This window comes from Cornus florida, unplaced genomic scaffold, assembly GCF_030987335.1.
Source record: "Cornus florida cultivar Cherokee Brave unplaced genomic scaffold, ASM3098733v1 CherokeeBrave_3.0.0_Hap2_Chr01, whole genome shotgun sequence".
NCBI classification, from domain to species: Eukaryota; Viridiplantae; Streptophyta; class Magnoliopsida; order Cornales; family Cornaceae; genus Cornus; species Cornus florida.
Window position 1 is genome coordinate 74,342,210 of NW_026775571.1, and position 71,711 is coordinate 74,413,920.

Below are 71,711 nucleotides of genomic sequence, written 5' to 3' on the forward strand. Positions count from 1 at the left end.
ATTGGTTTCACTAGTTGGAACTCTTTAGCATTGTGTGATGCAGTGCCTATCCAGTGTGCCATTGTTGTGAGTTCAAGCCTAAAAGCAGTTGCTTTGAGTCTTCTATCCCCAGGACTTTGCTCTAAAACTGGGTAATGTCTGTGTGTTTGTGGGAACTCGGTGTGATGCTTTGCATATTATACCCATTTTTTTTTTTTTTTTTTTTTTTTTTTTTTTTTTCTTCTTTTTGTAAATTATTTACTCTATACTAGCCTTCAGAATCCATTACCAGACCTGCCTTTATATTTTTAAAAATTCAACAGTACAAGTCCTAACCCTTCCCACTTTCAAATATTCAATGAATAATCAAGCTTTCTTTCAAAATTCTGTGTCCTAAACCTTTTTTAGCCACCTGAATTTTGAAATCCTGGAACCAGTTTTTACCTGTGATGTTGGACAAGTCAGAGAATGCTCTTGTAGTAGCACTGATTCTCCAGTTGATGGAGGGAAGCTGTGTTAGAGCCCTAATAGAGCCTCCTACAACTGATTTTTCAGTGTGCTTAACTTATGGAGAACTTGTAAATTTACGGTTTAAGCAAGGACAAAGCTTGTAGTTTTCAAGAATGATAAACGGCTGAAATTGGCTATGTTTTTTTGTGGAGTATGTTGCAGGAGATCTAAACAATACAAAGTTGGTAATAACTGCTCAATTTTGGATGTTAGGGTCACAGAAATTGCGCAATACAAAATTTTGATATAGCATATAAAATTGAACCAAGAGTAAACTAACTTAAGAAAACATAACACCACCTAAAATTTGACTCTATGATGTACTGGGTCTTCCCTTGAAACTGAGTTGTTTCTAAATGTTTCTATAACATGTTCTTTCTAAACAATGTACTTTAGAAGAACCACATCCTTTAAAATTTCTAATGAGTGTGTTTTTTTTTTTTTTTTTTTTTTCATGTTAACATAGGTTTTGTCTTGATTCATCAATGATGGAGGGAAGCTCAAAATAGCACCTCTCCTGATGCATCAAATAAATTTGCTGAAGTCTGATGAGTTGCATTCTGTTTTGAATCAAGTTTTCCTTGCTTCATCAAACTTTTGTTCTGTGTCCACCTGCAATATAATGATATTGGAAACATTACTAGTGGCTAGGTATATGATTACTTTGCTTTGCTTCAATTAATAATTGATTTTTTTAATTCATTTTTGCATCATGTTATCGAAGCTGAAGAAAAAAACATAAACAAATAAACCTACCTTGCTTTTCCCAAGAGGAGTCTATTGTTATATTTCTCAAAGAGGGGGGGAATAAAAAAAACTTACACAAATAAAAAATTTCCATGACTTAGTGTGGGTTTCAGCTGGATTATATACCACAGGAGATTGTTAGTATTTGAATCCACTACCATCCAATCTATTTAGTTTCCTTGCTGTCAAATTCATAAAACTAAGAGATTATAAAATAATTTATTTTGCAGGTAAAAATGTGTAAATAACATATTCTGAATCATATTCCCAGACGTGCAATACCTATAATGGTCAGGAGGTGGGTGGCTGCAGATCTTCTATCACTTTGTATACATCTGTCATGATATTTTCAATCATTAGGCTATTTGCAAGCTTGCATGAAGCTTCCATAATTGTATAAAGCTTGGGTTTATCGACATGACAATTTCATAACATATACTTATTGCTTGTTTTCCCTTCAAATTTAGACCTAGGAAGAGATGTAAAAAAAAAAAAATTCAATGGATTTGTGCAGGTTGTACCAGGCACATGCTGAACGCCATTAACCTATATTGCCCCGACTATACAGGTTGCTAGGAGGGAAGATTGGAGACAAAATCTAGCGTTTGGCATTATTTTTGCAAGAAGTGGGCTGCTTAAACTAATGTTATCAGGCTCATCAGCTCAAACTAAAGGTATGCTCTAAAGTGTAAAATTCTCTACTTTTATATTTGGTTAGCAACACCCATTTGCAAATTAATTTTTTGCATGGAAAATGACGACCTAAACATCCTATCAACTGAAAGGGAATTTGTGATATACTAGTTCCTCACCCAAATGCTTTGTTTAAATGGCTTGGTTTAATAGAGGATGATCCATGCTATAAATGAGGATTGAAATTCTGGGTTATAGGTTGGATTGGATCTTGTAGGTGATTTGTGACATCAAAATTGATTTTTAAATATCTGTTATGAAAACTTAACACAGGTTGCTTCCTTTCATTTTGTGGGTTTTGTGAGAGGGAAGTAAATGACCCTTTGTGGGTATGTATTTTGTATAAGCTGTGTTTCTTGTATTGGAAGTGCATAAGCTGGCATTTTATGTACTTCACTGAGCCCTATTTATATTTTGATTTTTATGCTTTTTGAACATTTATGCTGTGTTTGTTTGGAGGGAGGGATTGAGGAGGGATGTACGAGAGGGTGGATAGAACAACTTTTTCGTGTTTGGTTGGAGGGAAGAGAAAAGAGGGAGGAAGCAAGGAGGGATGGTCTTTGTATTTTTCTATCCACCCAAAATTGGGAGGAAGAGGAGAGAGAAAGAAGTAGCAATTAACAAAAATATGTATTTTCCATTTCTAACCTTCCTATAAACTTGGAACAAATATAGAATTTTTATAATTTTAAATAATGAGGGTATATTGGCAAAAAGAATATAAAAACCCTCTTTCCCTTCCTTCCAATCAAACAAAAATAATGTGTCACCTCATCCATCCTTTCTACTATCCATTCCATCCAACCAAACAAAATTTGAGGGAGACATCTTCCCTTCCCTAGGATGCCTCATCCATCCCTTCTCCTCTCCCTTCCATCAATTTTTCCATCCCTCCAACCAAACAGAGCATTAGGGATACAAGTCCTTGGGATCAAAGTGCTCTGAACAAGTCTTGGAGTTAATATTTGATTCTGAAAATTGCAAGTAATAGTTTGAGGGGACCATGATAGGATCCCTAAAATTGCAAGAAACAATTTGAATAAATACAAGTTCTGACCATCCCTAATATTATTTGTCTGCAAAGTTGTACTGACCTTCAAATTCTGCACTGTAATTAGAGGAATTGTGTGTGTGTGTGTGTGTGTGTGTGTTTTCTTCTTAAGTCTGTTTATTTTTGCCTAGTAAAGGAGAGGAACCTGATGTATCAAGTCATTGGCAGAATTGTTGGATCAATGAGCATAGAGTTTCTGCAAAATCAAGAAATTGAGTTGCTGGTAACTGGTACTTAAGGAAATGGTCTTCGTGGAGTGCACTGTAGTAGTCATAAGTTAGCATTGGCTATGCTTGGAGGTTTGTAAAAAAAAAAAAATCACAAAACGAAAATCAACAGTGTTAGAGATAACAATTATACAACTTGAAGTATATTACTTTCAATGGAAGTACTTCAATTGAGAAAGAGAATGTACCTGCCCAAAAAGGAGGAACTCCACATAGTAAGATGTAAAGAATAACACCTGCACTCCATATATCACATTCTGGTCCATAATCACGTCTGAGGACTTCAGGGGCCATGTAATACGGGCTTCCTACTATGTGACCTATAACCAAATTAGATAGATCACAGTTCAGCAACATAAATGTACATAGAAAAATCAAAAGGTTAAGTAGAAGCAGCTTATAAAAAGTCAGGTCTTAGTAGTTAATCCAGTCTCAAAGACATACCATGCTCAAAGAATATGGAGAGACCAAAATAATTGCCTTTAGGGGAGAAGATTCTGTAATATTAGGAAACAAAAAGTTTTCGGGTTTTAGGTCCTGGTGTATTACTCCACGATTATGGCATACCTGCAACATGTGTAAATCCCATGTGACAAAAATTAACTTGCTGAGGTAAGGCCATCACCAAAATTGAATGACAGTAAGAACACAAATTTACTTCTGAAATCTCTGAATTTGATAAAAAAATTCCACTGCCATTAGACATGTGGTCTGAAGCATGATCCTGAAAGTACTTAAAGCAGTAAATAAAGATAATATGTTTAAAGCAGTTTCTCTTGATCTAGAGCATCAAGAATGATGCTCAAATTTACTCTTTTTGACACTTGAAATCAAACTTTTCTCAAGTGTTTGATGCCTTGACTAAGTTTATGGGAAGTGACAACACATAAAACTCAAAACTTCTTTCATTTTGTGCAGTAGACATATAATTGTGACCTTTTTGCATTCAAGATACCTATATATTTCACCAAATGCGTTTCTATTTTCATTCATTCACAGACCATTTCCTCTCTGATTTACCAATTCTCACAAGCAAAGAGTTCGCGGCTATTTAAACAATCTGTTTATATTCGTTTTCTCTTCCACTGGTTTATGTCAAATCCATTGTTCATCGCCATTGTCATCCGTTAATATTTAAATCCTTCTGTGTGACCTTCTTTTGGTCCAACACGTGTTCCAATTTTAATTATTAGGGTGACGGCGAGGTTTGAACACTTAACCACCATCAACTTAATCTATTCTCAAATTTAATCTCCAAAATCCAAATTGAGCAGGCTCAATTTTTTTCAACAATTTGATTAATAAAATCTCGCAATCATGCTATATCAATCTCTCTCTCTCTATATATGTAGAATTCAGAGATGGTTTTCAAATAACAATCACATATAGAAATAACAGAGGGAAAATTGAAGGAAGGAGAGAGAAACACAATCAATACCTGAACCACCTCGACAATCGTCCTGGTGACCATTGCAGCGGCTTGTTCGCTGTAATGCCCTCTTGCAATGATCCTATTGAACAATTCTCCGCCCTCACAGAGCTCCATTACAAGATACACAGCCTCTCTGTCCTCATAAACCTCCTTGTAGGTAACAATATTCGGATGAGGCGGTTAATGCCTCATGATCTCCACCTCCCTCCTCACATCCTCCACCACAATATCACTCTTCAGCTTGCTCTTCGATATCTTCTTGCACGCTAGGGTTGTCTCCGTGTCCAAACACTGGTAGGTCACCCCGAATTCCTCCCCCCTCCCCAATTCCTTCCTGAGTTTGTGCCTCTTGAAAATGCCATTCTCGGATGAATCTTTCAAGATTGTGATCAGTCTCGAAAACTGTGGGGTGATCGGACCCGAGAACTTGATTGGACCTGAGAATTTCAGAACCTGAGATTTATTGGTCATTGAATTTAGAGCAGAGTGAACTGTTAGTTAACCAGTTATCATCCCAAGTGGATGTGGCAGTTCCATTGCCCACTTTGATCTTGACAAGAGGCTTAATTAGAGCTTTGTCTTTGAGTGAGCATTTTTTAGGGCATTTTATCTCCCAAATGCATCTTCCTCTAATAAGGTATTCTCTAGCCCTTTGTGCCCATGAACTTTGTGTATTGTTTGAGATTAGTTGCCATAAATTGCTGATATGGGGTTTTTGAGGTATAGGCTTTTTGAAGGTAGTTTGACACATCAAGATATGCTGTGACTGCTGTCTTATATTCAAATGTTCTTCCTATGTCATGTAAGCTCTATAACCATTCTGATGCTTTTCATTTTTATGTTTCCTCCCTATTAGGGTCTGAAATTATTGAAGTTTTTTTTACCAGCAAAGGCAGTCCTCACTTCTATCTTCTTTGGGAGAAGGGGTCAAGGATGCTGAGGTGCTAATTGATGTAAATTGCTGATATGGGGTTCTTGAATTATGGGATTTTTGGAGGTATTTTGATGATACACATGAATCTAGGTTTAAATTTACTTTTTTGGTGTTGAATCTAGGTACACCGCATCCGAACTCAAGCTTAGAGGAAGTGTAGGATGTCGAGCTGAAGGAAAAAACAATCATTCTGCGGATTGTGAGTAAAGACTCCATCTATACATACTTAGAAGCGTATTAGTTGGGATGATTCACACCAGCTAGGAACATAAAGCGTTTTTCAGGGCATTTTATCTCCCAAATGCGTCTTCCTCCAATAAAGTATTCTCTAGCCCATTGTGGCTGTGAACTTTGTGTATTGTTTGAGATAAGATGCCATAAATTATTTAGGACAGCTGTTTTGTTGAGTAGTTCAATATTTGGGATTTTGAGACCCCCATTTGCTATGTAGGTTTGACTTTTGAGCCTCTTGCACAAACAGTTAATATCAGTTAATACTGATTTAGGAAGCACAAACATGGAGTTAATGAGTTGCAGTATTCCCACATAGGTCAGAAATTTGCTTGTCCAGTGATCTATTCTCTTAGTGATCTTGTCAGCCAGCACCTTGCAATCCACTGCTTTGAGTCTTGTTGTAATTAATGGAACCCCAAGTGCCTCATAAGCTGATCACTTTGTTAAACCTTAGCAAGTTAGAACTAGGAACATGGACAGTCATCCTCAGTTGCTTCCACTGAAACAAAGGCCGTGTTCCTCATTACCCAACAATACATCCTTTGATGCAACTACTGCAACGTCCAATATTCAGCCGCTGCCAGCACATGATGATGATGATGAGATTGCAGGATTGTTTGATCTGCCCTACGTCACAATGAACTCTTGTGATACAATAGAATACCTGCAGCAGATAGAGTTATTTTTTGAGAACTTTGATTTCGAAACTGAATTATTTGAGAAGAACATTGATTCAGAATTGGAGGCACGCGTCAACGCTTTATCTCAAAGTCTTCTGTCTGATGAGCCATTACTTTCAGTCAAAAACATATAGCTATTTTAAGATGAGCTTGTATAGTTGCTAGTTCTTCCTTTTGATTTTTAAATTTCACTGTTCATAGTTGTAATCTGGAGACTTAATCCAATGTAGTTATATGTAGCGTGGCAGTCTTGTCCTTATTTGCTATTGTTGTTGCTCTGCATATGCATCTAGTGATCAATATCTTCAGCTTTTGCTTTTGCTCTACCTATACCACTATTTCTGCTATAGTTGTTGCCACCAAATTCTGTGCCTTCCATTGCTGCTTTGAGTTGAAGAAACAGATCCTCTACTTTTTGTGTTTGGTTTCAAGGTTATTGCAACTTTCGGGTTATGTAAGCGTATTTAATCACATCATTCCATAATGTGGTTAGTTTATTGATGTTGTTTTACCAGTTGGAGGAATCCAGAACAATTAAGAGAATATATACACTAATTAATATATAAGACACGAGCTAAAACATGCATGTATCTAGTTAAGATAGTTATCTTAGATTAAAAAAAAAAAATAAAAAAGTAAAAAAAAAAACCATGTTTCTACTTTAATAGTTTTCACTGCTGCATCTTTTCCCTTTTCTTGCTTATCAGTAACAGTAGCTTCAATATGTGGTGAAAAAAAAAAATTCACTTCTTCTGTATGCTTGATCCTGAATGCTACATATATGCACCAAAAAATGAATACAAGGATTTGATTACATTGAAATCTGACATGCATTTAGTACATTTGACAATTCCACGACTAATAAATGGGTTGTGAGGAAGTGGAATCTCCCAAATAGTTTTTTTTTTTTTTTTTTTTTTTTTTTTTTTTTTTTTTTCTGGAAATTCAAACAATTTGTATAAATTTAAGGATATTTACAGCAATGGTTTGTGAATAAGCTCAACAAACTAAACAAAAGATAATCCCATTTAGCATAGGTATCCTATCCTAAAAAAATCTGATTTGGCACATTCTCACATAGTGTTTTGTGTAAAGAATGATGATGTGATCTTAAGTTTTGTTGCTTTCTTCTTCAGGTTCTGATCCGGTGAAGATGAACATTCTGTCTGAGGATCTGTTCAAGTATGTATTTGGTTGTGGTTTGCTTATATTGCAGGCTTGCAGCAGAGGTATTCTCAGTTTGCAGGATGGCTATTGGAAAATGATATGGGGCTTGCTGTGGAATAGAAATTTATACAGAATTATTTTGGCTTTGGTGCTTTGTGTGAGATGGGTATTGTGCAGAAGTATGACATTTTATATCAAGTGCTAAACTAGCTAGTTTTGGATCTTCTAAGAGGTGGTGTGTTAGGGCGTCTTGTCCCATATGGATCAGGATTGGAAGTGAAATTAGTAAAAATGGGTTAGGTGTTACCACCACCTAATAATTTAATTTTTTTAATTGGACTGCGAAGCACCCGATCCGTTACAATTGGTATTAAAGTCCGACCTAGTCATTGATCCGGTGTCATGTCAAGTCTCCACCATGGAGGTGTATGGGTCTCTGTTAGGTAGGCAAGTGACCTAAATGGTGATCAAACATAACGATGAAACTCACATCGAAGATGAGATTCAAATGGTCACGAAAAATAGTGAAATGGGTATAAATGAATTGGGTTTTGGTCTAACTGTGAAGCTGTGATGTTTCCGATTTTTCCCATTTTCCATTTTTTGGGATTTTTCCGATTTGTCGGGGTTATTTTGGATTTGTCTCGTTTTGCGTGCCGGGCACTGTGGGGTGTGCCGGATGGGTCCCGAGAGTTGGTTGGAGCATTTTCTTAAGTTCAGGACTCTTGGAAATGTATTGATTGGCATTTCAGCATTTTTTCGTTTTTCGGGCCGGGAGGTCCCTAGTAGGACCCGATACCAGAGTTGTTGAGCACGGGGATTATTTTATCTGGTACATTGCATTTCATGCGTTATTATTCTGTGCATAATTACTTGGTGGTATATTTGTAATTGTGGTTGTAAAGTGGTTAGTGTGTGTGTGTGTGTATATATATATATATATTTATAATGTTAAAAGATAATGTTATGGCCATGGGACCCACTTACCTATTAAGTCATTACAAATGACTTATTAGTCATTGGCAGACTTCCATTCCATCAGTTCTCTCTCGCAGCTTTCTCTCTTTCTTCATTTTCTTTTTTTCTTTTTCTTTTTCTTCCACCTTCAAGCTTTGATCTAGGATTTATTTTTGGGATTTTGACTTTGCCACTGAAGGCAAAGTTGATGAGCGCGTCGAGGCCTACGTTTTGATCTGAGCGAAGTTCAGTTTGGCCATATTTGGATTTTGGAATTTGTGGACTGTTTTGGGCTTTTTCTTCATCTAGTGAGGTAGGGGTGTTCAAATCCACAACATCTTTGATTTTAGTGAATTTCCTTCCTTTAAATTGTTTTTAAGCATGCTTAGATTAATTATTTTGCTTATGGTATTGAGGGTTTAGTATGTTAATGTGTTTTATGTGATTGATTGGTTGAAAATACATGTTATTTGGAAGGATAAGATAAAACATGCCATACTGAAATTAGTGTTTACCTTGTGTATGCAAAAAAAAAAAAAAAAAAAAAAAAAAAAAAAAAAAAGTTGAAATTTTAGGTCGTCAATACATGAAATGATTCTTTGTGAGCTTCCTTGAAAGCATGATATATATATATATATATATATATATATATATATATATTGTTGTGGTTGATTGCAAATTTTGGAAAATATTATTTATTGTCATAGTTGAGTATGGCATGAAGCATTCATGCATTTAATTGGGAATGAAGGGAAGAAGTTTGTTTTAAAAGCAAATGGAATAGATTTTTGGGAAACTGTTTTGAAAACGGTTTGCGAAAACCCGGACGCCTAGGAGGTGCCTAGTGGTCCGTGGCGTTAGTGTGGTCTAGAGAGGTTAAGGAAAGACCATAGTGAGGTTGAGCTACGTAGGCCCGCGACGCCTTGGAGTTGCCATGTGGTCTGGGATAGCTAGCCAATCCTCGTCTCATGATGCGATGGAGTTGCCATAGGTCGGACTGCACTAACAGTTTGAAAAGGTGAAACGGAATTGTTTCGGAAAATGGAGAGCGACATTGCATAACATGGCATTTCATTGGCATATAGTGCACACTTGGTAGTCGGATGACTTGTAAATGTACTTAATGATGTTATTGTTGTTTTACTTGCTTCGCGGGGCATGATCCAGTTTACTCGTACTCTATTCTTTATGTGGATCCACGGGGTCGTAAAAGGTGTGTCTTGGACACTTCCTACTGAGCGGTTGGCTCACCCCATCATATTATTACATTTTTCAAGTCATGGGAAGGAAGTGGCGGACGACGTTCCTCCACAAGTTTGAATGGGTTAGTGAACTGTTTTGACATCTTTTATATTAGTGATCTCAATTTTTTATTTTTTTTTTGGTATAGCCTTGGGATGGCACGTATATTATGTATTGACCTTGGAATTGACCATAGTGCCCTTAGACGACCTCGGGTTTGGGTAAGGACCTGGTAAACGATTCGGACCCCGGGTTCGGGTTGTTCCAAAAGCATTAGGCATGTTATATGGTGCTTGTATTGAATACTCTCTCCAACTGAATATAAGGGAGGGTTGGTTTTTGGGTCCAACTGTGAAGCTGCACAGCCCCTTGGCTCCATGTGCACCTCCTGTACCCAACTGAAAAAACTCTTCCCCACTTCTCCTCCCTACCCTCTCTCTCTTCTCTCTCCTCCTCATTCTGCTGGTCTATTCCGTAGAACCAGACTTTGAAATTCCATAACTTCCATGAAATCAAATTTTTAGTTACCAACTGGTTTTGCATAATAAATTGTTTTCTAATGCTCTCTGGAACTAGTTCTAGACATGGGCCTCTTGCCCACTGTTCATATCTATTCAGGATCCTCATTGCTTTTCCATTTTCATCAAACCCTAACCCTAGTTTAGCCCATCCCAAATATGCCCTCCAAAACCCGAAACCCAACACTAAAATCACATCAGCTTTCAGGTTTGCCTCCAGAATTTCATCATCAGAAGTCTTTGAAACTTCAAATGCTGTAAGCCCTTCTTATGTCAATTCAGTTTGTTCTACTCTCTAATCATAGCACTGAAACAGTTAGTCTTGACAATTTGCTGAGTAATTTCAAAGATGAGCTTAGTTCAGAACTTGTTATGCAAGTTTTGATGAATTATAGGCAGTTGGGTAGGACTACTAGGAATTTTTTATTTGGGCTGGACTGCAAATGTTTTCAATTTGATGACTCTGTGATTGACTACATGGCTTATTTCTTAGGTAGGAGGAAGCTTTTTGATGATTTGAAGTGTTTCTTGATTACAGTTTGGTAGGAGGAAGCTTTTTGATGATTTGAAGTGTTTCGTGCTGGACATTTTCCATCTGTATTAGGTTTTTAGGTAGGCTGGGGAGAGTTAAAGAAGCCCTTTGCTTGTTCCAAGAAATGGAGTCCAAATTCAACCTGTAAACCTGATAACCTTGTGTACAATAATTTGTTGTATGTGCTTTGTAAGAAGGAATCTTTAGGGCAATTCATCGATGTTTCAAATGATTGGTACACCTGATACATACTCTTATAGTAATATTCTTGTTGGTTTGTGCAAATTTGGTAGATTTGAGACTAGCCTCGAAGTTTTTCATGAAATGGTTTGTGCTGGTTTAGCTCCAACACCGACTGCGATTAACGCTCTTATTGGGGATTTGTGTCTACTAAGTGCAAAATAAGGAGCTATAGGGTGAAAGATGCTCGGAGACCTTATACCATTTTATTACCAATTGTGTGCTCAAATACTGGTGCTCTACTGCCTGCAATTAGAGTATTTTGGGCAACTTATGATTTAGGTTTGTTACCCATCTTATTTGTTATTAAACAGCTTTTTTCAGAGCTATGTCAATTGGGAAAGATGGAAGAAGCTCTCAAGGTTTTGAAGCTTGTAGGGGAGAGGAAGCTGAGATTTGTGGAAAAGAGTTACACTATGGTGCTACAGTGTTTATGTGAACATCGTCAGGTGGAAGAAGTTAGCCATTTGTTTAGGAGGATGCTTTCGAAGGGCTTCAACCCAAAGGTAGGAGTTTACAATGCTATTATTTGTATGCTCTGCAAATTGGGCAAATTGGATCGTGCTGAAATGGTCTTTAAGATTATGAATAAGAAGAGATGCCTTCCAGATAATGTTACATTTACTGCATTAATCCACGCTTTTGGTGAAGTGCGGAATTGGGAAGCTGCTTACAGCTTATTAATGGAAATGTTGGGATTAGGCTGTTTTCCACATTTTCACACGTATAATTTAGTGGATAAACTTTTGAGGGAACATGGGTGGGTGGATTTATCTATCAACTTGGAAGGGAAAATAGAAGCCCAGATGTTGCACAAGCATTTTAAAATGGGTCAACTGGAGGCTGCTTATGAGAAGCTGAGATTGATGCTTGAAAAGGGTGTCCGTCCTTCGATATACATTAGGGAAGCTTTTGAACATGCATTTGAAAAGGCTGGAAAGTTGAAGATAGCTCGTGAATTGCTTAAGAAATTTGATGAAGTAATCTGCAAAACAGAGGACAGAAATTAAAGGTTCTGATCAATTATGTCCAAGAAGTGACTGTGACTCTCTATTACTTGATAATATAAAGAATAGCCTGTGTAGGAGTAACTGCATTCAAATTAGGATAAACCTGATTATCTGCATATGTATATTTGTATGTTTTTGTGTTTGTGAGTGTGTGTGTGAATGTATACATGCATCCAAGTTTGCTTGATTGCTCATTGCTGGCATGAGACATTTCTGAGATGGTTGAGAGACTCCTGTATATTGCAGCATCCATATTAATTTATTTTGAATTTTCTGGTGTCCACATTAGGCCATCATTGAGGAAGAGAGATGAGGACATGCTGTATCAGAGTTCAAATATCTTATGATAGAAGCTCATCAAATTGTCCGGGTATTGCTTCTGTGTTCAGGGATGGTCAACATTCTAGAGCTGCAAACTGGGTATGTGTTGCTTAGTTTTGGTCTTAACTCTTTTCTCTTAGAATTTTGCATTCATACAAGTTGATTATATGGCATTGTCTTCAATTATTATGGTGCTTGAATTCTAGATTACTCCCTTTGTTCTCCTATCCTTCTTACCATAGTCAGATTAATACGTAGTATCAAGAATCAAAAATAAGACATTCGACGAGAATTGAATAGAGTCTTGTGTGTAATTTATTTGTCCATAAGAATTGAAATGAATATAAGTAAAGGAGATGCAAAAGTTGTTGTACTTCATGTTACCTCAAATAAGAGAGCTCAATAATTTTGACCTTTATGAGAGCGTTGTGATGTAGTCCATAAGAAAATTAAAGTTTTATTTACTTCCAATTAAAGTTTGGAGACAAGATACTTTGTAATTTTCAGATTTTCTACACATGGCTTTCACTGTTTGAAACTCTTTAGAATTGTGTGATGAAGTTCCAATCCTGTGAGCGATGTGTGTTGGAACTAGAGGGCCATTGCCTGATTAGCGGTTTAACGCTTGAATATTAGTGCCATTGTTGCGAGTTCAAGCCTCTCGTTAAATACCAAAGGGTAGGTCTTCCTTAAGTCCTCTCTATGCATGTAGAACTGGGTAATGTCCCTTTATGTTTGTTGGAACTAAGTGTGATGCTTTACTTATAATACTTTTCTTCTTATTTTCGTTTAATATTTGCTCTGTACTAGCCATCAATCCATAACCAGACCTGCCTTTATATCGTCAAAAAATCAACATTACTTGCCCTAACCCTTATTCAACCAGACCATACCGAAGAACAGACCAGCCTAGGTTACTATTAATAGTAACTATTCACAACTCCTAACAATCCTTATTTGCTCTGAAAATTCTGTGTCCTAAACCTTTCTTACCTTGGCCTTCACTCTTACACCTAAACATCATAAACTTTTTGAAATCTTGGAACCAGAATTAGTCTGTGGTGCAGTTCAGGGAATGCTTTTGTAATAGTACCGATTCTCCAGTTGATGGAAGCCAGCTCTGTTAGAGCACTTATAGAGCCTCCTACAACTGATTTTGCAGTGGACTTAACTTAAGGAGAACTTTATAATTTAGGGTTTGAGAAAGAATGAATCTTGTAGGTTTCAAGGATGATAAAGGATTGAAATTGGCTAGGTTATTGGTTGTGTGTGTTGCAGGAGATCTAAGGAAGACAAAGTTGGCAACAGCTGTTCAATTATGGATGGTATCGTCACGGAAAATGCCTATAGTGTATGCAATATTAAATAGACAAGGGAATGACTGAAGAACATAGGAGAGATTGGTTTTGGGGGAATCTGTGAGACCATTGAACTGTAACCAGTGAACGTTGTTTAATGGAAGAAGTAGGAATTACTTTTAGGATGGTGTCTAAGAATTGCATCAACAATCTCTGCAAAGCTTTAAGAAGCTTCTGAAATTTTATATATTTATCTCTGTTGAACTGGAAGTAGTACAGGGGTATGGATCAAACTTAGAAGTGTATCAACAATCTTCACAAACCTTTAAAAAGCTTCTGAAATTTTCTGAACTTATATCTGTTGAATTTGAAGGAGTACTTAGATACATGTGGTTACAGGATTTTTCTTATATGTTGGAATCACTTTAAAGAGCTTCTAAGAATTTTTTAAACTTACCTCGGTTTAACTTGAAGGAGTTTGCTTATACATGGTTGCTGGATTTTTTCTTAATGTTAATACTGGAGGTTTCTTACTCCTTCAAGGACTTTGACTTGGAAGCTGGAATTGAGAATTTGATTCACTAAAGCTATCTAACTATGTCCATATAAAAAGACCCAATAACACACTTTCAAAGATATAAAGCTATCTAACTATGTCACTAAAGCTTCTCATTTTTTGCACCAACGTGTTTTAATAAGCAAGTATTTTTGCATCCTCAAAGTGTAAAACAATTTTTCTACCTCTTGGAAACCCTAAACATAAGACTTCTCTAAATAAGTGCACCATGTTTCCAATTATACACTACAATTGTCACAACCCTTCACGCACTGTGTAGATACTACCCATTTTGCACACCCTCCATGCTCACAATTTTCAAAACGCGTTTACACAATTAGGAGATGTCAACGCATATAAGAGCCAACAACCTCTCCCCCCCAGGTGATGTGGGATGTCACAACAATACTCCTTATTTATAAGTGCCGTTCTACTTTTAGTGCAGTATTAGAGCTGTTAGAAAGTACAATTGGCATTACCAATTATGCAGGGCATTACTCCTGGTTTTTGAGTGGTGTTCTGCTTTAGTTGGATATTGGAGCTGCTAGGAGAGTGCACTTTCTTTAGATTGCACTGACATGGCAACTGAGTCTTGTATATCAACAGAATAATATTTATAAAAATAAATATACAGCCTTACATTTAACATACCACCAGCTGTTAGACTGGTATCTCCTGCCACTCCCAAAGGTGTGGGATTCAAGTCCTGAATGAGACATGCATATGCATGTTGTACTTATCAAGCAATACATATATAACTAAATGGAACTGTGTAATGCAATTTTCTTTTTTTAACTATGGGATGATAGTTTCTTCTTATTTCTATATTCCAAACATACATATGGTACAGAAGGATCACTTTTCAACAGTTGCTTATGTAATATGTGCATTCTAAATGCTATGCTTTAGAAAAACCACTTACTTTAAAATCACTCATGAGTTTTTTTTTTTCATTTTCCATGTTGACTTAGGTTTGTTTTGCTTCATCAATGATGGAGGGAAGCTCAAAATAGCACTTCTCATGATGCATCTAATAAGTTTGTTGAAACCTGATGAGCTACATTCTGTTTTCTTGAATCAAGTTTTCCTTCATCTGCATTCTGCATACAGGAATTTGTTTTGTTTTCCATCTCAAATAGTCTTTTTGATAAATCAGGGAAAAACAAGTGAAGGTTAACTTCTTTCGCTGTTTTCAAGTTTCTTGAGTCCAATCAATTGAGTTATTGTAAGAATGTAGTAACAGACAGTATTACGGCTATTACCAACAACAAGAAATATAATAGTTGTGCTAGTAATAATTTCAGTTATAGATTTTTTTTTTTTCTTTTTTATCCGAATACAGGATAGTTTACATTTTTGAGAAATACAAAATCCATAAAAAATGTAGTGGTGTCAAGGCACAATTGTGCTAAGTTTCCTCTTCATAGGGTACACCATTAGTCTAGTGGTGTCAAGGCACTTCTTGAATCAAGTTTTCCTTCATATGCATTCTGCATTCTGTTTTCATCAAACACAGGAAGGAAGATTAGTAAAAAAAATTATTATATTTCCATCCATCTTGAAGGTGGCATATCTTTTTCAAGACTAATGGACAGAATATCCTTAAAGATCTTCTGCCTTTCAAAGAGTTGGCCAAGACATTGGGATCAAAATGAAGGTTGCATCGATTTCTGTCCTCCCAGAGATGCGAAACTACATGAAGAAGCTGCTGAGGGTGGAAAGTGTTGATTGCACTTAGATTGATTTCCTGCGTGGTTTTCCAGTTGTAGAAATTGTAGATTTAGTTCATCTCCAAGTGAGACCTTTCTTGAAATATTTAAAGGTATGCGGAATCTTTATGAGTTTGTATTTTCTCTTCATCTGAAGTTTTAAGATTCTTCTCTTCCATGCATCTCTCTTTCACTGTCCATCTCTCTCTCACTCTCTCTCTTTAAAATTCATTGATAAGAATGATAATTACAAAGAGAACATGCTTGGAAAGGTGGGATACCAAGCTTGATATTGATAATATAAATTAGATATTTAAAAGTCGCGCATTAAGCCTAATGGCCTTTGCATGGGTCACGCATTAAACCAGAGACCCTTTGCTTGGGTAGGCAAGCCAGGGTTAAAAATCCCTTTCCTTGTCTAAAGAAATGGTATCTAAATTCAGGTGTGAACCCACCAATCTTTTCTATGAATTTCCCTATGTTTTTGTGAGAAAGAAAATCTAAAAATTTGGGGATTTGATGGACACTGCAGTGTTATTTTTTGGAGAATTTAATCACCTTATACTTCCTCTATTAGTCTAATATTATATGGACTCTTGAAAATGTGAGAGTGACATATGTCAAACGCACTGGCAGTCTTGGCGGATCCAAAGGGGGGCTTGGGTGTGCTCAAGCCGATTGCCCACCCCCCCCCCCCCAAAAAAAAAAAAATTTACTATACCTAATTTTAGCATAGCCCAAAAAATATATATATTATTACTAGTATTAGCCCACCCAAAGAAATATTAGCCCACCCCATTGACAATTCCTGGATCCGCCCTTGGCCCGATGGCATCACACTTGGGTGAGAGCTTGGGTTTCTTCTGCCCTGTATATTTGGACTTGTACCTAGTAAGCATATTCAATTATTCAAATTTTTTATTTAATTTTATACTGCTCTGTTATAGTCTTATTATTATGCTTCTTTTATTACATAATTTCTTCAAAATAAGTGAAATGTCACTGTTAACATTCTTATTTAAAAACAACATTTTACTTGAACAGTAAAAGGAGAAAAATATCAATATTTACCCGTGGAAATATTTTCTTTTATTGAAGATTTAATGGACGAAAATCTTTTAGTAATTGATGTTATTTCCTATTATTGAAGATTTTATGTTACTAGAGGAATCAATGGAGAAAAATCCTCATTGTTTTCTATTTTCTAATTCTTTCCATTCTCATAATTTCTTCTCCTATATAAAGGAGCCTCCACCATTGTATTGTGTATGAATTGAGAGAGTATTATAAAAGTGGTGTAGCCCTTTGGGCTCTTTGAGCCGTAGATGTAGGTCTTAGTGGTTGAACCATGTAATATCTGTGTGTTCTACTCGTTTAATTTCTCTTCGCTTCCGTTTTATGCTTTACGACATAGTATCATAGCCTAATTTCTCATCTTAGGTTCGGACCCCTGTTTTAGGGTATTCTTTTAGCATCTAATGTTGTTAAGGGTTTTTCGGTGCTATTTGTGACTTGTTTGGGCTACCGATTTCTTCGGTAATAATGTTCTTCGCCTTTGCCGTGTCTCCGGCAGTTTTTAACGACTTGTTTGGGTTGTCAGTGTGTTCGGTAGCATTGTATTCTTCTTTACCGTGTCTCCAGCAGTTTTTGTCAACTTGTTTGGGCTGCCAATGTGTTCGGTAGCATTGTCCTCGGCCTTTTCGTTTCTCCGGAAATTTTTTGTTAACTTATTTGAGCTGTCGGTGTGTTCGGTAGCATTGTTCTTCGTCTTCCCTCTTCTCTCTTCTCTCTTCATCATTCACACTTGTTATACTCGTCATCTCAATGGCAAGTTGGGCATTCATGCTCCAACTTGAGGGGGAGTATTGAAGATTTAATGGAGGAATCAATGGAGGAAAATTTTTCAGTAATTGATGTTGTTTCCAATTATTGAAGATTTGGTGTTACTAGATAAACGAAGAAAAATCCTCCTTGTTTCCTATTTTATAATTCTTTCCATTCTCATAATTTCTTCTCCTATATAAAGGAACCTCCACCAATGTATTGTGTATGAATTGAGAGAGAATTATAAAAGTGATGTTGCCCTTTGGGCTCTTTGTGCCGTGGATGTAGGACCTAGTGGCTGAACCACATAATATCTATGTGTTCTACTCGTTTAATTTCTCTTCACTTCCCATCCAAAGCATAGACACACACCAACACCCGACATGCTTAACTAACACATGTAACATAGCTTACTCTTGACATGGGTCGTTTGGTGAAACTAAGGGAGCTATTTGACAGAGTGAATGCTTTATAGGGTTGGTGCCAAATGTGGGCTAGAGAGTGGTGCTATACAACCTGGAGTGTTTGCACAGTTCATGACTTGGGTTTAGTTCATAGCGGATTTGTTATCAGTTAACTTATTTCAGTGATTTTCTAATTGAGAAGTTAAGGTTATGATGATAGTAAAGGAGAGGATCCTAAGATGGATCAGTCAATTGGAGGAATTGTTGGATCAGTGAGCATAGAGTTTTCGCAAAATCAAGAAATCGAGGTTGCTGCAATGCACTGTATTCGTCATAGCTAGCATTGCAATGCTTGGAATGTGAACCAAAGATGGGTTGGAGGAATGTAAGTCATAAATGGTAGTTGAATTTGATTTAACATTTGGCGTTTTGCTACATCATTAGTATGTCAGTATTCATTGTTGCAGTGGGATGGTGTGGGTTTGCTACAGAATGGAGCTGTATGGCATCCTTATTTCAACTTCACCAATTTGGTGAGGGCTTCAACCTCTTTTTTTTTTTTTTTTTTGGTCAATTGGCATCTGCGAAATGGTAAAATATAATTTTTTTCCATCATGCAATTTATGCAACACAAACCCCCTTGGAGATGATCTTGTCCTCACAATAATGGTTCTTATATATGGAAATGTTATTTAGGGGAAAAAACGTTATTGGATATGGCCTTTCATTTTTAGTATTATTTGTACTGATTGGCTGCTTTCTGACTCTAACCTGTGTTAAGTTTGACAACTTGAGCACCAACTGATGATCTTAAGTGATGAATTATCTAAACGTATGATATATATATATATATGTATTTATATAGATATTTGTTAAAGGGTCGCCTAAGTTCACTAAAAGTGAAAGATGCACGAAACTCTAGGCCTACTACTATCGCACTTAAGAGATGTGTATCCATTGAGGCAAAAAGTCTAGGGGCCAGGCACCAGCCTTTATGGGAGGTGTAAGATGCACCAAAGGCACGTTTGATTGAAGTGAATATTATTGTTAATTATTTTATGAGCATTTGATTTGAATGTTGTGCGTGACTATCTGATGCTTTGCAATTTAAATAATCATATTAGTTGGAACAACTAAGAGGGGCTAGAATCTCTCTCTCTCCCCAACAAGTCAGCATCTCTTTCTTCCTTCCATCTTCCGCCTCTTATTCGTCATCCTTAAATAACCTTACTTATCTATCAATATTTTTTCCCCTTACCACATTATGTGCTCATTTTTCCCTTTTCCTTATATATTTACAGAAAATTATTATTTTTTATTGTTTACATGTTGTACTTCTCTGTTCAATTTTCTGTTGCTCGTAGATACCATCCTTTCTATTTTGGCCTTATGATGCATGATAATTTTATCCTATCTTTAACGTGTTGGTTATTGCATCATGTTATTACCTCAAACTTGCAATTTACTTGCATGTCTACACGTACCTTTCTTCAATCAGGTTCATTTCTTACATTACTTTGAAGACTCTACGAAATCTTGTTGTTTTAGTGCGCCTTGCACTTTCAATAACAATGACGATACATGAAAAACAAAATTTTAGCTAGGGGATGTAAAATAATAATTTTTTAGTTTATCTGAATTAAGATGTAAAGAATATTTATTGAGTTGTTGATGTTTGCCTTAATGAAGTTACTCTAATGCAGGTCTTGTTTTTAGTAATTTGCTGTGTCAGGGTGATCATATTGCGTAAAATCTATATTCCGTGTCCGCAAGCAATATAATGCTATTGCAAACATTACTAGTGGCTAGGTATATGAATACTTTGTTTTGCTTCAATTAATAATTAATTGTTGTGTTATACCTAATTGCTCGCATCGACCGACTCTTTTAGCTAAATAAGTTGTTGCCCAAGAGTATTCTATTGTAATAGTTCTCAAAGAAAAACAAATACTTAAGCAAATAACAAGTTTCCATGCCCAACATCAGTACAATCAACTCTTGTGATACAATACAAGATCTGCAGCTGAGAGAGTCATTTTTCGACAACTTTGATTTCGAAACTGATTTCTTTGATTCAGAGATGGAGGCACGCATCAATGCTTTTTCTGAAAGTCTTCTATCTGATGAACCATTACTTCCAGTCCAAAACATTTAGCTACTTTAAGAAAATGAGCTTGTATAGTTACTAGTTCTTCCTTTTGATTTTTTTAATTTCATTGTTCATAGTTGTGACCTCTATGTTGCAAATGATTGCTTCTGAACTGTAGATGGTAATATGGAGACATAGTTGTTTTGCAACTCCATCTAATTATAAAAGTTGATGCCTCTCTGGATTATAGTTTTCTATCTTAATACAATGTAGTTAATCGCATCATATCATTCCATAATTAATTGTTCATTGAGTGCAATCTAGTTATCTTCTTAGCTAAGACCTGTGTTTCTAGTTTTGGAAAGGTTATTGATAGACGGGTGTAAATTTAGAGGAAGCTATAGACTCAATCCGGAGGTGGAGGTCGAGGTGGTGGACTGAGTAAAGAATCAAGTAGATCCCATGCTCTGCAAGCTTTCTTGATGCTAGGCAGTTCTTCCGTGTTGGAGTCGACCTCTACCTCGAAACACTGTTATGTACGTTCTGCTCATTCCAAATGTGGTAAATGGATGCTGCAATAGCCAATTTCAAATGGAGTTGGCGCGGTTTTTCTTCTTCTACTGGTGGGCTGGGATGGGCTGACCATGAGATTAAATTATCCCAGTTCACAGATCCAATGTGGAATCCACATTGTGTTTGTATAAATGCCCAAATGGGATTCGAGATTGGACATTTGAACAATAAACGGTGTCCACTGACTCAGTAGGTAGGCTGAGTAGGAAGACTAAATTGTCCACTGACTTAGTAGGTAGGTTGAGTAGGAAGACTAAATAGTCCATACTGTGTTTGTATAAATGCCCAAATGGAGTTCGAGATTGGACATCGAATTCCATAACAGAAGACCCAAGGAGCAGGTTATGAGTGTGGAGAAATGAATGGCATGGTGTGCTTCAGAGTGAAGACACCAGATGAGGATGGAAGCCAAGAGTATGAATCAGGGGCAAGTGTTGGTGGGGAACTAAACTAAGTTCAGGGAGAATTAGATAAGCATTGCTTGGGATTTTAGAACCTGAGATTTCTTGGTCATTGAATTTAGAGCAGAGTGGACTCTCTAGCCCATTGTGCCCATGAACTTTGTGTATTGTTTGAGATAAGATGCCACAAATTCTTTAGGACAGCTGCTTTGTTGAGTGGTTCAATGTTTGTGATGCCAAGACCCCCCAACTGTTTGAGCTTGCAAAATGAGTGCCATGCAACTTTGGCCTTTTGCTATATAGGTTTGAGCCTGCCCATAAAAAATTCTTGCACACCTTGTTAATATCAGTTGGTACTGATTTAGGAAGGACAAACATAGAGGCCCCGTATAAATGTGTATTGATCTAAGATGGAGTTAAAATGAGCTATAGTCTTTCCCCATAGGACAGAAATTTGCTTGTCCAGTGATATACTCTCTTAGTGATCTTGTCAACCAGCACCTACCTCGCAATCCACTGCAAGCCTTGCTGTAATTAATGGAACCCCCAAATGCCTCATAGGAAGACTACCTTTGTTAAACCTCAGCTAGTTAGGAAAAAGTTGTTCATTGGGGTGATCCACACCAGCTAGGAAAATAATGTAAGAATTTAATGGTCTTATTATAATAATTAATCTTTATTTTATTTTAATTATTTTATTATCCATATTTAGGAGATGTAACGTTGTTTCATAACAGAGGGATGTGTTGGTTGATGGAACCAACATGTCTCCTCTTGGCAATGCTTAGAAACGGTCCCAACCCTCTATATATATACGTGAAGAAAATGTCTGAATCCATCGTTCAGTTTCACAGATAAAGGTAGAGGGTTGCAGAGTGTTTCTGTGTTGTGAAGTGTTTCTGTGTTGCAGAGTGTTTCTATAATAGTTGTTCTCAAACACAAACGGCTAAAGATGGCAGGTATGTTTCTAAACAATATTTATGCATTAGAACCATATATTTTAAATATCGTTAAATTTGCTTACATGTGGTATCAGAGCCAGACATGGACTCTGATGCATAAGTCTATTATTTATTCTATATGCGTGAAATTTTATGACTGTCTATGTTTTAGATGTGTACTAATATCTCACGTATGCATGTATTTATATACAAAGATCACAAGGACACATATATCTCACATATACAAAGATCACGTATGCATGTATTTATATACGTATGCATCTAGGCTTTGTCACAATATGAACCAGGTGACCTTTTCTATCTACAAGATCTGGGTCCTACAAAATATATGGTGTTAATTCATTTTCGTGTGCCATTCCATAGGATGGCAGGTTGTCTTGCATGTCCCCAAAATTTCTATTTAAAAAAAAAAAAAAAAAAAACAAAAAGATCATTCTTGCCCAGGTGAAATAAATATATATGTGACTAATTACAATAGTAGATGGCAGAAGGATCAGCCAATTACTTCGGCAGAGCGTCTTAGCCAAATCACACACACACACACACACACACACTGTGTACAGACTTTTTATATATATATATATATCACACACACACACTGTGTCACATATATATATATATATATATATATATATATATATAAGATAAGTATTAGGATTGAAACTTCAAATAGTGCCTATGATAGATGATTTAAATGATATCATTATTATATAAATGTATTGAAATTGGCATATTAAATATGATTATGTATATTGTCTCATGTTTAATATTAATGCATATTTATTTCATTTGGGGAAAATTGAATTATTATAAAAATCCTAAGCTCAAATGTTGATGAAATTAGATTGGGTGTTTGTCACCAAAGTGATACACTCATGATAAATTCAATAATATTTGAAGTTAGTGGCAAAATTATGATTTTTTGCTAAAGTTGAAGGATTGAATGGCATTTAGTAGAGACAAACAATAATTAAGCCCAAAGGTGAGTTATTGAGATTTGTTCAACTAAATGGATTGAGGTAATTACTGTAAATTATATAATTGATAATATAATATGCCCAAAGGTATATATGTGTTTAATATTATATTTTCTATGATTAATTAGCCTCAAAAGTGAAATTTGTTTCACTAGTGGGAGACTAACATTTAATAATATTGGCCTAAAGGAAATATTGTTAAATGTGAAATTGATCCCATTCGGAATCAATTATTTTGAGGCACTTACTTATTGATTCTGGAAAGTTTGATTGTTTTTCCCATCAATTAAACTATATAATTGTGGCCTTAATTATTTTGATGTTTTTATTTTATTCCATAACAGTTGGTTCATTACCGTGTGTGAAGGCCTTGATTGGGTCTAATTTCTCGGACTGGAAAGATGAAATAATTTTTAATTTGGGACTTGGGGATTTAGACTTAGCCATTAGGTCAGATGAACCACCTAAGCCTACAGACACTAGTGGTGCAGAGGTGAAAAAGGAATGGGATAAATGGGACAGGTCTAATAGACTTAGTCTAATGTATATTAAGAATAATATTCCTAAATATATTAGGGGTGCCATTCCTGATAAACCATTGACTAAGGATTACCTTAAGGCTCTAGAAGAACATTTTACTATTTCGACTAAGTCACTGGCTAGCACTCTTATGACCCAATTAGTAACTGCAAAATATGATGGTTTTAGTGGTGTGTGTGAGCATATCATGAAATGACTGATATTGCATGTCAATTGAAAAATCTGGATATAGAAGTTAGTGACTCTTTTCTAATCCACTTTATTATGACTTCTCTTCCTGCGCAATTCAATATTTAAAAAACTAGTTATAATGCGCAAAAAGATAAGTGAAAATTAACAGAACTAATTAGTATGTGTGCACAAGAGGAAGAGCGAACCCGACACAATAAGCCCGATATGGCACACATGGTGGATCAAAAAACAGTCAAGAAAAATAATAAGAAAATTGGGAAAAGGGGTATAAAGGTTAGTGATGTTGGACCCAGTCAGGCACATAAAGTGGGGAAAAAGAAAGTTCAATGCTTCTGGTGTCACAAGCGAGGCCATGTCAAAAAGGAATGCTTTAGTTACAAAAACTGGTTAGCAAAGAAAGGCAGCACCCATTGTCTAATGTGTTCAGAATCTAATTTAGCCATTGTTCCGCCAAATACTTGGTGGATTGATTCCGGGGCTACTATTCATATTTCTAATTCCTTGCAGGGATTCATAAGGAGCCGGAAAATCAATCCCAACCAAAGGACACTCACCATGGGTAATGGGGTAGAAGCACAAGTTAAAGCTGTGGGAGTTGTTCGTCTTGTCCTTAGTAGTGGTTTTGTATTAGAGTTAGAAGATGTTTTGTATGTTCCTTCAATGTCTAGAAATTTGATCTCTGTACCTAAACTTGATATGTTGAACTATGAATTTCGTTTTAGTTATCGTAATATCAGTATCTTTTATGATTCCAAATTTATTGGTTCTGGTTCATTAGTTGATAGTCTTTATCTTCTAAATCTTGACCCAATTTTTTCACAATCTCTTTTGTCTTTTAATGTGAGTACCAAACGTGGTCTTACCAATGATTCTTCTTCTATGTTATGGCATAGGCTTTTAGGTCATATCTCTAGAGAGAGATTAGAAAGATTGGTTAGAGAAGGTGTTCTGAACACATTAGATTTTTCAGACTATGTCATATGCATTAATTGTGCTAAAGGTAAGTTAACCAAGTCTAGACATAAGGGTGCTACTAGAAGTAATGGCCTCTTAGAGCTTATACACACAGACATATGTGGTCCTTTCATTCCTGCTACACTAAACGAGAAGAAATACTTTATTACATTTATTGATAATTATTCTCGTTATGGTTATATGTACTTGATTGGTGAGAAATTTGAGGCACTGGATATTTTTAAAATTTATAAGACAGAAGTCGAGCATCAGCTTGATAAGAAAATTAAAGTAGTACGATCTGATCGTGGTGGTGAATACTACGGAAGGCACGATCATACAGGTCGTAATCCAGGGCCATTTGCTAAGTATCTACAAGAGTGTGGTATAGTTGCATAGTACACCATGTTGGGTACCCCTGAGCAAAACGGTGTAGCTGAACGAAGGAATCGCACTTTTATGGATATAGTGCGAACTATGATGAGTAATTCATCTTTACCAGATTTTTTGTGGGGTGAAGCTCTTAGGACTGCTGCATATATCCTAAATCGAGTGCCGTCTAAGGCAGTTTCAAAGACTCCTTTTGAGTTGTGGATAGGAAGAAAACCCAGTTTAAATCACTTGCGTATCTGGGGATGTGCAGCAGAGGCTAAATTATACAACCCACATGAAAGGAAACTTGATCCCAGAACAGTCAGTTGTTATTTTGTAGGATATCCAGAAAGGTCAAAAGGTTATAGGTTTTATTGTCCATCACATAGTACCAAACTTATTGAGACCCTAAATGCTAGGTTCATTGAGGATGGTTATACCAGTGGGAGTATAGAGCCCAGGCATATGGTATTTGAGGAAAATCGAAATATAAATTTAGTTCCTCAGGATGACATAGTTGTCCCACTTGCTACCATGCAAGATGGTGATTTAAGTCATCAAGAGCCTGAAGAGCAAACACCTCGCATAGAAGAAATCTTAAATGAACCAATAGTTGACATGCCATTACGAAGATCAAGGAGAGAAAGGAAAAGTGCTATTCCAGATGACTATGAAGTTTATCTACAAGAGATTGAGTTCAACATCGGTAAAGAAGATGATCCACTATCATTTTCAGAAGCCAAAAGCAGCACTTTTACTCAACAATGGTCAGATGCAATGAAAGATGAGTTAGATTCTATGAAAAATAATCAAGTTTGGGATCTAGTTAACTTACCAGAGGGAGTCAGACCCATTGGCTGTAAATGGGTATTTAAAACTAAACGAGACTCAAAAGGTAAAGTTGAAAGATATAAAGCCCGACTTGTTGCTAAGGGTTTTACTCAACAAAAGGGTATCGACTATAAAGAAACTTTTTCTCCTGTTTCAAAGAAAGACTCTTTTAGAATCATAATGGCACTAGTAGCTCATTTTGATTTGGAGTTACATCAAATGGATGTAAAAACTGCATTCCTAAATGGTGATTTGCTCGAAGAAGTTTATATGGAACAACCCGAAGGTTATGAAATTGAGGGCAAAAAACATATGGTGTGCAAGTTAAAAAAATCTATTTATGGGTTAAAACAAGCATCAAGACAATGGTACATAAAATTTGATGAGATAATTACTTCATATGGGTTTAAAGAAAATATTATTGATGAGTGCATTTATATGAAAGTCAGTGGGAGTAAGTTCATTTTTCGAGTGTTGTATGTTGATGATATCTTACTTGCTAGTAGTGACATTGGCCTGTTACATGAAACCTTAACATTTTTTATCTCAAAGTTTTGAAATAAAAGATCTTGGTGAAGCCTCATTTGTCATTGGCATTGAGATTCATCGAGATAGATCTCGTGGGATTCTTGGATTGTCACAAAGAGCTTATATAGAAAAGGTTCTTAAAAGATTTGATATGCAACACTGTAAAAGTGGAATTGCCCCTATAGTAAAGGGTGATAAATTTAGTAAATTCCAGTGTCCGAGAAATGACCTAGAGCGGGAGCAAATGAAAAACATTCCCTATGCATCTGCAGTTGGGAGTTTGATGTATGCTCAGGTTTGCACACGGCCAGATATAACATTTGCTGTTGGTATGCTAGGCAGATACCAGAGTGATCCTGGCATGGATCATTGGAGAGCGGCAAAGAAAGTAATGAGGTACCTACAAAAGACAAAGAACCATTTGCTTATATATAGAAGGACCGACAGGCTTGAAGTGGTGGGTTATACAGACTCTGACTTTGCTGGTTGTCAGGATAGTATGAAATCCACTTCAGGATTTATCTTTATGATGGCTGGAGGAGCAATTTCATGGAAAAGTATTAAACAAACATTAACAGCTTCATCCACCATGGAGGCAGAGTTTATTGCATGTTATGAGGCCATTTGTCATGCATTATGGTTACCGAACTTCATTTCAAGACTTATGGTTATAGATTCTATTTCTAAACCATTGATGATTTTCTGTGACAATTCCGCTGCAGTTATGTATTCAAGGAACAACAAGAGTTCAGGAAAATCTAGACATATAGATATTAAATACCTTGTTGTAAAAGAGAGGATTCAGAACCAGCTTGTGTCTATCGAGCACATTGGTACACAACAAATGATTGCTGATCCCATGACTAAAGGGTTGTCACCTAAGCTATACGGTGAGCATGTTGCTCATATGGGTATTATTGATAGCTTCGATTTACTTAGTTAGTGGGAGGTTATTTTTGACTTAGTTGTAGACACATTTGTATTTGTGATCACATTTTCTTATATTATATTATCCTCATTTATTTAGTTTTCCATATTGGTGCACATGTGTATGGAAAATTATGAATGTCATTTATGAGACATGGTGTGTCCTTATTGAGACGCGGTAGGACCGAAGCATGGCATAATACTTTATTGTTTAGCACATGCGGTATTTATGTATAATCTTGAAGTTGAGTGTATTAATGTTTGTGACCATTGATGTCCTATATTATTAAATAATATAATGACGTCCTTGATCCAATATTGGTATACTTGTAAGGACTTCATGGAAGTTGTTTGGTACAATGATTCTCTAAATATAGATAATTTATTTAAAGTGTGCACACCAACATTATTTCAAAATATTTTTTCATAAAAAAAAAAAAATTAATTATGATTATAAGACCAAGTGGGAGAATGTAAGAATTTAATGGTCTTATTATAATAATAAATCTTTATTTTATTTTAATTATTTTACTATCCATATTTAGGAGATGTAACGTTGTATCATAACAGAGGGATGTGTTGGTTGATGGAACCAACATGTCTCCTCTTGGCAATGCTTAGAAACGGTCCCAACCCTCTATATATATACATGAATAAAAGGTCTGAATCCATCGTTCAGTTTTACAGATAAACGTAGAGGGTTGAAGAGTGTTTCTGTGTTGCAGAGTGTTTCTATAATAGTTGTTCTCAAACACAAACAGCTAAAGATGGCAGGTATGTCTCTAAACAATATTTATGCATTAGAACCATGTATTTTAAATATCGTTAAATTTGCTTACAAATAACGCTTTTGGATTGATAGATTGGTAGTCCAGAGAGAAGAAAAAAAAAGATCGAATGCATTTTTTAGGACTGTTAGGATTCAAGGTTGCCATAAGAGAGCAATAAAAGATCATTATTAAATGCTAAGTGTGTGATTGACCTTTTCTTACATTTCCTATGGAATTGAGAGATGGGCTATCAGAGATGAGGTTTTGAATATTGCTTGAAAAAATTTGCATGATAATCATGAAGAGGAAAGGTGAGAGTGGATCACCTTGCCTTAAACCTTTGACACCTTGAGAAAAGCAATGCAACTCTCCATGGTAGCTTCATTCTGTGGTGGGAATAAATCACTTCTTCTGCATGTTTGATCCCGACCTAGATATATAATATGCTACCATGGACCAATAGGCCTGTAGCTTAGCGGTATAAGGCTCCTACTTTCCAAAAGGAGGTTAGGGGTTCGAACCTCAGTGGAGGCAGTGTGTGTGAGTCCCAACTAAGAAAAAAAGAAAAAGAAAAAAGTATGCTACCATGGTAATGAGAGCATTCAACATACAAAATTGGTATGCATTCTTTTGTATTTTGTTAAGACTAGGTACAATGGATGACCCAAATGTGGTAAATGGTACAAGGGCGGACCCAGCTGTGCTCTGCAAGATCGTTTCGACATTAGGCAGTTCTTGTGTGTTAGCGATCTTTCTTTGTGCATGAATTATGCTTAATTTGGGGTCGACCTCTACCTTGAAACACTCTCTGTTATGCTCATTCCAAATATGGTAAATAGATGCTAAAATAGCCAATTTTCGAATGGAGTCGCTACAGTTTTTCTCTTTCCCATGGCGGGCTGCCCATGAGATTAAATTATCCCAGTTCACAGAACCAATGTAGAATCCACATTGTATTTGTTTAAATGCCCAAATGGGATTCAAGAATGGGTATTTGAAGAATAAATGGTCCACTGACTCAGAGAGCTAAAAGGTGTTGAGAATAGAGAGCCAAAAGGTGAACTTGTGCTTTGGAATATGGACATCGAATTCCATAACAGGTGAACCCAAGGAGCAGGTTCTGAATGTGGAGAAATGAATGGCCTGGTGTGCTTCAAAGTGAAAACACCAGATGGGGATGGAAGGAGGTCAGATAAGCATTGTTTGGGATTTCAAAACCTGAGATTTCTTGGTCATTGAATCTAGAGTAGAGTGGATTATTAGTTAACCATTTATCATCCCAAAAGGATTTGGTGGTTCCTAATCTTGAGAAGAGGCTTAGTTAGAGCTCTGAGTTACAGCAACTTTCTCCAATTCCAAGAGCAATATTTATGAGCGCATTTTATCTCCCAAACGCATCCACGAACTTTTGTGTATTGTTTGAGATAAGATGCCATAAATTGCTGATATGGGGTTTTTGAGGTATGGGCTTTAGGAGGTAGTTTGACACATCAAGATATGCTCTCTTATACTAGATGTTGTTCCTATGTCGTGCAAGCTCTATAGCCATTCTGTTATTTTTTGTTTTTATGTTTCCTCCCTATTATGGTCTGAAATTATTGAAGGTTCTTTACCATCAAAGGCAGTCCTCACTTATATCCTCTTTGGGAGAAGGGGTCAAGGATGCTTGGGGGTGCTAATTGATGTAAATTGCTGATATGGGGGTTTTGAATTATGGGATTTTTGGAGGTAGTTGACGATACACATGAATTACTTTCTCACATGCTTTCTACTTTTTTAAAGGTGTCCCGTGGTGGATTACCCAATTCAAAAAATCATAATTCCAACTACTTGGTATCAATTACATGGATTGGTTGCCTCCAGTCAGCTCTTTGTGGAATCACATCCTCAGTTAAATCCTGACAATCATCAGGACTTGAAGTTAGAAAATACGCAGTTCAATGGCAGCCCTAATCCTCGCTTGAAGATATGTGATTTTGGGTACTCAAAGGTATTTCCTGTTTTTCTCTTCCTTTTTCTCTTTGAGTATATGTTGGAGTTCGATATAAGTATTATTTTCCATCCGGTCCCACTTGTAACATTTCCCCCACCCAAACTCGCAACGCCCTCCGGACTCTTCCGGGTCGGACGCTTGGCGTGACACCGGATCAAAGATTTAGCCTGCCTCTGATACTAACTGTAATGGGTCAAATGTTTTACGATCCAACCCAAAAGCTAGAAATGTTGGGTGGGACTAATACTCAACCCATTTATACCTATTACATTTCCCATCAGAATCCAACGTGGGACAAGTTCCCACTTATAACTCTTAGCCACATCAATCATCATAAGGAAATGAAGACACGGAAATTACAATATGGACACAATTTTGTATTAAGGTACACAAGCAACTGCTCATAAATACATTGTCGTAAGAAAACAGAAGCAGCTGCTCACAATACATTGGTTGTACAAGTACATTACTTAAAACTCGTGACTACTTCCTAATCCCCCAAGAACAAATTTCTGTTCCTCAACCATCCGTTTTCCATACTCACCACCACCGCGAAGAGTTTCAGGATGTTGTTGACATATACTTCCATTTACTGCATGACTTACCAGACCACGATCAATACCTTCCCGATTGAAGTTCTCACGATTCAACAGAGGTTTCTCCAGATCTTCAGCCATGTTTCGGGCTTCAAAAGCTGGAATCAAGATAAAATTGAACGTTTCTCAGAAGTAGTAAGAAAGCATGTTTATAAATAATAGATGTCAACCGTGTCATATATGTAAAAAAAAAATAAAAATAAAAATAAAAATAAAAACTGAAAATCAGTGTCACAAATTTTAAGAAAAGAGAGAGATTACCTAAGAAGAAGATTTAAATTTTCAATGGTCCTGATTTGTACAATGGTCCTGATTTGTTCAATGGGCCTGATGTGTCCTTGAACAATCTGAGGCTAAGTGCATTTAGCCTTGCTCTAGAGTATTTGCGAGAAGCCATCCTCCAATCCATGCCGGTTGTCATCATGGCCTCAAACTCTTCATAACTGATCTGGCCATCCTGTAAATAAATACAACTCAAGAAAAGTATAATATATACATAGATACATATATATAGAGAGAGCTAGGAAAACAAAATGTCATCAAGACGGTATTAGTGTTGCTAAAATATTCTGTAAGGATTGCCTTATTTAAGTCAACAGCAAACATGATCTCCTCGACGACTTGATCACTGTCGATAACAAGGTTGTCATTCAACAAAGCTTCTCTAAGCTCTTCAAACTCAATGTACCCGCTCTCATTCTTGTCGAAGAATTGGAAAGCTTGACGGAGTTGCCCATCGTCGTCGCTCATCCTTCTCAGGTGCACAGCCATCGTAACAAACTCTTCACAACTTATGGTGCCATTTCCATCAACATCCGCCTTTGGACAAAAGAAAATATGTTCTCAGTACTGATGGTGGTGACAAAATCCAAAACTTAACAATCTTTGGAGTTTATGTAGTACTGAAAGGTAAAATAGTACAATTGGGCTGCTATTGATAGGAGCAGTCTGACAATTTCAAATTTCCAGATAAAAATTTTCCCGACTGAAATCATATGGGATTAAGGCAAGCATGATGATTGATAAAAGTGCAACCTTAAAGCTTATGATCATTTATCCAAGTCACGCAAGGTAATATCAACAGTGTCCTATTAGTCAACAACATAGATTGTTTCTACCAGAATGATGAAATATATGTGTGTGTCTGTGTGTATATAATGATTTTCTGATAACATGGTTGGTGATGAATATGATGATCAATGAGATAGAAAAACAGTTTTTTTTCCAGATAAAAAAACAGAAACCGAAAACTGCAGTGAGATGTTAAATTTAGCAAAAAGCTGCAAGGTAGCAACAATGCAGTCATGCATTGTTAGAACAATAGAGAATGGTCCTGAGTGAAAACATAATTTCAAGGTATTCTTTCTATTATCTGTTTAGGAATTGTTTTTATTTTTGAGTATTCGGAACACCATCATCAATCTATCCTGCATTATACGTGCATGTACACATGCAGAAGACAAACATAAAAACAATTCAAAAGAAGACCACGCGATTAGTAAGGTTCTGAATAAGATAAACTCACAGCATCCATTAACAACTTCACATCAGGATCAGAAACAGTTTGCCCAATCATCCTAAGGCCGTGTTTGAGCTCCACGAAATTCAAATTTCCATTTTTGTCAGTGTCCATCATATGGAATACATTTTCAATCTGATTTACTTGCTCATCTGGCAAGTTATATGCGACCACCTAAAATGAAGACAGGTAGAACAGATTACTATGGTTGAAATAACTTACACTCCAACAGAGACATTCTCGTACAGAACATCAATAGAAGGAATTCACAAACTCACTCTGAGGGCTGTCTTCTTGAACTTATTCATCAAGGAGAATTGCATAATTTTACATCTAACACCTTCTCCCAAAGGACACGAGGGGACTTTATCCGGGTTCTGTATCCATCGGTGTGCTTCAAACGACAAACAAGAGAATAGTTAGTTCATTTTTTTCTTGATACTTTCATATGCATAATAGAGTACCTACCAAGGACCTCTTCAACCGTCATTCGATTGTATGGATTTGGATCGAGCATACCCTTCACGAGATCCTTTGCATCTTCAGAAATTTTTGGCCAAGGATCCTTCTCAAAATTTATTTTGGATCGAATAATCGCATGTGCAATTCCTTCTTCAGATTCTGTGCTAGTTGGCGCCAAGGCCCAACGGTTAAAAAGAAAAAGAAAATTCACGAAAGGAAAAGCAACAGTGTTAGAGATAACAATTACATTCAATGGAAGTACTTGAATTGAGAAAGAGAATGTACCTGCCCAAAAAGGAGGAACTCCACACAGCAAGATGTAAAGAATAACACCTGCACTCCATATATCACATTCTGGTCCATAATCACGTCTGAGGACTTCGGGGGCCATGTAATAGGGGCTTCCAACTATGTCACCGAAACGCTGACCTAAAACCAGATTAGATAGATCACAGTTCAGCAACATAAATGTACTTTGCAAAAATCTGAAGGTCAAGTAGAAGCAGCTTATAAAAAGTCAGGTCTTAGTAGCCAATCCAGTCTCGAAGACATACCAGGCTCAAAGAATATGGAGAGGCCAAAATCGATTGCCTTTAGGGGAGCAGATTCTGTAACATTAGCAAATAAAAAGTTTTCGGGTTTTAGGTCCCGGTGTACTACTCCACGATTATGGCATACCTGCAACGTGTGTAAAATCATTTGACAAAAATTAACATGCTGAGGTAAGGCCATCACCAAAATTGAACGACAGTATGAACAAAAAATTACTTGTGAAATCTCTAAATTTGATAAAAAAATTCGACTGCCATTAGACATATGGTCTGAAGCAAGACCCTGAAAGTACTTAAAGCAGTAATTAAAGATAATATGTTTAAAGCAATTTCTCTTGATCTAGAGCTTCAAGAATGATGCTCAAATTTAATCTTTTTGACACTTGAAATCAAACTTTTTCTCAAGTTTTTGATGCCTTGACTAAGTGTTTCTGGGAAGTGACTACACATTAAACTCAACTTCTTTCATTCTGTGCAGTAGACATATAATTGTGACCTTTTTGCATTAAAGCTACTTAATATTTCACCAAATGAGCTGCTCTTTTCATCCTTTTTGAATGCTACAATAGATTTCACCAAAATGAGTTGCATTATTAATATGATTTTATTCATTCACAGACCATTTCCCCCCTGATTTACCAATTCTCACGAGCAAAGAATTCTCGGCTACTCAAAACGATCTGCTTATATTCGCTTTCTCTTCCATTGGTTTATGTCAAATCCATTGTTCATTGCCGTTGTCATCCTTTAATATTTAAATCCTTCAACAGGCCCCGTGTGGCATTCTTTTGGTCCAACACGTGTTCCAATTTTAATTATTAAAGTGATGGTGAGATTTGAACACAGAATCTTGCCTGCTTTAATTCCATGTTAACCACCATCAACTTAATCTATTCTCAAATTTAATCTCCAAATCCAAATTGAGGAAGAAGGCTCGACTTTTTTCAACAATTTGATTAATAAAATCTCAAAATCATGCTATATCAATTCAGAGATGGTTTTCAAATAACAATCACATATAGAAATAACAGAGGAATTAATGAAAAAAATACCCCAAAAAAAAGGGGGTGTTTTATGGGAGGAAGGAGAGAGAAACACAATCAATACCTGAACAACCTCGACAATCGTCCTGGCGACCATTGCAGCGGCTTGTTCGCTGTAATGCCCTCTTGCAATGATCCTATCGAACAATTCACCGCCCTCACAGAGCTCCATTACAAGATACACAGCCTCTCTGTCCTCATAAACCTCCTTGTACCTAACAATATTCGGGTGAGGCGGCAATTGCCTCATGATCTCCACCTCCCTCCTCACATCCTCCACCACAATATCACTCTTCAGCTTGCTCTTCGATATCTTCTTGCACGCTAGGGTTTCGCCGGTCTCCGTGTCCAAACACTGGTAGGTCACCCCGAATTCCCCCCTCCCCAATTCCTTCCCGAATTTGTACCTCTTGAAAATGTCATTCCCTGATGGATCTTTCAAGATTGTGATCGGTCTCGAGAACCGTGGAGTGATCGGACCCGAGAACTTGATGGGACCTGAGAATTTTGGGGTGATCAGACCCGAGTACCGTGGGGAGATCGGACCGGAGGACCGTGGGGTTCGGGATTTGGGACGCCGGTATGAGTCGGTGTCGGTGTCCGGTAAGGATTTGAAAACTTTGGATTTCTTCAGAGAAGTTACTCTGGCGTGCATAGAAACGCAACCACCCATGGGATCGATGAATTATATCTATTTCATGAACATCCCATGGGAAGAGAGAAGAATCCAAATCGAAAAATATATATATATATATATATGTTTGTATATATATGTGTGTGTGTGTGTGTGTGAAGAAAGAGAGAAAGAGAGAGAGGAGAGAGAGAGATGGGAATGCTAAGTTAGAGGAAGGGCTGTGGGAGGTTGTCTGGTAATAACGGAAGATCCTGAATTTGAAAAGTAGTTATATGGTGTTGATAACATGCGCGCCTTTTTTTGAGGAATGTTTGGACGCAGTGCTTATCTTTTCCACAGATTAGAACCTTCCACTTTTCTTTTCTTTTCCTTTTTGGATGAATGTTGTGTTATGATTTTTGGATTTGGAGTTAGATAAAATTAGTTCAAATTTTCTATTAAATTTATTTCAAAATCTAATTCAAAATTTTCTTAAAATAGGAAATTAAATATATAAAAAATCGCAGTGCACAAGTTGTACATACCCATTCCATCTTTCTAGACAATTCTTGAAAGTTAGACTCAATTATTGAAAATGTTACAATATCCGCTCCTCCAATGGATTTTGCAATATTTTCAATAATGTAGGATAACTTATAGAAAAATTGTATAGTGCTGTAAAGTTTAATCTTAATTTTGGGTACAATATTACTCATGTATATATCTTTTTATACATCAGTTACACACGAATACATTATTCTGTGTACAAAAAAAACGTACACTGTATAATATTAATTATGATCCGTACATAATTTTTTACATCACTTATAAGGCATATATGCTACAAGCATTTTTTATTCTCTCCCTTCTTCTTTTTTTTCCCCCAAAGTTTAACAAAACACATAAATGTAATAGTCTCTAATATGGTTCAAATCTAAGTCACATAAAGTGAGAATGGGAGTGTGAGAGCGGGAGAATTAAGTCATAAATTGTGAGAATTTGAACCAGAGTGCGCACGGAGCGTGAGAACGACACCTGTTAAGAAGAATTGTTTGACTTAGGATCAGACACATTATTTTTTTTTTGACACGTTTACCAAAAAAAAAAAAGTTATCTACATGTGCAAAATTTGTGTATATCATTTCTTTTTCATGAAAAGAAGAAGAAGAAGAAGCAAAGTTATTTGTTTGTGCTAACTTTTGTGAAGATAATCATATGCAATTACATACAGTGATAGGACATTTTGGACATTTCACATCAAAACACAAAAGAAAATCACACGTAAGTATATATGGGAAGTTGTTTTTGCACCTCGTGTAAAAGCTTTAGAATAATTACACTTACCTCTCTTATAAAGTTTTTAAATAACAAGAAATTTTTTTTTTTAATTATTATTATTTTTTATTTAATTTCAAATATAACACTGACCTTCTCTGTTAGGGTTAAATTTGACCCCATAGTGTTAAATCACTATTTTACTCATCGTATATTTTTTTAATGTAAAATATATGTTCCACAAGAGTTTTTAACTAAAAGCATTCTCAGGTATAAAGTATATATTAAGTATGACTTCAACAAAAACAAGAGTATAAGATTTTATGGCAAGGAAGGTTAGTGTTATTCAGAACTAAATTAGATGGGTGGTTAGTGATGTATTTGAAACTAAAGAGAATGTTCTTGTTATTCAGGCAATTTATAAGAGAGTTAAGTGTAATTTTCTTAAAGATTTTTTAAATTTTGTTGGGCAAGTCTTCAAAAATTTATTTTAAAGAAAAAACATCTTTTAATTTTATGTCCATGGAAAGATGACTCTAAAAGTCTGTGTATCAGAAGTTTGTGAAAAATACTATAGGAGGGGGTTGATCCAATTTTGTAATGGCACTGTGTTGCATGGCAATGAAAGGCCTCGGTAACAAGGGTGGATCTATGGGTATGTTTAGGTGGGCTCAAGTTCACTTCAAAATTTATTATTATTATTATAGGTAATTTTAATTTTTAGCCCAATTTAATTTTTAAATTTGTTTTTTATTACTAGTATTAGCCTACCCCATTAACAATATCTGAATTTGCTTTTTTTATTATTAGTATTAGTCTACCACATTAACAATTTTTGAATCTGCTCTTACATGTGAGTGAGTGATCGTAATTTTTCACTACACTACATCCTAACTCTCTTATAAAATCAATAAAAATAATAATATTATTATTATTATTATATTGTATCTTTATTAGGAGGAAAAATTTAAAATCATTCATTTCATATTAATCACAAGTTTCATATCAACCAAATCTATTGTAACGTTTTGTTCTTGATTTTTTATATCTAAATGGCATGTGGTAGGTTGTAGCCTTGTAAGGGTTTTTCATATGATCATATCAAATTTAGATATTAAGTGAAATTTTTTAGGCTACCTCAAAGAAATTGAAGTGATACAAAAATACGCTTTGAACAAGAAGTCTAACTTGATTTGTTTCCAATCAACTTCTTTATTTTTATTTTTTTGTAGTCCTTTTTACAGTATTATACCATTCTCTTACAATTTAGACATAAGCTCATTAATTTAGAGAGATAAAAATATAAAATACATTATTGTAAGTTCAAGTAGGGTACACATAACTATGATAACTTTTTTGAGAAAGTGAAAATTTTGATTTTATTTATCTATTTTTTGTCATGAAAAACTTATCAAAAAAAAGAAAAAGAAAAAATGCACAAAAGTGTAGATTTCGCTAATAGAAATTAGGACTGCAATTCGGGCTTGCATGGCACTCATCTCGGGCTAGGTCATCTCGAGCTAAACCTATATAGAAAGTCCGAGCCCGTACTGAACCCACCTCTGAAGAATTTGTGTAAAAAAATAAGTCAATTAATGCAACACCTATGGCATAAATCTGAAACCTTTTATTAAGTATAAATCCCAAACATACTACTAACTTGACTACCACCCTATTGTGACTCAAGTCTAATTATAAATTTATATAAAATTTTTGGGCTTCGGGTTTCATCTATATCAATCCAAACTCCCAATTGGGGCTCAAAATATATAGTTCAGGTCCAAACCGAAATTAGAAAAATATTACTTAAGCCCACAAAATTTTAAACTGAGTTCGGATAATTTCGAGTTGAACCTTGTCCGAATTGCAGTCCTAAGATAAATGCACACTAATAGGTCAATGCGTGTAGATTAAGTTTGAAAATATACATTAGCTTTTTTTTTTTCTTTCGGCACTTTGATGACTGGACTTTGAAAAAAGCTTTGGAGAGGGAATTAAACAGACTAATAGATAAAAACACAGTAGTTGGATTCAGAATTCTTGAATATCCGAGGTATATTCCATTGATAACTTTGGGAGGTACATACTACACAACCATACACGTTCGTTGCTAAATGAAGGCAATTAATTTGCTGCTTATAGAAACCGAAACCAAAACAATTAATTACACGCATGATAATATCCATTAAATAATATCGGTTAGATGCATCCGTTACATGAGGTGCAATTTTTATTTTTATTTTTATTTTTTAATGTTGAATACTCTCTTTATTTATATTTAATTTCTTTTCCATTTCAATTTGGTTGGGGACAAATAATCCCAACCAGATCGACTTATCACCCACGTGGTCGCAAGTTTGACGCAAACTCCATTCTACACCGAGCGACGCAAATGACGGTGGCAGACCAACCCGCCGTTTCCTTCCCTCTTTCCCTTGACTTTCCACCACGCTTACACAAGGAGTACCAGAACAGAAAGAGAAAATATCAACAAATTAATGCCCTTCTTTTTAATAAATTTACCAAAACAAACTCAAAACTCAATAAATATAAAATTTTGTTGAACCAAAATAATAAATAATAAGATTTAAATATTAATTCATAATAAATCAGAATTAATATATTTTAAATTTTTCTCAACACTTTTTGAAAATGAAAGTGTTGCATGACTTTATAAATGCTATTAAATATTTTTCTCAAACAATCTATTGATGTTAACAAAATCTTATTTTTCTTTTTTTAGATTAAAAATCATATTTTCTTCCATGCGATTATATGTGTTTTTACTCTTTATTAATTTTTGTAAAATCATATAAGGAGATATAATGGTAAAAAAATACTCCATTTTCAAGGTATGGAATACTGCATTCCCTTTTTAAAATAATAATAATAATAATAATAAATTGTATCACACATTTTCAAGGTAATGTTTAGAAAATTTGCATATTTAGTAAAGGAAGTATATAAATTTATTAGGGTTAAAAGAATTCTACACTATCAATGGTTAAAAGTAACTTTAATAATTTGATACATTCAACGGTACAATTAATTAAAATCTTCTTGCAAGCTTTCATTAATTTTTACAAAAGCATTTATAATTCGAAGAGATAATTATTATTATTATTATTATTTTTATTTTTTTGTGAAGTCAAGCCTAAAAAAAAAGCGGGGGCAATATTGGAACTTCGAAGCAGTTCAACTGTGGAAGTCTGAAACGAAGCTTCTCTCTCTTCCGTGGTTTCTTTGACTTCAAAAAAATGGCCGGTCATGGCAAGATCTTTTCTCTGAAATTGCATACTTTGATCTTTGACTTTCGTCTCATATAAAAAAGGGCAATACTTTCGTCTTGTTTAGTATTCAGATTCCGTGCTCTCTATGCTCAATTGCTCCTATTGTTCCTTTGGTATGTTCTAGATTCTTTGCTCATATCAAATTCATTCTTAACTTGTCCGATGCTATTATTGCTTCTATTTATTCCTGGGTTTTCTTCATTGATGTAATTGAAGATGTGGGTTTGGTTATTTTTTCCCTAATTTCCAAATTTAAAATTTTCTTTATTTGCTTAGTGCTAGAAAGTATTGATATTGTTGAAACTCCCAAGGTCTTATTATTATTTCATTTGATTTTATTGCCATTTATTTTGGTTGTTTGGTATATACTTGGGATTGTGTTGTTGTTGTTGATGATGTTCTTTTTTTTTTTTTTTTCTTCCTTTTTTGTAGTTAATTTTTTCTTATGTTTATTGCTCTTCTGCCCAGGATATAATTGTTGTTATGGGTTTGTTTTAGTTTTACTTATAATATTGAATTTCTTAGGAAAAAAATAATTTCAGTGTTTCATTGTTGTTTTTAGGGTCTTTGTTAGTGCCATGGGGTTAAAATTTTCTTTTCCATTTTCCTTTCAATGATGGATTCACTTATTTGGTCTTCTGTTAGAGTTGTGTTGTTGTATGATAATCAGAACTACAGTTGTTGGGTTTTACTTGGTGTTTGGGGATTTCTGGTCTACACTAAGTGAATTTCTACGCGGAGACAGCTTATAAGTTGTAGAAGCAATTCGGTTTTGAAGCCTAGTAGAAATTAGACGAGTTCACAATAAAATTTTGTTTCTGGTAGTCTCTTCACCCTTCTTTACAACAACCACATGTTGCAATTCCAATAAATGACCTCAATTCTATTATATATTGGTGCTTGTAGTAATGTCGCATTTTATACCATGAACTTGTATTCCTTAGACAAAATGATCTGATCAATTTCCATGAAACCCCTATTGGCTTCTCTCTCCTGCTATAAAAATGTTAATTGCAGATCACGGAACACTTGGTTCTCAAGGGTACTTGATTGTATCTCGTTATGTGTAACTCTGCTGTGTTCATTGTGATTTGTCATATGAGGCATTTGTTGATCTTTTTGCATAGTCGGCCATCTGCTTATACAATTATTTATGTTTTTCCCTTTTTTGGTTTTTGCAGTGGTGCATATTTTGAATTTCCATGGACCCTTTAGGATTAAGGGGTTTAATTTGTTTCTTTTCCCTCGCATCATTACAGTGTTCAGTGACTTAGTTTATTGGGACCTAGTCTCTGTGTTTATGTGTTGGGATCATATATTCCTGCTGGAATTTAATCTGTGTTTTTGTATTTGAAGCATTGTTAATGTTTCATTTTGGCAATTAATATTCTAAAGTATTTGTATTGATAGGTTGTTCATTTCCAATAACTTCATATCCCCACTGATCAGGCTACAATGCGTGCACCATCACTGCTTGCACAATGCTTGCCTGGGTTGGTACCCCATGAGCGGGGAAGTCAGAGCATTTCCACCATTTCTGAAAGAGAGATGCATCTCGTTTCACCAGCTGTTGAGATTATCCCATCGAAGGTAGAAATTCTGATTGCATGTTAAGCTGCTTTCACGTTTAAATACTCATGGACATATTTTAGTTGGAGCTTCTTTTTTTTGATGGGTTCAACATTGTCATAGAAATTCACTTGTGATCATCATTTCCTTTTTGCAGACAGCTAACCCTTATAAGTATGCTGGAGAGAATGTAGATATGCAAGGACTCAATGTGTTCAAGGTATATTAAGTCATAATTTATTGGTTTCTGCTGGTTCGTACATATATCTTGGTTGTTAGTCTAAAATTTTCGTGGAGACCCTGCTGCAACATTAAATTTAGGAAATAAAATGCACATGGCAACTTTGTTCGTTGATCCGTTGTTTCTATTTGTACAAGTAAAGGTTACATGTCTCATGGAATAGTGTCCAAGTATATTGACATGCTGTTACTATTTGGCACTGTAAGAAGGTGTATGATACAGCAAAACAAAGTGTTAAAATAAAAATTGCCATGTTAATATATTTGGAATTCTTAGTTGAACACTGCAAAAACTATCTTCTGTTTTTTTTTTTTTTTTCTTTTTTTTTTCTTTCCTGATGGGCTCGGGGAAGGGTATTGTTCCATTCAAGTAGAGTGTGTCCTTTATGAGGGATAGATAACGTGGTAGAATTTAACCTAGCTACTATATATATATATAGTCATCTGATGTAAGTGTATTTATATGCTTCCAAATTATTTTGCTCCCTACATTCCTACTTTCTAGACATTATAGAGAATTGAGAGTTCTAATTTGTTTCAAAATGAGTGAGGAGGAGAATCAGTAAAAGTAGCCTGTTCATGTGGTAGATTGATGAATTAGTGATGGGATATGTTTTTGGTTTTTTTGTTTGTTTGTTTGTTTGTTTTTATTTTTTTATTTTTATTTTTTAGTATAAGATCAATAATATACTTGATGAATTACAGCTTCCCTTTCAGATCAGTATCTGCTTTTCATATCATAGCTGAGGTAGTAAACTGTCAATTCATGTTTTTTCCTTGTGCAGGGAAGAGTTAGTGTTTCTGATATAATTGGGTTTACTGGTTCAGAAATGATTTCTTCAAAAGCTGATGGTACGTAACCATCTTGCAATACTCTTCAAAAGAGTTATTCATTTGATTCGGCAGTGGTCAAATAAATGAATGTTATTGATTTCTTGAAGCAATTCTACTCAATCTGTATATTGGAATTGTTAGCTACTTGTTTCATTATATTTTAGTGTTAGAAGCTAATTTGGTTCTGGTGCAGGATCTCTTAAATCTTGGGACAGCTCAATTGATCTTGTTAATATCCTTAAGCATGAAATTCGTGATGACCAGTTGAGCTTTAGAGGCAGAAGGGTACTCGAGGTAATTCAGTATATATGTATGCATATGTATACATTAATTCATTGAGACCCTATTTGTGGTTGACTGTCTTCAACTTGTTGCATTTATGTTTCAAGCATAAAGGAATGGCTTAGTGATATTTGATGGATTACATCTGGATAATATTTATTCTTTTAATGGATAAGGGTTAGCTTCAGGAATCTGTATTTTCTTGTACGCATTTCCTTTATATATACAGACATTGTCGTAAGCATACAGATTCATCCTTTATTTAAAATAAATCTTTATGGGTGTAAATGAAGCAAATAATTTTCTAGTTTGCGCTTAGTTTATCTTACTGTTTGCTATATTTACATTTTAAGTGACAAAATTCTTCCATGAATCACTCTTCTATGTTATTATTAGGGATGAGTTGGCATGATTCTTCTGAAAGTATAATTACTGCTCCAGCTCCACTGCCTTTGACATTCTTCTTCCAATCCATGAGGGGAGGCAATTCTCAGGGAAAAGAAATGTAAAAGATAGTCAAATAGTCATAGTTTTGCTTAGTTGATCTTCATGTTAACTATATTCTATTCTATGTGGTATAATTATTCCACAAATCACTCCTAGCTCTGTGTCCTTTTCCATATGCACCTTTGAAATAAATTACTTTATTCTGTATTTTCAGTTTTCTCTATTGTCAGTGATTATTCGTGGTGTGCTGGTGACTTGGCGTTGATTCATCAGATATCTACTGCCTTGCTGCTATTAACATTCACCAGCCAGCAAAGGAGGCGATTCTCAGGGTAGAAAAAAATTGAAGATAATTTAAGTTTGGCCCAAACTATGGTAGTTTGAAACCAATTGCCTCTAATATAATAAGGTGGATTCCACATTGTGGTTTGGAACAATTCTTTGGTTATCAATTGGACTCAAATTATTATTCCAAAATTCTAGTTATGCAATATAGACAAAATCCTTGTGAAGGGCAGTTTTGTTTGGTAACGAATTGATTCAAAGATGCCTAAATATGCCACTAGACCATTTCTCCTAACCTTATCGCTTAAACTTCATTATAGTTTTTGGTTGTTGGAAGTTTTGTCATCCTCTTCTTTATGGTAGGAGTAGGAAAATTTAATGCGTTTGATTGTTCTCCATGTTTGAAGTTGAGAGTTAATCTTGTTGTTTTGTGATTTTTTTTTTTTCAGCTCAGTTGCAGGTATGGACTTGCTGGGATTTTTGCTTGCCTTAAGGTAAATTAGCATTAACCTTTCTTTGCTGCATCTATCGTGGTTTTAGTTCTCACGCTAACTAATTTGAGTCCAAAATATGAACATCATAACTTATTTAGGTAGTTCTTTTTTCCCTACCGTGATAGGTAGAAGGTTCATTCTCTCCCTGATTCTTTAACAAGCTGAAAAGGGCTTTTTCAATATACTCCTATATATTTTGCTGAATATTAAGAATTACCGTTTGTGTGTCTACCTGGGGTGTCCAATGCATAAACTCATAGCTGTCAAATGATTTGGGATCATCTAAATCATAACTTAACTCTGAACAGTTCTCTTATGAGAATATCTCCACCTTCAAGAGTGATAACTTCACCGTTTTAACTTAACCATCTGGTTATTTAAATTGAACATATCGTGAGGTGTGTTTAGAGGATTAGAGTCCTTAAATTGAACAAATCGTCATTTTTACGCACTCCACTTGAACAGTAGGTCAGAACCTGGTTGATAAGAAACTTTTCTGCATCATAATCCTGTTTACGTAAATGTTAATTAACTGAATGTGGAAAAGGCCTAAAGCATATGCACTTGTCTACATTTTGCCTAAGAAACATATATGCAAATTTATTTGAATCGTCAGGAGAAAAAGTATAATCTCAATTGAGTTCTTATGTGTGATGAGTTCATGACAATATAATGTTTCAAGCGTACAACTGTCAAACTAGTTTAGTGTAAGGGGAAATATATGAAATACGTAAAGGGGTTTGTTCAGAATTTGAACTTTACAGCTTTGAAGAGATATCCATAAAGATAGAAAGCAGCAGTACCAACTAGAATTTGATTTAAATACAGTAAATTTTGACTTGATCTGATTATTCTGACAAACCTTTTACAGGGAGCTTCTACAGTTCATTTTCAAGAACTCAATGCAGAAACCATAAGATGCACAACTATCCCTAATGTCCTAGCTAATCTTGAGCAAGCTCGGGACAGGCAAAGCCGACAGCCAGAGAGTCCCCTGACTCCATCCAGGCAAATTCTGGCCCCAGCAGTGCATTTTTATGCTGGGGATTGGGAAGAGCTCCCCACTGTCTTATCTGTTGTGAGAAATGATGGATTTGAAGTGCCAATAGGGCCGAGCTTCTTTGAGGATGATTTTATGGATGGGTGTTGTAGTCAAGATGGCAGCATTGCAGGCCATGAGTCTTTCTCGAGGAGATCAAGGAAGCTTTCAGGAAGCCGGGCATGGGATAGGGTGGGTGAAACAGACCAAGGAGAAGGTGGGTATGATGTTATTCTGATGACGGAGATCCCATACTCAATGACCTCTTTGAAGAAACTATATGCACTCATAAAAAAGGTTAGTGAGTTTCATTCTTCGGCTTCATTCACGGGTTAATATACAATATAATCATCATCACGTCATCCTTGCCTTATTCCCATATGAATAGGGTCGGCCATATGAATACAGTATAATGCATCAAAGCTATTATCAGCACTCTTCCTTTCTGATAAACTCAAATTCAAAGCAATTCAAAATTTGAGGGAACGTGGAAAATTTGAGACCGAGTTGGGTAAAGTTGAGTTTTAGTGGGGAATAATTAGGAAATTATATAATCTGTTGCAGATATTTGCCTGATTCAATTGGGTAATTTTTGCTTGATTAATGAGCCTGTTGGAAGTTGGAATTCTGAAAATTTGATGAATTGTCACAGTGCTTACGATTCTGGCCAAACTGTAACGTATAACGGTATATGCAAAGAACAAGCAAATGCACTAGATCCCACTACTCTAACCAAAGTTTATTAGATTTAGTTAAATATAACCCAACAAAATTTTAAGTTATGGCTATTGCCGGTAGTTTGTCAACAGTGGGTCCGGAACCCTACAATGCCATCAGTCTTGTTCCATTTTTTTGCCTTTTATATTTCAATTTAATTGTTTATGGATTGCAAATGGTTATTTTTCAATTTTTTTTTTTTTTTTTGTTCTATTGTTGTTGCACCACATCTTTATTGAACAGTGTTTAATAAATTTCCTCTGTTTGGGATCACCAGTGCCTGAGGCCTCCATATGGAGTACTATTCTTGGCCACAAAAAAGAACTATGTTGGCTTCAACAGCGCAGCTCGCCACCTAAGAAGTCTGGTAGATGAAGATGGCATTTTTGGAGCCCATTTACTCAAAGAAATGACCGATAGAGAGATATGGAAGTTCTTTTTCCGATGAACATACAGAAAACAACTGTAAGATATACTATAATTTAGGTCTCATTTATTCAACATTAACCCTTTTGTACAATGTCACATGTCACATGTCTTTATTACTTTTTTCCAGTTAGTATGAAGAGTCAATTGAAAAGAATAGTTGGCGGGCTTCTATTTGTCCTGCCAATCCTTGTGTATTCTTTTTTCCTTTTTCAAGATTGTTCTATGTTAAGTTGCAAAAATCGAAAGATTTAGCGACTCCTAAATTTATATTATGATTAAAACTTTTATACGTATTCATCAATCTTATGCCGGGTTCCTGATTTTCTGTGTAACATTCTTGGGTTTTGGCTGGATTTATGCTCAATGTATCTGCTGTTTCATAGATTTTAATTTGGATAGTGTTCTTTCTTGTTGAATGAAAGTGGATGCTCTCATATCAAGGGATGTTTGTGAAAGTGAGAAATTTTGAAACTGGTATACTTGGCAGGTTTTCCCTTCTCTTGTTTCTGGTTTATGAAAATGAAACTGTGTTAATGCATGCGTTCAAATGGTTCTCTGCACTACACAGGCTTAGAACTGATACCAAGGATTAACCTTCGAAAAATTATTATATGGTCTACAACCATGTGGTGCCGGACAATCACAATGTGAAAGTTTTATTCACTTTTGTTTTCGGTTTATGATTAGTCGGGACCATGTGGTGCCGGACAATCACAATGTGAAAGTTTTATTCACTTTTGTTTTCAGACCATGTAATAATTGCTCATGAACGTTCATGTCTCTCTCATTGGAAATGCTGGTTTTGGCAATGTATCAAAAGAATGAGTTTGCATCATTGACTAAAAACACTCATGAGATAGGTCTAAAATATGGTTTCTATTTGATATATATATTTCAGAACTTATAAAAATCTCATCATATTTAAAGAGATTTTTTGAAGAACTTTTGAGGACAGTGAGGTTTTTGAGTCCCGGATCATTTAATAATTGCTCATGAACAAATACAACGAGTCTCAATTATAACATACTTTATGATTTATTTCGAAATATTTCTTAAGCTTGTATTTTCATGTACAAATACAATGACTTCTTAATTAAAAAGAAAACTTTACTTTGATTTGAAATTTAGAATAATTTAAAATAAGATAAATGGATGATGAACGGATCTTTTTTTTTTTAAATAAATAAATAAATAAGGTCTTCTAATTGGAGGACCTCCACTCAGACACGCCCCCTGGCCTGACCTGACTTGCTTACTATAATATATATATATATATATATATATATATATATATATATAGTCCTGATCTCTTATTCCCCATGGAGCAAGAAAAATAATCCACCCTTTCTATATAGACCGTTAGATTAATCTAACGATCATTTTACAAACCCACCAATGGCTTTTCCTTTTAACACAAAACCACTCTCATCCTATTTTTAGTTTCTATAATTAATTTTACCATTACCACCCACTGTAACAATAAAAGGTAATTATCAAAATAAAAATAGAAACCTTTGAAAAAAAATTAATTCCCTTATATTTTACTAATAAATTTGTTTTTATTTAAATGTTTCTTTGAAAGGAAAAACAATATCCGTATATTGCTAGGAGGCTTAATAGTGTCTGGGGTGCCTGGTTTTTCTTCAGTTTTTATTTTAGACCAACTTTGAATGAGAAATCAAAGAGTAAGATCACTTGGGAGAGTAATTGGGCTGGTGGGTATGATAAATTAGACTTGAAGCTTGATGTTTTCATGGTTCAGCATGGTATGGAGAATATGTATATGTGGGTTTTCAAGGAGAGGTTTGAAAATGCATTGGGAAAGATGCAGCTGAGATGTTAAGCAGTGTGTACGATTCCGGGATTTAGAGGTGTTTCATGTTGTTTTAGAACCAAAGCTCTCATGGAAAGAAGTATTATTGTTATAGTTATTTGTGCGTGCACGTGTGTATAATTATAATATTATACAACTGAATAATGGAATCATATGACATTGACTTTATTCAAAATTGTTAAAGCTTAAACTAAATAAAATGAAAACAAAAAATTTAATCTTTTTGTAAAGGGATGTAACTTAACAAAATTTAAAACATTTAATTCTCAAAGCCTTAAAGTAAACTCTTCCTCGACAAATAAAAGTAAAGCTACGGGAATTAATTTTTTTTTCAAAGGTTTCTATTTTTACCTTTTATAATTATCTTTTATTGTTATAGTAGATGGTAATGGTAAAATTAATTATAGAAACTAAAAGTAGGGTGAAAGTGGTTTTGTGTTAAAATGAAAGATCATGGGTGGGTTTGTAAAATGACCGTTAGATTTAATTTAACGGTCTATATAGAAAGTGTTGATTATTTTTCTTGCTCCATGGGGAGCAAGAGATCAGGGCTCTATATATATATATATACACTAAATTTATATATTTTTACATGTATATATGAAAAAATTCATATAATGCCCTCCCTAAAAATTTTATTTTATAAAATTATCTTTTAAATTTTGTGTTTCTTCTCTTTTTAACTCTTTAAATTCATTTAATTTTCTTTAAAAAAAAATCAAATTTTCCTTTTTGAATCAAACTCCAATTATTTTCCTTTTCAAAATTCTCTCATTTTTCTTTCCTTTTTAAAATTTATCTTTCTTAAATTATTATTGATTAACATATTATTTTTAGTAATTTTTCTTCTTTATTTCTTTATTTATAAAATCTATATTTATTGTCGTAATTATTGATTTTTTTTTTTTTTTTTTTTTACTTACCCCCGTGAATTTAATTTCTAGCTCTACCCTGCATGGGCACTAGATACAATTCATCCGGTGTTGAAGGTCCATTTTACCATCCAACTGCCCTTCGCCTGCATGAACTGAGCAAAAAATATTTTAAAACTTTACATTCACATTTAGAATTACACGTTTAATTTAAATTTTATTAATCTTATAAAGTCATTATTACTCAATAATGCTAATTCACGCGAAATATTAAAGTGAATCTGTCATCTTACCACTATGTAATAGTCACTTTTGTTAGAATTGTTTGGTTCGCTAAATTTTTCACTATGAAAATAGTTTGTCATTTTTTTTAATTCAATTCAAAATAAAATTTAAAAATTCTGTATTCAATTTTTTATTTTTCTAGAAAAATCTCCATTTTGGTAATTTTTAGGCCCGCAATTTGGAATATTGGGCTTGATCAAGCCCATTTTCAGCCATTATTGTTTATACACGTTAGGGATCGAATAAAGTTAGCACGTGAGTCACGTGACCTTCAAAGTAATAGTCTTCGCTTAAAAAAGCAAACACATAAAGGAAACTATAAAAATCTATAAAATATAATGTCAGTTCAGAGACTCTTCAAAGACAATCCTCGGAATCTCAGATAGATAGATCTGTACGGAGTCAAGACTCGGGCACGATTCGACTCGGAATGGACTCGGACGATGAGCAGAGAATTCCCCTGAGCCGGCGACCGGAGTGGTCCGACGTCACTCCGGTCCGGCAGGACGACGGTCCGGAGCCGGTTGTCCCGATCGCCTACAAAGAAGAGTTCGCCGAGACCATGGACTACTTTCGAGCCCTCTACTTGGCCGACGAGCGCTCCACTCGGGCGCTTCAACTCACCACCGAGGCCATCCACATGAATCCTGGAAATTACACTGTAATTCTCTCTCTCTATATATAGACACATATATTTATCTCATAAATTTTCTTAAGAAACAAAAAGGTAGAATTCAGCTATGAAATAATATGATTTTTGTTGTAAATTTAAGGACATAATTTCAGTAGAAATTTATTTTTTCTTCCAGCTTAATGATAGAATTTAGCGATTTTAAGCTAAGAGCCCAAGTCACGAGATCACTAATTCAAATTCAAATTTGTGTATCTATGTGTACATATATAATGTGTTTATTTGAAACCTTAATATGTATTGCATTTGAATTAATGTGTTTTTGATGATCTGGATAATTTTCCAACAGTATTTAGGAGCCTTTTCAAGAAATTTTGCTAGATTGTTGTTGCATGTGTATAAATTCTTTGGGGGTCGATTTGAAAGGATTCAAAACACTCATGCATTGTTTTAGGAAGTGTGCGAAGCTAGAAATCCCCCAGAGCTGAGGCAGCATGAATAAATTTGGGAAATTTTCCAAATAAATTGGATTGCAATGGAGTTTACATGGGAGATAAATCTTAGGTATTAATCCAATTTTGTATAAAATCATTGCATCATTCTTCTCTAAACTCTAGAGAAGTGAAGTTATCGAAATCCTTCAGAATAGCATTTTCAATCTTATGGCTTTGATTTTTTTTTTTTTGATAAGCAATCTTATGGCTTTGATGGCTACTCTGTCTAAGGTTACTGGACCAAATCGTACTTTTCAGCTTTTGGTTTCAGCTTTGAGAAGGAGGATGAAAGGCATTTGCATCACACGCAGATAATGGACCAAATTTTGCTTGAGTTTTACTAACGTTCAAATTCTTTGGATGCATTTAATGTTATTAATTCTTACCCAAATGTTTGAAATTTTGAGTGAGATGCAGAAAGGAAATAAGTGTTGAATCTTGTGGAAGGGTTTAGACTCTAGAGAAGGTTGTGGGTGTTTTAGGTGACTTGCCTATAATTCAGCTATGATGTCATTTTTATCACCTTTGGAGATGAAGAGAAGACTATGGAATCTGATTAAAAAACACAGAGTCTCACTTATCAATTTATTTCTCACCTAATGGCGAGTGCAAGTACAAGTTGCCTGCGGATACCTCTTTGTTCCCTCCTTACTTAAGTTCCTTTTCCACCATTGGAACCAAATGGCGTATTTCTGTGCGTATTCATCTTGCTATGTTTTCTAGTACGAAAAATGAGAGGAAAAAAAAAAAATGCAAATGACCAACGGCCAGTAGCCTAGCGGTATTAGGCCCCTTACTTCCCAAAGGGAGGGCAGGGGTTCAAGCCTCAGTGGAGGCATGCGTGTGTGAGTACCAACTAAGAAAAAAATAATAATAATAAAACATGCATATGAAAATACTCATGCTCAAAGGAAACTGAGTTGGAATCCTAGTTCATATTTTTCATCCTGCAACTCTGGCGGGCCTTTCTAGGTATTTGGGTGTGGATGGCACTGGTCTGGACATAGGGTCCTCTTGATAGATGTTTGTACTCCACAATTTTTGGCTATAATGCACTAACTCCTATGTATCCATTTGTATTATGATAGTTATTCTGGTTAATTTCTATATGGCCTTATTTGTTTAAAATATGCTATTCTGACGTGATGATGATGATGATGCTATTCTGAGGTGAGAAATATCTGAGGGACTGTTGCATAGTTCTTTTGCAGCAAATTCTTGAGTTTAAGAAAAATTTAATTTTGCAAAAACAAATATGATTTTATTAATATAACACATCAAGAATTCTAGATGCTACTTGTTTTGTCATCAATGAAAGTGAATTTTGAATACCTTGCTTTAATTGTTAACATTTTAAGCAGGATTTCTATGAATTTAAGATTTAAATATATATTGAGCTCTTAGGATGCTACCATCGTGGACCCATCTGAAAAAAGAAAAAAAAAAATAGTTATAAGTTGTGAATGGATATTGTAACCGGATGTGTGCTTCTGACTGGTCATAAATATGCAATGACTAAGATGTTTTATCAGTCTTCGCAACTATATAAATTTTAGATTATTAAAAAACCACATTGAAACTCTTGAAATATTTTGTTAAAACTGAGCTACATATTTTTTATTTGTTTATTAACTTTATTCTGAAGGAGGGTGGGGGCATGAGGCTTATTGTCTGTATCTGCATCACATCCTCAGAATATTTCAAAAATATTTATTCTGCCACCATTAAGTGTTCGTTCTTAAAATTAAAAATTTCTAGTTGCTGCTTTGAAAGAACATTTATCAAGAAGTAGTAAAGTACTAAAGTTTAAAAATTTATAACCACAAACCTTGGCACCCATGACAAAATGATGCTCATAGAGGATGCCCGGTCACTTAGATAGAAAGACTGTCTGTTACCTTTCAGTTAACAAGAAACCACCTCTAAGCCTTATTAAGTGGATTTTATGGTACTTATAATTTTAAATTGAACTTCTATTCTTCTTTGCAGGTATGGCATTTTAGGCGTCTAATACTTGAGGCACTTAATGCTGACTTGCATGATGAATTAGATTTTGTTGAACGTGTTGCCAGTAATAACTCCAAAAACTATCAGATTTGGTGAGCTACAGTATCTTTATATTCATTTCCACTTTTTCTTGTCCGTCCCTTTTCGCCTCAGTTCTTGTTTACTAATGCTTAACTATGGATAAAATGGGATACTTGCATGTGTGATGACTAAAAAAAATCTTATACAGATGTACTTGATAATTTCATTAAAAAATACTAGATTTTATGAGAAATTTTCAACACAATATTAGCATTGCTAGGGATCTTGTGATTTGGAAAAAGCATATCCTGGAAGAGGAATTCTATTTTGGCCTTGAAAGTTGGGGATATCGATAGACAGTTTGAGACAGGGTCAGCCCCGTTTGAGAGAGGAAGGTGATAGCTTACTTTAGGGTATATAATCTAAGTTATGAATGTAACAGCTTGTATGATGTAGCAGAATAGCACGTTGCCAAGATATGTGGATACATGGTGATGTGGCTGGAAAAATATACATGAGTGCTCAAGGGTTTCTATAGGCATAGGTGAGAAATCAGTCATGGCCTAGGTCATGACGTCCAGACGCAGGTTCTTCAGAGGTTCTCATGTTTGACCTATAAACAAATTAGTGGAGTTTACATGGAAGAGAACTGGAAGATTCACACTGCTGTTACAGCCTGTGGGCGGTACAATGGTCATATCAATTCATACATGAAAAGAGCAGCACTTCTAAAAGTAGAAGTTAGTTGAAGTTTTAGATGCAAGACATGTTTTTTAGTTTCTAGGAGTAAACTGCACCTAAAAAGTGGTGTTTGATAAAATAAGTGGAAGAGGGTCAGTATTTGTAAAACATGCATCTTAAGCTGCAAGTTTAATGGGTTTTCAACGTGTTGTAAACAGTATCCTTCATTAATAACTTGTTGCAAACATTAAACAAAAAGAGAAATAAGAACGCAAAAGTTAACACTACTTTACAGGACCCTCAATGTCAAAAAGGAGTTGCACACTTATTATAGCAACTAATCTCTTTTTAAATTGAGGTCCTTTTATGGATGTTAAGAAACCCTAAAGGCATGCATAAACCTTCTGAAAATTGATCCACTCAATACTGTAAAGAATTTGTACTCCTAAGGCCAGAAGAGAAAGTTCCCAAGCTACTAATGATAGTCTAGGTGCCAAGGAAAGACTCCCTTGAAACAATTATAATATGAAAATTTAAAAGAAAATAGCTACTCTACAAACATAAAACTGCGAAAAATAAATAATTCCGAAGAAATGGAATATTTAAGAATCCTGAAATGTCTAAATTAGTTAAATCCAGAAGTAAGAAAATAGTCATAGTATACAAAATTAACCAAGCAAAATAGTCATAGTATACAAAATTACTAGAAGCTAATGATGCATGTAATTGCTGTGGATTCACTTTCCCCTCTCTGCTCCTTGTACTAAATTATATGCTGATTGAATGTGTACCTCTCAAATGCATTTACTTTTAATTCATCACCATGCATGTGTACCTGAATTAAGTAGTAGTGTGGTACATGGAATGGGAAGATCTAATCTCAGAATTGCTGCACATATATTTAACAAAATTTGAAGTTTAGCGTCAAATAAAATGTGACTGCCCAAAGCTTTGATATGGGAAACCTGCCTGCCTCAACAAGGGCATTTTGGATACTAGATATGCTTTTGAAGGTTTTAATAAAGCACGTTCTAAATCTATCATCTATCATGATTAAAATCTTTTGTTTTTTTATATATATATATTTTTAATATTTTGTTTTGTTGGGAAAAAAAAAAAAAAAAAATCTTGCCTTCTCTTTCAAGTATGTGCTTTGTCAAGGTACATTACACTACCTGTGTTTTTTTTTCATAAGCAGGTATTGAATTAAGGATCCCCGAAAGATGTGACAATCAGACCTGTATTTCACATGTGCTTCCAAATCTGTTAAATTTTGTTTTCTTATCTAGAAATGACAATATCAATTGAATACAATTCAGCCAATCAGTGATATTGTTAGTGGACCCCATTCATATAAACAGAGGAAATGAGTGAAGAGAGCTAAATCCCATACCGATATTGTTCCCTTCCAGATATAATATCACTTATAAAGAGAAAATTACAAACTTTGTTCATAAATTAATTCTCAACACTAATAATCCGATCTGTGTTGTGAATGTGTGGTTTTCTGCTAAAGAAGAGGCAAAGTGTTGTTCTCTAGTATGTGCATTTTGTGCGAATCTGACAAGTTCATCCTTGAAAATAAAGTATGGTGCCTTGAAAAGTCTCTTTTTGTTTAATGAAGTCAAAGTTTCTATAAAATTATTAATTAAGGTTTGAAACTAGCACTTAGGAAAGTGGAAAAATGTTGTTTGGGGATTCTAAAAGTCATTCTAGGAGAAACATGTAATCAATAGCAGTTATACTATATAAGCAACAGTCCTTTCTCTTCTGTAGCAAGTCTTAATTAATGTAATTTTGAGATATTTTCTGATTAAATTACCTCTCCTAAGGTTTTTCTTTGATTTCCTTTAAAAATCTAAGCTCCGACGTTGATTGGAGTAATTCTAGTCTCTGTTTGCTTCTAGTGATATCAGTGTCTTTCCTCTAAGATCTGTCATCATTGCGGATTTATGGCTAGGCAAGGTAGGAAGATAGCCACAAAAGAAGACTTCAAGAATTTGCGACATCAACCAATTTCTCAACTGAGCACTATATTAGAACAATATCGAATCAATTCTCCTCTTAATCTGGACATTGGGAGACAAAGGAATAGATGCATATCAACATGAAAATTGGACAAAACAGTGTAGCAGAGAAAAAATTCAGCATCATTGCTCCTCTTAATCTGCATCGCTTTACTTTCTGGTGTGCTTTATTATTATTGTTGTTGTTTTCTGGGTGAGTTTTTAAATTGTTACCAACACGTAAAACTTGAGCGAAAATTATAGTCAACCTCTCTCATGGTTCTGATGAAAATATAGGTTACCTCAAGCTGTTGAGGCTCCATTTAGTTTGTTGAAGAAGTCCTCTTTGAATGTCGAAATTGCTCCTTCTAAATGAAATGGCATAACTGTCCCTACTCATCCTTCTAAAACGACGAGCTTAACCCTCCTTTTAGGCCAAGAATAACCTACATTAAATGAGGAACTACATTGACATTTCAATGAAATTGAAATTTCAGTTATGAATACTAAACACCCCAACCCACCCCCACCACCATCACCACCCCAAAAAAAAGAAGAAAAAAACTACGAATTTCATTTTGTTATACCTCTCCCTCTAAAATTTCTCCAACATCTACCTCTAAAATTTCTCTCTTTTCCATCTCTCTCCGACATCTACCTCTAAAATTTCCCTCTTTCAATCTCTCTGTTCTTTATCCTCTCAACTTATCCACATCATTCATGCAAGCTGTTCAACCTCTAAAGTTTCTCTCTTTTCCATCTCTCTGTTTTTTCGCCTCTCAACTTATGCACTTCATTCATGCAAGCCATTCAACTGACATGGATGCATGCGGTCGCAGAAATTTTGGTCCATAACCAGCCAATCACTTTCTTTACATTGATATATAGATAATATTCAATGGTAGATATTGTTAGCCACAGATTATGTCAGGGAAGACAGAGCATTTGCTCATGTCCTCTGCTATTATATCTTTGAGGTCTATTTACTTGGTAATTGGATCATTGGCTGTATATGAGCTTGCAAGTCTCAACAGCACTTTGGCCTTTGTGGTAGTTAAAGGATGGATATATATATAATATTTTATTTTATTATTATTATTATTTTTTTTGATAGTTAGGGTTTTAATAGTATTATTACAACAAAAAGTTAAGATGCCATTAGAGAACCGTAAATCCGGTGGACAACCTTTTTGAAGGTTGCTTTCTAATTGTGTCAATTTGTGTAGGAGGTGAGGGAAGACTATGCCATAGGGAGGATAGTTGGCTTTGAATGCGGTGTTTATGTCATTGTTATTCCCCGTATCAACTGTGGAATCACCAAAGATGAGTATAGCAGGGAATTTTTGTGAGGACATACCTTTGAATGGGTTGATAATGAGGATGCAAAGTTGCACTAGGATGAAGTGTTGGTGCAATTGTCATGATAGCTTATTTCAATTAGATTACTGTTTTACATATGTTGTTTTGAGTTGGGCATGGTGTGATTCGTGTGAATGCTTTCCTAGTTGTAATTTTTTTTAGGTAAGTTGTTGTGAAAGTATTTTGATTTAACAAGTTAAGGAAAACCTAGTGTGCTCAATATTCAATTTAATGAATAATGTTTTTTTTTTTTTTTTTCATTCAAGTGAATTTAAGTTTTTGATTTTATGTAATCCTTATTTACCCAAAGAAAAGAAGTTTTTGAGTTGTACTAATATATTTCTATTAGGTTGATTTTACAAATTCATCTTGTCCTGAGTTGGGAACATTAAATGCCTAGCTGTGTAATTGTTTTTTAGGTAGGTTGTGAAGTTGTCTTAACTAATTAGGAAAACAGAGTGTCCTTGATCTTGTTGCTTCATCCAATTTGATGCTTAATTAATTTTTATTCAAGTGAATTTATCCTTTTAAGTTTCACTAATTTTGCCTTTTAGATTGGTTTTCATTTTACTTTATTTTGGGAAGTTTTAAATGTGGGTTTATGTTATTTTTCTTTTTAAGAGTAATGATTTGGAATTCGAAAATCTGAAGCTGAATGCGAAAGAGGGGCCAGTGGGCTTCTCTCATGTTTGGTTTTCGGACTCCTCCAAACTATTTTCCTTCTTTTAGAAGATGCATCGTCAAGATGGAGAACATGTGTTGAATATGCTTTCCAGAAACAAAATCCTGGTTCCATTTCTGCTCACTCGAATGTATGAAGGACCTTTATCCTTTCAGCCCTTCGTTATGGTAGGTAGGCTAAACCCTACAAAACTAAACAAATAAAATCACTGTAAGGGTTAATACACAGATATTTAATAAAAATAAGAATTTTACAAAACTCCCATGGCGCATTATGCCTTGATTTATCAATAAACACCCTGAACTTACAGAAAAAAAAAAAAAAAATTCTCAAGACCGACCAAAACGTTATGAAGACATTGAAACTGAACGACCTAAAATGAGTGGCATCCCTTATGTATTGCAAAAGAAGAAGAAAGAAAATACTTTAATTTCTCAAAACTGATCTATTTATGGAAGAGAAGATAGAGTTTAGAGGGGGAATTTTGGGGAGAAGGAAGTGAGACCTTTAGAGAGAGCAATATGGAAGAGAAGATACGAAGAGTAGAGAGGGCATAATGGTATTTTTGTTTCTCTACACTTGTGCTAATATTAAAAACTAGGGTAAATTACACTAACACCCCCCAGGAGGGCCAGGAGTATGGAAAAGTTGACGGGGTGTTTCTGCAAGATTTTCAAGAAGTTTCATCTAGGTGTCATAAAGTCAAACTTCAGGGTGTCAGTGTAATTTACCCTAAAAACTATTAAAATCTTGAGCGTAAAAATGTCAGTCAAATGGATAATTTCAAATTGTACCATGTCATGTCAAGTGTAATATTATTTTGGAGTTATGCAATCATGTGGTAAATGTCAATCTACCCTTTTTATAATATTATTCTGGAGTAATACTAACTTTATTCAAATATTGTATACTATGTCCGGTGGTTTGAAGTTGCTGAGTTTACCCGTTCACCAAATTGTCAAGTAGAATAAAAAGGTTTTTGTTTTTTATTTTTTGCAAGATGTGACTGAATTTACCCAGGTATCTTTCAATTATTCTTGGTGTAAATTTTTCTAGGCATCATAGACGGTGGGTTGCTGAGAAACTAGGAACTGACGCTGTGAATAAGGAACTTGAGTTCACCAGGAAGATCTTCTCCATTGATGCTAAAAATTATCACGCCTGGTCGCATAGGCAGGTACACTCCGTCTCTTATTTCCTCCATTATGCTAAGAGTACATCAATTGTTTTTCTAGATTTCGAATGTTGATGTCACTTTTTGTTCCCTGATGGAGTGACCAAGGTTTTTTGTTTGTCTTCTTCTTCTTTTTTTTTACTTTCAGCACCTTTGGTTTTAACTTCTATAATTCTTTGAGCGAAGTTGAAAAACAAAATTTTGTTTTTCTATGCAGTGGGTTCTTCAGGCTCTAGGAGGGTGGGAGGATGAACTTGACTATTGTCATCAGCTACTTGAAGATGACATTTTTAACAATTCCGCTTGGAATCAGGTAAGGGTGGCAATTTGTGCACCTGCCAGATCTTATTGACAATATTGCAGTGTGATAAAGTGGTATAGCCATGGCACGAATGATTTAATCTGGCTTTAATTTATTGTTTCAAAAATCTAATAGATGATTGGATCATCTTCCCATTTAAACTATTTCATTTACCTTAATCTTCATAGACAAAAACTTGAGTAAAAAAGAAACCATGGAGGCACAGATATAATATTTACATTGATCTGATAAAGATTAGTGAAACGGGTGGGGCGCTTGCCATCCAACCCAAAAGCTTAGGTTTTTAGGTGGTGTTTACTACCCACCCTTATAAGCCCAAGGCCCTTCCCATCCGCATCCGTCGTGGGACAAGAACGTTCTAGTAGTTACTTGGCTCCATTTGACAAAACTTTCCAAATGTTGCAAAAATTTTCAGTTACACAACATTTACATTCAGCATATGTAAAATTATAGGTCATGTCTAATTTGATTGTAACTATATTTATTACAAATATTGAGATCACTTGCTGGCTTGGATCCTTGTGGACTTTGATGGTTAGCTCCATTTGGCAAAATTTTCTAATTTTTGCAAAATGCTTTCAGTTACAAGCACAAATCTTATATTCTGCATTCCTGACATGATATTCCATGTATAATTTGATTTTAATTACAAAAAACTATGAACAATTTAGGAAGTTACCTATTTTTTTTTTCTTTTTTATAATTGCAAGGTGCACAGTTTGTCATTGACTCAATCTGTCTCGTTTTTTTTTTTTTCTACTTACATTATTTATTTTATAAATCTTGCTAAAGCTGGCATTATGACCTGCTTCCAAACATTTTCCCACTATTTTTAATGATTAATTCCTGAATATCAGATTTATCTCGGCATCACTCTTGTTTTCCATCTCTTGCAGTTTTTTTAATTATTCTTATTTTTTGCTTTATATTCTTTCGTTGATTTGGCATGCCAAAAGTATCCTCTTTATAAGCACGAATAAATTGTTGGTTACAGAGATATTTTGTTGTAACAAAATCTCCCCTCCTGGGAGGCTTAAAGGCCATGAGGGAATCTGAAGTAAATTACGCAGTTGAAGCCATTTTAACCAATCCTGAGAACGAGAGCCCATGGAGATATCTTCGAGGCCTTTACAAGGATGTCACCCAATCTTGGATAAATGATCCTCAAGTCTCTTGGGTATGCTTGAAGATTTTGAGTGCCAAAAAAAATCACATTTTTGCTCTGGGTACGCTTTTGGATCTTCTATGCCATGGTTTCCATCCAAGCCAAGACATCAAAGATGCTTTAGATGCTCTGAATACAGAATCTGATTCAACAGAATCAGAATTGGCAAAATCAGTTTGTTCTGTCTTGGAACGCAGGGATCCAATGAGAGCAAGTTACTGGGGATGGCGCAAGCACATGCTTCGTGATCGGGCAGTTTAATGTCGTATTGGCTGCTTTGAGACTGTCGATTGATACGGGGCCTGCCTCCATTTCTGCTATTAGTCTATTTCTCATAATTTTAGCATTTGGGTTGTGTTGTGAGTTAGCTATAAGTCCATTCTGTTCAAGAACTGCTTTTATTCACTTCGAAGGCAGCTTTCGGCACCTGTTGATTAAACACAGGCAACTTCCTAGCTGAACTTGTTTGTGAAAGAGCATGTCTCCAATTTACTGGTAGTAGTTACATTTCCAGCTTTGCAGCTTTTCGTGGAAATGTAAACATCCCATGTATTTTAGAATATTATTTATACCGTATAGTTTTCTGTTTTCTTCCATCCATCCTCCTTTAGTTTCTCATTTGTCACCAACGAGGTAGCAACTGACCTGTCTAATGATTTGGTTCTTTAGTGTACTTCTTTTGAGATACGAAGAAGACGACAGTCTTGTCTTGGCCTATCTCCATGCCAAAAAAGTAATGCATTAATCCCATGTCACTCTTCTCAAATGTACTCACCGTGTCTCCTTAAACTCTTGAATCAAAGTTTCTCATTAGACTCATGCTATGTTCGGTAAGAAGGAAAATAGGAAGGGAAAAATAAATTTCGGTTCACAAATTTTCATCGGTCCAAATATGAACGGAAAATAGGAGAGAAACAAGTGAGTCTATTATAGAAGGCTTACACTACTACATCATTTTTCATAAATGTCTAATAAATTTCATAAATAAAGTAAGGAATAAGGGATATGTTTAATGATAAAAATAACTTAAAATTTTATTTTTCCTTTTATCTTACTAATTAAATTAAATTGTTAGTTTTTTTCATTCTCTCTAATCTAACAGAACAAAAAGAGGGAAAGTCTGCAAAAAATTGTTCTTCGAATTTTTAGTCTACTTGGGACCTATTTTATGAAAACAGTTTTTACAAAACTGAGTTGGCTGAGTATCAGTTTTATGAGAACAACTTAAAGTTGTTCTGTGAGTTTTGAGAATACATTCTCGCTTTGTTAGAAAACACGAAGAACACCTCCTCACTTAAAAAGAACGAACCCTTCGCTAGTTTAAAACCCTCTCTAGACTTTCTCTCTCTAGCTTATCTTCAACCACAGATTCTGAACCTGCCTCTCTATCTTACACTTCTCTACCTTATCTTCTCACTTTGATCAAGAATCTTGTTTGGTGGTCGCCGATCGATCGACAGTCTCAAAGCAGGAGATCCAAGGAGGACCATTTCTTGCTTTTCCAATAATGTAAATTTGAGATGTCCACACTTTTCCAATAAAGTGAATTTGGAACGGATTCTTTGAACTTCAATTCAAGCAGGATTTTTAGACAATAAAACAGTTTTTTTAGTTTTTGATTTATGAAAACTGTTTTGGAGTTTTTCTGACCAAGTAGAATTTCAAACTCAGAAATCTGAAAACTGTTTTCAATTTTCATTCTCTAAAAACTGTTTTTCAAAACTATTCTTTGAACTTCAATCCAAGCATGGCCTCAATGTCTCGGTCATCATTTTTTCACTCCCTTCCATTTAATTTTTTTTCCTTCATACGGAACGGAGCATATGAAATGAAAAGCAAGTTTAAAAGAGAGAGTAAATCGGCCAGCAAAAGTTTGAGAAATATGGGATCAAAATTGGGAACGGTGCCGTATTTCATTTCATGATACAAATCTTAAATTTTAATTTACAATGTGTATCACTGCTTCTAAAAAATTATATCAATCAAGTCTTTAAATAAAAAGAGTTCATTCCTCTTGTTGTGATTCATAAAAGGGCTTTCGTGATAATATTACTAAAAAAAAAATATTCAGTAAGACACGCGTTGGACATTTAAATTTAATTGAATTTTAAGGTAATCCAAAATCAAACCTATCTCAAAGATTTGAGAAATATTAGATTCGAACCAAATCATAAGAACTAGTGAAACCAAATGATGACCGATTTAGTTCGACTCAATTCCACGTGTTTAGACTTTCTTATATAATCATATTAATAGAATGAAAAACCAATAATTTATATATATATATATATATAATTTAGTTTGGTCCATGCCTATTAATGTAGTGCTTTTTTTTTTTTTTTTTTTCAAACGACATTGATATTGGATCTCTTAGCACATTTCATAATTCAATCAATACCGTGCATATGTAGTCTTAATGGGATTTTCTAAATTGTGATGTGAGAGTTTTGCGCCTTTTGCCATTAAGTTATTTCCTTGAGTTGCATCGGATCTTTTAATTTTAAGTTTTCATTGGGTAACGGTGATAATGATTAATAGGAAATAATTTTTTTTTTCAAAATTAATGTTTAATTTCATATTAAAAACTATGAAATGTGTTTAATTAGAATCTTAAAAAAAAAATGTAAAGTTAATAACTTAATTAATTTATATTCAAATTTAGGAGATCCAAGGAGAAGAAAATTATTTTTAATCTAATTATCAATTAACAGTTATTATAGGAGTAATTTCAATTTTCTAAGGTAAGCCCTAACAACAAGTAAACCTATATATATTTCCGTTCCTTCATTTCCAATTAAGCAACAACATCGTCGCCTCCTTTACCAGATAAATATTTTGTTATGTATAATATTTATAAAATTAGATAAATATTTATATTTGACGATGTCCATAATGTCCATTTAGATGTATATTAATTAACAATTTAAATGTAAATGAGAAATCCAGCCCCATAATAGATTGACCAGAAAAAGCGACAAACAAGGTACAAGACCAAGAACCCAAGACCAACAACAGCCTCTCTCCTCCTCTCACCCTCTCTCCTCCTCAAACTCTGTCTGTTCTGTAAACCAGACTTTGAAATTCCGGAACTTCCAAAAAAATCAAATTTTCAGATACCATTTGGTTTCACAAAATCAAATTTTGGACAGTCCCGATCTTCAAAATCTCTCCACTTCAGCTAAAATGATTCAAATTACTCGCAGTATAAAATCCCAAACCCAATTCGTTTTTTCATCATTTCACTCAGACAAATATTCCAGTTTTCTTCTACTAAAGATTGAATTTTGATGTGATGTTGTTTTTACCATGCTATTCTTTAATTTGTGAGGGATTTGAATAGCGCCACTATTTATTCATATATATAATACACAACACAGTTATACTGATATAGGAAAGAAATAAAGAGTTTGTTTTCTAATGCTCTCTAGAACTAGTTCTAAACATGGGGCTCTTGCCCTCTGTTCAAATTTATTCAGGTTCCTTATTGTTGCTCCATTTTCATCAAACCCTAACCCTAGGTTAATTCGTCCCAAATATGCCCTCCAAAACCCAAAACCCACCACTAAAATCTCTTCAGATTTCAGGTTTGCCTCCAGAATATCATCATCAGAAGTCTCTGAAACTTCAAATGCTGTAAGCCCCTCTTATGTCAATTCTGTTTGTTCTATACTCTGTAATCATAGCACTGAAACAGCTAGTCTTGACAATTTGCTGAGTAACTTCAAAGATGAGCTTAGTTCAGAACTTGTTCTGCAAGTTCTGATGAATTATAGGCAGTTGGGTAGGACTAAGACCTTGAAATTCTTTATTTGGGCTGGACTGCAAATGAGTTTTCAATTCGATGACTCTGTGATTGAGTACATGGCTGATTTCTTAGGTAGGAGGAAGCTTATTGATGATTTGAAGTGTTTCTTGATTACTGTTTGGTCGAACAATTGCAGGATTTCCTGCCGGACATTTTCCATCTGTATTAGATTTTTGGGTAGGCAGGGGAGAGTTAAAGAAGCCCTTTGCTTGTTCAAAGAAATGGAGTCCAAATTCGACTGTAAACCTGATAACCTTGTGTACAATAATTTGTTGTATGTGCTTTGTAAGAAGGAATCTTCAGGGCAATTCATTGATGCTGCTATTTTAATATTTCGAATGATTGGATCTCCCGATACATATTCTTATAGTAATATTCTTGTTGGTTTATGTAAATTTGGTAGATTTGAGACTGCCCTAGAAGTTTTTCGTGATATGGGTTGTGCCAGTTTGGCTCCAACACGGACCGCGATTAACGTTCTTATTGGGGATTTGTGCCTACTAAGTGCAAAAGAAGGAGCTATTGGGAAAATTAGGGTGAAAGATGCTCGGAGACCTTATACTATTTTAGTACCAAATGTATGCTCAAATACTGGTGCTATACTGCCTGCAACTGAAGTATTTTGGGCAACTTATGATTTAGGTTTACTACCCAGCACATTTGTTATTAAGCAGCTTCTTTCAGAGCTTTGTCGATTGGGAAAAATGGAAGAAGCTCTGAAGCTTTTGAAGGTTATAGAGGAGAGGAAGCTGAGATTTGTGGAAGAGAGTTACACTATTGTGATACAGTGTTTATGCGAACGTCATCAGGTGGAAGAAGTTAGCCATTTGTTTGGGAGGATACTTTCGCAGGGCTTCAACCCAAAGTTAGTAGTTTACAATGCCATTATTTGTATGCTCTGCAAAATGGGCAGCATGGATCGTGCAGAAAGGGTGTTTAAGATTATGAATAAGAAGAGATGCCTTCCAGATAATGTAACATATACTGCGTTAATCCACGCTTTTGGAGTAGCACGGAATTGGGAAGCAGCTTACAGCTTATTAGTGGAAATGTTGGGATTAGGCTGGTTTCCACATTTTCACACGTATAATTTAGTGGATAATCTTCTGAGGGAACATGGGCGGGTGGATTTATCTATAAAATTGGAAGGGAAAATAGAAGCCCAGATGTTGCACAAGCATTGCAAATTGGGTCAACTGGAGGCTGCTTATGAGAAGCTGAGATCGATGCTTGAAAAGGGTATCTGCCCTCCAATCTACATTAGGGAAGCTTTTGAACATGCATTTGGAAAGACTGGCAAGTTGAAGATAGCTCGTGAATTGCTTAACAAAATTGACGAAATAATCTACAAAACAGAGGAGACAGGACTTAAAGGTTCTGATCAATTGTGTCCATGAAGTGATTGTGAGTCTCTATTACTTTAAGTATAAAGAATAACCTGTGTAGGAGTAACTGTATTCATAATAAGAGTCCCACCATAAATATCTATTAATTCATGTGTACATATAGGATAAACCTGATTATCTGCACACATATATATGTATATATGCATCTAACCTTGCTTGATTATTCATTACTCGCAGGAGACATTTCTGAGATGGTTGACAGACTCATGTATATTGCTGCATCCATATTAAGTTATTGAATTGTCCAGTGTCCACATCAGGCCATCATTAAGGAAGGGAGAAGAGGGCGTGCTGTATCATAGTTCTGATCTTACGATAGGAGCTCATCGAATTGTCCGGGTCTTGCTTCTATGTTGAGGGATGGTTGACATTCCAAAGTTGCATGGGTTTGGACTAGGTATGTGTTACTTAGTTTCATTCTCAATCTTTTCTCTCAAAATTTTGCATTCATGCAAATTGATTACTATGGTGCTTGAATTCAAGATTACTCCCTTTGTTCTCCTGTCCTTGTTACCATAGCCATATTAATATCAAGTATAAGAAATAAGACATTCGACAAGAATTGAGTAGAGTCTTGTGTGTAATTTATTTGTCCTTAAGAATTGAAACGAATATTTGTGAAGGAGATGCAAAAGTGGTTGTAGTTCATTTTACCTCAGATAAGAGAGAGTTCAATAACCTAAGGTCAATTTGACCTATATGAGAGCATTGTGATGTAGTCCACAAGAAGTTCTTCAAAGATGGTTCGGTTTTATTTACATCCAATTAAAGTTTTGGAGACAAGATAGTTTAGTAATGGTTAAAACTCTTTAGCATTGTGTGATGTAGTTCCATTCCCGTGTGCGATGTTTGTTGGAACTAGAGGACCGTTGCCTAGTTTAGCAGTTTAACGCTTGAACATTAGCACCATTGTTGCGAGTGCAAGCCTCAGTGCAGCCGCTTTGTAAAATACCATGGAATGTAGTAGACTACTATACCCATGTCCAGGCACTCTGATAATTACCAAATTGAAAAAAAAATTTGAAATAGAATATAAAATTAAACAAAGAGTTAGAAAACATAAAATAAGACCAACACAACCTAAAATTTGACTCTATGATGTACTGGGTCCTACCTTCAAATTGAGTTTTTAAAAGATTCTTGTCTTTAAGTATGTTTTTCTTGAGCTTCTCATTATTGCACCAACATGAATTTTGAAAGCAAGTCTTTTCGCATCCATAAAGCGCAAAACAATTCTTCTACATCTTGAAACCTTAAACATAAAACTCTCTTTAAATAAGTCCTGCATATTACCAATTATGCATGGCAATACTCCTCATTTTTAGGTGGTGTTCTAATTTTGGTATATTATTAGAGCTTTTAGGAGAGTACTTCAATTGGCATTACCAATTATGCATGGCATTACCACTGGTTTTTTAGTGGTGTTCTGCTTTAGTTGGATATTGGGGCTAGTAAGAGAGTGCGCTTGTCTTAGATTGCACTGACTTGTCTACCGAGCCTTGTATATCAAAATAATAATATTTGTAAATATAAATAGACAGCCTTACATAACATACCACCAGCTGTTAGACTGGTTTCTTTTGCCACACCAAAGGTGTGGGGTTCAAGTCCTGAATGAGACATGCATATGCATGTCGTACTTATCAAATAATAAATATATAACTAAATGGAGCTCTAGAATGCAATACTTTTTTTTTTTTTTTTTCTTTCTAAATGTTAATTTCTTCTTATTTCTATATGTCAAGCATACGTATGTTAAAGAAGGATCTCTAATCCAACAGCTGCTAATAGAACATGTGCTTCCTAAATGCTGTACTTTAGAAGAACCACTTTCTTTAAAATTTGTCATGAGCATTTTTTTTTTTCCTCATGTTAACTTAGGTTTTGTCTCGCTCTATCAATGATGGAGGGAAGCTCAAAAAAATAGCACTTCATGGTGCATCAATCAGTTTGTTGAAATCTGATGAGCTGCTTTCTTTTTTCTTGAATTAAGTTTTCCTTACTTCATCAAATGCAGGAGTGAAGATCAGTGAAACATTTAATTCTATTTCCATCCATCTTGAAGGTGGCGTATCTTTTTGAAACAGTTGGCCAATAAATTGGGATCCAATAGAGGGTTGCATTGATTTCTGTCCTCCCAGAGATGTGAAACTACATGAAGAAGCTGCTCAAGGTGGAATGTGTTGATTGCACTTAGATTGGATTCCTGCCTGGTTCTTCAGTTGTTGATCTTGGAGATTCAGTTCAACTCCCAGTGATGCCATTCTTGAAATATTTAAAGGTATGCTGAATCCGTATGAGGTATTTTCTATTCATCTGAAGTTTTAAATTCTCGTCTTCTATGCATCTCTCTCTTTCTCTCTCTCTCAAATTCATTGAGAAGAACGTTAATTACGAAGAGGACATGCTTAGAAAGGTGGGATCCCAAGCTTGATTAGAATTGGTAATCTAAATTAGAATTTTCAAAGTCACGCATTTAACCAAAGGGCCTTTGCTTGGATAGCCAAGGGAGGGTTAAGAAGCCCTTTGCTTGTCTAAAAAAATTGTATCTAAATTCAGTTGTGAACCTACCAATCTTTTCTACACATTTTTCTTTATAAAAAAAATTGTATCTAAATTCAGTTGTGAACCTACCAATCTTTTCTACACATTTTTCTTTATATTTTTGTGAGAAAGAAAAATCTAAAAATCTGGGGATTTGATCAACACTGCAGTATTATTTCTTGGAGCATTTGATCACCCTGTACTTACTCTATGATAGTCTGTGTCATATGGACTCTTGAAAATGTGCGAGTGACACGTCAGACGCATGGCACTTGGGTATTTGACATGTACCTAGTAAATATATTTGATAATTCAAATTTGTTATTTAATTGTATACAGCTCTCTTATAGTCTTACTATTATGTTTTTTTTATAACTTAATTTCTTCAAAGGAACTGTAAGTGTCAGTGGTAACATTCTTATGTAAAAACGTCATTTTACTTGAAAAATAAAAGAAGAAAATCAATATTTAGCCGTGGAAATGTTTCCTTTTGTTTGGAGAATTAATAAATCCAAAGCATAGACACATACCAACACCCAACATGCTTACCCAACCAATTTAACATAGCTTATAGCTACATTCCTTGGACATGGGCTCGTTTGGTGAAACAAAGGGAGCTATTTGACAGAGTGAATGATTTATGGGGGCAATTACATTCTAGTGCCAAATGTGGGCTAGGGAGTGGTGCTATACAACCTGGAGTGTTCACACAGTTCGGGACTTGCGTATTTGTTATTAGTTTGCTTATTTCAGAGATTTGCTGATTGGGAAGTTAAAGAAGGTATAATGATAGTAAAGGAGAGGAACCTAAGATGTATTAGGACACTAGCTGAATTGTTGGATCAGTGAGCATAGAGTTTCTGCAAAATCAAGAAATTGAGTTGCGGTTTTACTGGTACTTAAGGAAATGGCCTTTGTGGAGTGCACTGTACCAGTCGACTCGAGTTGAGTTGTACTTTTAGGAAATAGATTGTACCTCGCTGCTCAGAATTATATATTGCACTAAAAAGTGTTTGTGTGTGTGTGTTTAATAGGATTGAACATATACACAGACACACAATTTATAATATATCACAATTGAGATATATTATTTTTGGTGTCTCCATCCAGCGTATAGTGAACATATCACTTGATCTCGTTGTTCTTGGAGTGCCTTTGGTTGATTCTTTCTCATGGATGTTTTTTGGAGCAACCTTTTTATGTTAAGTAGTGAATGGTCTAACAGTTTTGGGGTATGGGGTCCTTTCTCCTTCTCTCGTCATACACTAGAGGAACTTGTGTTATCTTGAAGGATGAATAAAAACTAAAAGTGGAAACTAAGTCTTCATGTTACATTCTGCAGGTTCTATACTCTCATGGTCTTGTCTACTGCATTATTTGGGAAACCAGCATTTAGGAATCTCATTTGCAATGGGCCTATCCTTGCTGAGGATGGTAAAAAGATGAGTAAAAGATTGAAGAACTATCCTCGATGTATGGAAGTCATTAATGAATACGGGACTGTAAGTCTTATTGTTCGTGTCATTTAATTATTGTTATTGTTCTGTGTTCTATTCAGTGATATATTATTGCTGCTGCTCTTGTTGGTGTTTGAGTATTCTTGTTCAAATGTCTCTTCTTTTTGGTTATTTTCTTGCATTTCATGATCTTGCTTGTCTTTTTCGTTTGTTTGTATTTTAAACTACTGACAAAATTTACTTGTCTGTTATACTGTTATACAGGATGCGTTACGACTGTACCTTATTAATTCAACAATTGTTGCCTTTTCGTTTGAAAAAGGATGGAGTTTATGGTGTTGTGAGTGATTTTCCAAAGTTTTATTTTCTTATTTCATATTGAGATTTGTTTGATTTGATCTTTTCATCTGGTTTGCTGATTTTTAGTATTCCTCCTCCTTTTTTATATTTTACTTTTTATCTTGGTTGATCTCCAATTGCTTGTATAATACCAGATAATGATGTCGATGCAGGTCAAGGATGTTTTTTCTGTCGTGGTACAATGCATACAGGTTCCTTGTTCAGAATGCAAAAATACTTGAGATCGAGGGATTTTCACCATTTGTTCCTATTGAACAGTACACTCTTCAAAAGCCATCTAATGTGCTTGATCAGTGGATCAACTCGGCCACTCAGAGTCTAGTTCGTTTTGTCTGCAAACAAATGGATGCATATCGAATGTATACGGTTAGATTTTTGCTAAACATTATTGCGTATTTATTACATTTTAAAGAAATACGTTGTAGTTAGAAGATGTGAAGCCTTTAGATGATTGAAATACTCTAGTATTATATAGCAAGAAAAACAGGCTTGAAATCTCCTTGCCTATCAAACAAGTAATAAAGCTCTTATAGGATTCTCATTAAGTATATAGCTCATGTGGTGAAGAGATGGATGGTATATGTATGAGCCTCATGTCCTTTGTTGTTGCAGCATAATTTATTGATGATGTAATTTACGGGTGTCGGATTGGCTGGCCTAAAGAGTCACCCGGTAGCTCATTTAGGTATGAGCTATCAGGTGCGGTCTATAAGTTTACTGTAAATTTGCGCAGGAAAGGAGAGAAGAAAAAATTTCATATATTGCATTACAGAATAATAAAGTTACAAAAGGTGGGATTTAATATAAAGCCTAACTGGAAGATGAAAAGACAGTTATCTCTAATAAATACAGATAAGTATATAAAAATACAACTCCCTAACACTGCATAAGTTTCTTGATGTGTTGTAGTAGCACTACTGTTGCATTATTTATTTGCTTTTTGTGATAACATTCGTCATTGCATTGAACTAAAAAGCACAGTGGTGACTTGGAAGCATTACATGAACATAGAGACATGGATATGCGAATGTGACAGGATCTAAAACTGTAATCAAGTAGACAGCATGGACAAAGTGGTATAAGGATGTTTTCATAGATAGACATATATATTGTATATGAATGTGATAAATCTTTTATTTATTTTTTATGTTTGTATGTCAATAGTTGCATAATTCAGAAATACAGTACTTGGCAATTATTTTAGACATAATTATATTATTGTACACTCTGCCTTGCAATTTTTAAAATTGCAATTGTGGCAGCCATGCGTCTTCATTTTAATTTTTCCTTTTTTATTTCGGTTTTTTATTTTATTATTATTATTATTATTATTATTATTATTATTTTTTGTATTTTGGTTCAAAGAAATATTTGTAAATAATGGATGTGTCCATGGCATTTCAAAGGGGGACGAGACTTTTGTGAAGGAGTGTTTTTGCTACATTGATAGCTTGTTGAGAATTGTCAAATTATTGAGCGGCTTAGAACCATCTATCTAGAATTTAAGATGTTTTTTTGGGTTGATTTATTTATTTATTTTTTGATAAGTAGGATTGCAATAGAAAGCGCTCAAAAGTGGGGAACACATCCCTCAAAACTCAAAAGCTACAGAAGACCAAATAGGGCCTCTAGATCCTCAAATAGTCCAAAAATTCAACTATCACCCCATGGATTTATAATTTCTCGTTAGACCCCACAAAAAAGAGTATTAAGAATGGAGAACTCCAGCGCCCCAATAGGTGTCTCCTTTCCTTCAAAGGATCTTCTGCTGTTTTTTCCAAGCCAGAGACACCACCAGACACACAAAGGTGCTACCCTCCATAAGTCACGGACTTGGGCCCCCCACTATACATTCTCTCCATGCCTCTACCCACCCTCTCAAAAAAACATGTTATGTCTCAGAAAACCTACTTGCCATTAAGGGCTGATTCAGAGGTGGATTCTATAACTGACTAGTAATGTTGTGTTTTTTCAGTTCACATGGGTTGCTTTTCTGTTTTCCATGTTAAAAGTTGTGTCTATCTCATTTACTGCTTTATGTTTTGTTCATTCTTTTGGTTGATTTGAATTCAGCTTTGTGATTGACTAAGTTAAAATATTCCATTAAAGAAGTAAAGAAGGCCTATTTACCTCCCATCTAGTCTATCCATGATTTGGAATTTTTTTGGGCATTCTGTGTGCCAATTGTTGACTACTCTCCATACCATATATCCATGGGAAGGAAGAGATGGACATTTTTTATTTTTTATTTTTCTATAAGTAGAATTGTAATTGAAGGGCTCTACCCTCCGCTCTGTCCATAAGCACCACCAAACACACAATGGTGCCACTGCCTCCCTCCAAAAGTTGCTGGCTTGGGAACCCAATGAACAACCTCTCCAAGCCTCAATCATACCCCTTGGAGACGGGCGCATAACACACTGAATCCCCAAACGTAACAAAAAATAAGCCTTTCAAATTTGGTGAAGCTTCTATGTTACTGTACCTAACACCATATTTTGGCGTTTGGTTATTCGCTAGAATATTGAAATTTTGATGCTATTATGT

At 35.1% G+C, this 71,711-nt stretch overlaps 4 protein-coding genes and 2 pseudogenes across 8 annotated transcripts in view; 4 read left to right on the top strand and 2 right to left on the bottom strand.

Annotated features, from left to right (window-relative positions):
* Positions 1 to 3,219: 3,219 nt before the first annotated feature.
* LOC132274887 (calcium-dependent protein kinase 32-like) lies at positions 3,220 to 5,110 on the bottom strand (annotated as a pseudogene).
* Positions 5,111 to 9,292: 4,182 nt separating this feature from the next.
* On the top strand, positions 9,293 to 16,201 carry LOC132301097 (pentatricopeptide repeat-containing protein At1g51965, mitochondrial-like; annotated as a pseudogene).
* Positions 16,202 to 30,748: 14,547 nt separating this feature from the next.
* Positions 30,749 to 35,327, bottom strand: LOC132301091 (calcium-dependent protein kinase 7-like). The gene is made up of 9 exons (XM_059798377.1): positions 34,610 to 35,327; positions 33,506 to 33,629; positions 33,237 to 33,380; positions 32,958 to 33,110; positions 32,768 to 32,883; positions 32,496 to 32,663; positions 31,553 to 31,789; positions 31,232 to 31,427; positions 30,749 to 31,068 (listed from the first exon to the last, which is right to left on the bottom strand). The coding sequence occupies exons 1-8, from the start codon at positions 35,216 to 35,218 to the stop codon at positions 31,245 to 31,247; spliced, it is 1,734 nt and encodes a 577-aa protein (XP_059654360.1). The 5' UTR covers positions 35,219 to 35,327; the 3' UTR covers positions 30,749 to 31,068; positions 31,232 to 31,244.
* A 4,292-nt stretch (positions 35,328 to 39,619) lies between these two features.
* On the top strand, positions 39,620 to 46,352 carry LOC132301105 (uncharacterized). 2 transcript variants are annotated; one of them, XM_059798391.1, is made up of 8 exons: positions 39,620 to 39,836; positions 41,173 to 41,313; positions 41,450 to 41,512; positions 42,318 to 42,384; positions 42,560 to 42,660; positions 43,830 to 43,874; positions 44,746 to 45,210; positions 45,908 to 46,352. In XM_059798391.1, exons 2-8 carry the CDS (start codon positions 41,179 to 41,181, stop codon positions 46,076 to 46,078), a joined length of 1,047 nt encoding a protein of 348 aa, XP_059654374.1. In that variant the 5' UTR covers positions 39,620 to 39,836; positions 41,173 to 41,178; the 3' UTR covers positions 46,079 to 46,352. The 2 variants fall into 2 exon arrangements, with proteins under 2 accessions (XP_059654374.1, XP_059654372.1); XM_059798389.1 differs by having other exon boundaries at positions 39,621 to 39,836; positions 41,134 to 41,313.
* A 3,015-nt stretch (positions 46,353 to 49,367) lies between these two features.
* Positions 49,368 to 60,186, top strand: LOC132301117 (protein farnesyltransferase/geranylgeranyltransferase type-1 subunit alpha). Its single transcript, XM_059798397.1, has 5 exons — positions 49,368 to 49,711; positions 52,165 to 52,274; positions 57,988 to 58,108; positions 58,323 to 58,418; positions 59,422 to 60,186. The coding sequence occupies exons 1-5, from the start codon at positions 49,481 to 49,483 to the stop codon at positions 59,851 to 59,853; spliced, it is 990 nt and encodes a 329-aa protein (XP_059654380.1). The 5' UTR covers positions 49,368 to 49,480; the 3' UTR covers positions 59,854 to 60,186.
* A 2,363-nt stretch (positions 60,187 to 62,549) lies between these two features.
* Positions 62,550 to 71,711, top strand: part of LOC132301126 (pentatricopeptide repeat-containing protein At4g20090-like) — a 10,176-nt gene continuing 1,014 nt past the window's right edge. Inside the window, exons 1-7 of one of the 4 annotated variants that reach the window (XM_059798419.1) lie at positions 63,005 to 63,225; positions 63,534 to 64,801; positions 64,981 to 65,200; positions 66,821 to 67,084; positions 68,690 to 68,849; positions 69,069 to 69,144; positions 69,317 to 69,530. In XM_059798419.1, the coding sequence (XP_059654402.1) occupies positions 63,128 to 63,225; positions 63,534 to 64,794 (1,359 nt within the window). In that variant the 5' untranslated portion in view covers positions 63,005 to 63,127 and the 3' untranslated portion in view covers positions 64,795 to 64,801; positions 64,981 to 65,200; positions 66,821 to 67,084; ... (1 more) ...; positions 69,069 to 69,144; positions 69,317 to 69,530. Of the gene's footprint in view, positions 64,802 to 64,980; positions 65,201 to 66,820; positions 67,085 to 68,689; positions 68,850 to 69,068; positions 69,145 to 69,316; positions 69,531 to 71,711 lie in introns of all 4 variants that reach the window. The other 3 variants (XM_059798425.1, XM_059798407.1, XM_059798413.1) reach the window with 3 other exon arrangements.

What these genes read in the sequence shown, in the direction of transcription:
- LOC132301105 (XM_059798391.1), top strand. Translation starts at nt 41,179, where the DNA reads ATGCGTGCACCATCACTGCTTGCACAATGCTTGCCTGGGTTGGTACCC. An exon ending in GATTTCTTCAAAAGCTGATG is followed by an intron (nt 42,385 to 42,559) that starts GTACGTAACCAT and finishes GTTCTGGTGCAG; the next exon opens with GATCTCTTAAATCTTGGGAC. An exon ending in TATATGCACTCATAAAAAAG is followed by an intron (nt 45,211 to 45,907) that starts GTTAGTGAGTTT and finishes TGGGATCACCAG; the next exon opens with TGCCTGAGGCCTCCATATGG.
- LOC132301091 (XM_059798377.1), bottom strand. Translation starts at nt 35,218, where the DNA reads ATGGGTGGTTGCGTTTCTATGCACGCCAGAGTAACTTCTCTGAAGAAA. An exon ending in TGAAGTTGTTAATGGATGCT is followed by an intron (nt 31,790 to 32,495) that starts GTGAGTTTATCT and finishes TTTTGTCCAAAG; the next exon opens with GCGGATGTTGATGGAAATGG. An exon ending in TTGCTGTTGACTTAAATAAG is followed by an intron (nt 31,428 to 31,552) that starts GCAATCCTTACA and finishes ATTTATTTACAG; the next exon opens with GATGGCCAGATCAGTTATGA.
- LOC132301117 (XM_059798397.1), top strand. Translation starts at nt 49,481, where the DNA reads ATGGACTCGGACGATGAGCAGAGAATTCCCCTGAGCCGGCGACCGGAG. An exon ending in TGAATCCTGGAAATTACACT is followed by an intron (nt 49,712 to 52,164) that starts GTAATTCTCTCT and finishes TCTTCTTTGCAG; the next exon opens with GTATGGCATTTTAGGCGTCT. An exon ending in TCCAAAAACTATCAGATTTG is followed by an intron (nt 52,275 to 57,987) that starts GTGAGCTACAGT and finishes AAATTTTTCTAG; the next exon opens with GCATCATAGACGGTGGGTTG.